At 37.1% G+C, this 59,823-nt stretch overlaps 4 protein-coding genes, 3 non-coding genes and 3 pseudogenes across 7 annotated transcripts; 3 read left to right on the forward strand and 7 right to left on the reverse strand.

Moving 5' to 3' along the window:
• Positions 1-1,991: 1,991 nt before the first annotated feature.
• Positions 1,992-2,094, reverse strand: LOC139884464 (small nucleolar RNA snoR100). Its single transcript, XR_011771901.1, has one exon. It is a non-coding gene; the product is annotated as a small nucleolar RNA snoR100 (small nucleolar RNA).
• Positions 2,095-2,328: 234 nt separating this feature from the next.
• LOC139884463 (small nucleolar RNA Z196/R39/R59 family) lies at positions 2,329-2,415 on the reverse strand. The gene has a single exon (XR_011771900.1). It is a non-coding gene; the product is annotated as a small nucleolar RNA Z196/R39/R59 family (small nucleolar RNA).
• A 34-nt stretch (positions 2,416-2,449) lies between these two features.
• Positions 2,450-2,540, reverse strand: LOC139884462 (small nucleolar RNA Z195/SNORD33/SNORD32 family). The gene has a single exon (XR_011771899.1). It is a non-coding gene; the product is annotated as a small nucleolar RNA Z195/SNORD33/SNORD32 family (small nucleolar RNA).
• A 677-nt stretch (positions 2,541-3,217) lies between these two features.
• On the reverse strand, positions 3,218-5,247 carry LOC139884454 (uncharacterized). The gene is made up of 6 exons (XM_071868486.1): positions 5,208-5,247; positions 4,995-5,094; positions 4,669-4,849; positions 4,458-4,530; positions 4,182-4,361; positions 3,218-3,489 (listed from the first exon to the last, which is right to left on the reverse strand). Exons 1-6 carry the CDS (start codon positions 5,245-5,247, stop codon positions 3,218-3,220), a joined length of 846 nt encoding a protein of 281 aa, XP_071724587.1.
• Positions 5,248-7,618: 2,371 nt separating this feature from the next.
• LOC139884457 (dynamin-related protein 4C-like) lies at positions 7,619-16,475 on the forward strand (annotated as a pseudogene).
• Positions 16,476-19,814: 3,339 nt separating this feature from the next.
• On the reverse strand, positions 19,815-21,866 carry LOC139884458 (dynamin-related protein 4C-like). The gene has a single exon (XM_071868488.1). The coding sequence runs from the start codon at positions 21,864-21,866 to the stop codon at positions 19,815-19,817; it is 2,052 nt and encodes a 683-aa protein (XP_071724589.1).
• A 3,744-nt stretch (positions 21,867-25,610) lies between these two features.
• LOC139884459 (BTB/POZ domain-containing protein At1g04390-like) lies at positions 25,611-34,653 on the reverse strand (annotated as a pseudogene).
• Positions 34,654-35,048: 395 nt separating this feature from the next.
• Positions 35,049-47,555, reverse strand: LOC139884460 (serine/threonine-protein kinase Aurora-3-like; annotated as a pseudogene).
• Positions 47,556-48,214: 659 nt separating this feature from the next.
• Positions 48,215-49,380, forward strand: LOC139884455 (probable BOI-related E3 ubiquitin-protein ligase 3). Its single transcript, XM_071868487.1, has 3 exons — positions 48,215-48,270; positions 48,373-48,688; positions 48,787-49,380. The coding sequence occupies exons 1-3, from the start codon at positions 48,215-48,217 to the stop codon at positions 49,378-49,380; spliced, it is 966 nt and encodes a 321-aa protein (XP_071724588.1).
• A 6,214-nt stretch (positions 49,381-55,594) lies between these two features.
• LOC139884461 (uncharacterized) lies at positions 55,595-56,042 on the forward strand. The gene is made up of 2 exons (XM_071868490.1): positions 55,595-55,599; positions 55,712-56,042. The coding sequence occupies exons 1-2, from the start codon at positions 55,595-55,597 to the stop codon at positions 56,040-56,042; spliced, it is 336 nt and encodes a 111-aa protein (XP_071724591.1).
• The last annotated feature ends 3,781 nt before the right edge of the window (positions 56,043-59,823 follow it).

Here is a 59,823-nt window from a genome sequence, read left to right on the forward strand (position 1 = left end):
CTAATATAATAATTTTATTCCTAATCAATTTTCTATCTATTATTTAAAAAATTATTCTTAATAAAATTATAATACACTAATTTTTTTTTAATTTTCTTATTAAATAATTTTTCCTCACTAAAGTTCATAATATTATTTTTTTAATCCTAATTAAATGAACATGTCTTCTTTTTTTTTTTCTATTCAAATGGGCATATTATTAAAAAAAGTATTCCTCATCAAATTATAATATATATTATTTTTATAATTTTTTATTAAATTATTATTCCTAATAAAAATTCGTTATTTTTTTTCTTATTCTTAATCAAAACGGACATATCTTATTTTTAAAACAACTAATAATTTTTCCTAATTAGAATTCATTTTATTCATTTTTCCTATTCCTAATTAAAAAAGATATATCTTCTTTTTCCTCTTCAAACGGACATATTATTAAAAATATTATTCTTAATCAAAGTATAATATATATTATTTTTTTTATTAAACTATTATTCCTAATAAAAATCCGCTTTATTTTTTTCTATTCTTAATTAAAATTAGTATATCTTATTTTTCAGACAATAAGAACAATTAAATTGATTACATGTAATTATAAATGTTATCATTAAATCACATTTTGATATGTAATTATTATTTTTTGTTCTGTTTATTATTTTTAAAACCAAAATAAATTATTAATTCTAAGATCGTAGATTTTGAAATAAAATAAAAATAATTATAATTGATAGATTTAAAATAATTATCTTTTCTATAATATTTGACATATATTTAATAATGTTTAATACGAATAATTATTATATAATTTCTCATATAATATATTTAAATTTTTAATTTTTAAAATAATACTTCTTTAGAATTATAGGAATTTGGGGGAGGACTGCCTCTTTCTAAAGTCCAAATTGATAAAATAAAATCTTCCAATCTTTAACATCAACTTTCTAATTGGTTCTTTCATTAGACTGATCAATAATCATGCATCGGAGTATCACTGATTCATGTTTCCTATCTCACTTTGCTCTCTCTTTCTAAAAATTACTAGCTTTTGTCTTATTTTGTTTTAGAATTCTTTTGACGAGTGGACCAGATAATGGTTTTGACTGAAGATGTGTTTTATTTACTACTGGCGTGGAGCAGTGAAAATAGAATCACTTGTACGTACTTTGGCCTGCTCTATTCGTATATACAATAACTTTGCATTGAGTTCTCCATTGACATAGATAAAATCCCAATTAGATTTGGCAGAAAGAAATCAGCAATAAACTTGGCAGAGAAAGACTGGAAATAGGAGTTAAGACTCAAAGAAGACAGTATAGTGGCAGTAAACAGTAAATACTTGTGGACACACTTTACAGCTTATTTCTGAACAAAGCTTGTGAAGCCAGAAGAAGCAGCATTTATTAGTTTTGTCTTTGGAATTTTGTGCCTTTAAATTTCTTTCAATGAAATATCTTGATTTCAACGGGTAGGGTTCATCTAAAATCCAAAGTATTATCATTCCAGAGGACCGAGAGGGAGGGAATAATCCAAAATATTATCTTTTTAGATGTTCTTTATGATCGCGATCATATCCGCAAGTCATTACAGGTCTGTAACTGCAATTGACTCATCTTCGTTCAATATTTTAAAAAAATTCATGAATAATATAGCTGCTTCACTAATCTTCCCCAAAGTAAAAAACGAGGGGAGGGAATAATTAAAGACGAGGCAACACAGAATCAATTTGGCTTCAAGGGAACGAGTCAGAAAGGAATTGAACACACAAAGTAATCCCATTGACCAGATAGTGAAGCTGGCATCATAAAAGATTAATTGTATCTATAAATTCTTTAGATTAATTCCATATTATAATGACTGCCTTTTAGAAATAGGTTCGTTGTCAGTAGTCGCCGATTTTAATTAATCTACTGAATTAGGAATTGAAACTAAGGTCATTGAATCTAACTAAAAATCCATAACAAAGAATTTAACGATTAAAGAGATTATTATTAGTATGATGTAGGTCGCAACCAGGTCCCCGAATCAGGAATCAGAGGGAACAGACATATTGACCTTAGAGTTTCAATCTCCGTACACATAACCATGCTTTCTTCATTCTATTTATCCAAAGCATCGGCTTAATTATGCACGGAATAATACTACAATTAATCAATGTATTTAATGAATGTAAGCAGGGATTTAGTAACAGCAAGCTAGCTTTAATCTGAAGCAAGCAGTGTCGCAAGACCTGTTTTACTTCCCTTTCTGCCCAATTAAACGAAACATCTAGCTATCGACGAATCTAAGTCAAGACATTAGATACCTTGGGCAAAATTAAAACTACTTATATTGAGCAATCTCAGCCGAAAGATGGTGATTAGTTATTATGCTAATCATGGTTAATCAGCTAAGTGTAAACTTGTTACATCACCGATTGCAATTAGTATATGTGATGAAATTAAAAGCAAAAGGAAAGATATCAGATGGTAGTGCATGTTTTGAATCATCAACTTGAAATTATCAGCGTTGGATTGATTCTGTATAATATCATCATCATCTATCTTCCCTCCCAGCATAAGATTGAAATCAGAAATGATAACGTCAATCACCATCAAGAATCGAAATGCTTATAAGACAGAAGTTGACAATTCGTAAGAATAAAATTCGGAACATGAACAAATGAGAGAAGGAGACGAAACACAGAGAGGAGAAAGATTGGTGATGTTTTAGCAGACGCAAGATGAGAGTTTATATAGAGATAAGAGATGACAAATAGGGTTTTGGAGAAGTATCCTTTCACGCAGCCAAAGCCCAACTTGAATTATACTACTGTACTTGTGTGTGAATCATCAACTTGAGAAATTAGACCAACCCATACGTTACGTTATGTGAGCCCAATAAATACAGTAATTCTTTCCACGAGACATAATTTGATTATTCAATCTGTTTTCATCATAGCATAGAGAATCCAATACATCATTGTATTGTGAAACGAAGGTAGTAATTAAGAAGGACAATTGCCGCGATCGCTTAACCTAAAACCAATTATTAAATAGCTATATCAATCTAGAACACATTGCATTTGATCAAGTATAATTGTGTGTTTAGTCAACTTTAAATTGAAAAATTCTATCTACATGTTTTTGAAGACAAGACAACTATGAGAAGGACCATTTTCATTTCCCCCCGACTCAAATTTGCGAGGAAAGAGTAAATAAACATAGAATTGATCATTACACATTCATTTTTCCTTTTCCTTTTCAGCAAGAAGCAAGTTATAAGCAACTGAGCTAGAACATTTTGATGAATAGAGAGCTGACAAACATTGAAGGAGAAGTTTGGTTCTATAATGATCTACCCTATTAAATTTTGATGAATCAACAAAAGCTAGAACGGCTAGTAGATAATGACTCACCGAAGACAAAGGCTCAGCAAATGCCAGCATAAGAGCAAAACAAGGTGCAACAGGAATATCTTGCAACTTCAAAGCCAACCCCGGACACAAATCCTTTTCTGCGCCAAAATGCAGAATCAGTGTATGAAGTAGTCTTGCAGCCATTTCATTTTCTCGGTATCCATTCAGTAGAAAGCTACATTCGTTGTTAGGCCACAAAATAGAAAGGGAAACAATGGGATCCCACATATGCTATAAGTCCACCAATTTTACCCTAGACTAATTTTCTAGAAAAATACTGATCTAATTATGCATTAGAGAAAAGAGACAAACACAACGGTTTATTGTAGGCAAAGGTATCACATGAGAACACTATGTCAACTAAATCATTTTTCTCGGAACTTTAGGCCTGTTTGGTATTATTTTTTTTCTTTCTATTTTTACCGTATATTAAAATAATATTTGTGTTTGTTATTACTTTTGTTTCTACTTAAATCATAAAAATAGATTTGTATAAAATGAATTTTCAAAAATAACTTTACCAAACATAAATTTAGTTTAAAATGATTCTTATTATATTTACCGAACAATAGTTTACTTTATTATTAAAAACTATTTTTTTATTAAAATAAAAAAGTACTTAATAAAAAAATCGTATCAAACGGACCCTTAGTTCCATTTGCCACCCATTTTGTACTGTCAGCAAAAAAGATTTTGGAAAAGGGTTTCACACACGTAAACCGAAGCCAAAGCCATAAGTAACTTCGATTTCAGGATGCAGAAAAGACAGGAAAAAAGAGAGTCATAATACCAATAGGTGGTGGCCGTCCTGTCAATTCTGTAAACTTTGGAGAAGCTATATTTTTGTCAGATGCAACCACACCATTAAAAAGGCCAAGTTTTTGTCCATCCATTGCAGTCAATGACCACAAAGATTCATCCTCAGACCATTCCATCTTCCCAACACCAACCCCAAATTTACTTTCAACTCCTGAAACATATGGAAGATAACGAATAAGAAAATTTTAAGATGTTCATCATAAATGAAGAAAAATCTTAAGAGAAAAGCAGTAGGATCATCACATACCAGGCTCAACGCACAATGCCTTGCAAATTGAATTCATGCCTGGAACGCCCACATATTTCTTGATAAGACCATTCTGTATAAATTTAATATGCATCGAAATTTTCAGCTAACAATAAGGAAGGGGATAATCAAATTTGTATTAGTACATGAATGCACTTGATCAACAAATTCATATACTATAAATAATAGAGAACTATTACAAAATACAAACCTGTTCGATGTCGACAAACTTGGAGGAAGAACGATCAAGGGATCCGAAATTCTCTTTCCACTCAGCAACCAAGCCCTTTGACTCCCAATCTTGCACAAGAGCCAATGCATCAGAATCATTGACATTGAAAAATGGAGCTCCATGGTCAAAAAACAGCTCTTTCCCATCTTCAGTGGTCTCTCTATTCCAATAAAATACATAATCTTCATTACATTTCAATAAAATAAATGAAATAATTTCGAAAGAAATCAATTCGGGAATCAGAAAAACAGTTAATAAAGACGGTTTTCATTCGAAATGGTTTTAACATGGAAAGAAACAGAAACCTTCTCCGAGACATCCGGCCACCGGGACCACGAGCTGAGTCGAAGAGGGTGACTAAGACCCCATTCCTTGCCAGTGTTGATGCACAAACTGCTCCTGAAACTGCACATTTACATTTCATGAATTATTCTAATCAAATCAATCATCACTGAATTGAATAAGAAACAAAACATTATTGTTATATATTAACATTATAACAAAGAAGAAGAGCTCACTTCCACTGCCTACAACAGCAACTTTAGATACAACACTCATGTTGATCTCTGACCCTTGAACGTCAATGTATCAGAGAGAGAGTGAGAAAGAAAGAAAGAGATTTGCAGAGAGATTAGAGATGAATGAAAAGGTAAAGACAAGTTGAGAGTTAAAATCGGTATGGATTGCTGATTAATGTCGTCAATTCGTGATCACATGCAGCTATAGGCTGGGCTTGGGCCTAGTGTTTTTGATAATTACATTACCCCAAGTTAGGCTCCGCTACTTCTAAGTCATTTTCTAATCAGCAAATGACAGCCCTTTTTGTTTTCCCTCTTTTTGGGGGTTGAACTTCATATTAAGCAACTAGTGTAAATTCTAACCCTTGAAGAGAGATTATAAAGTTGAGCATATGGAGTAATAAAAGAAATTACAAATACTAGAGGCAAGATGCAAAGTATCAATTAATTACGATCTCTTTATTTCAAATACAAAATACTATAGGCCAGTCAATGTAACTGAGAAGACAATGCCTATATGAAACTGCCTTGTGAGAACTCGTGTGAGACGATCTGATACGTTATAGAATACTAGTAGAAATTAGCACCATTATTTTTAAAAAGTCAGTTTAATCTCAGAGTCGCAAAAAGATTCGCCCAGGAATACAATGATTCAGCTTAACCGGGAATGGGGAAGATTCATTGAAGTGCAGAGATAAATCTGTTAAACATGAAGTGGCTCGCGAATTATTTGAGAAAAGTTACCAAACATAAGATCCAACAAAAATACTTCAAACAAATATAATTAAAAGTGTACTGAGAACAACTGGCAGTAGCAAAATCCCGAGTTACCAAAATCACATAGCAAACCTAAAACTAGAAGATGAAACAATCAAAGCCTTGACGCTTTCATCGACTAGTGTCGTCTACTTGGATCTCTGTCTCATCTTTCGGCGCTTCCTCTTCAACCTCCTCATACGCTTCTTCTTCCACTGAGAAACAATGAAAACAACAAAATTAGCATTCGCTTTACAATCACAATAGTAATCATACTAAAAAAACACAGCTAAGAATAACAACAGAAACTATCCAGCAATGGATTTCATTGTCAATTATTATGATTCAAAAGGCCGCGCAGGTCCAATAAACAATCAAGCTATAATACTTAATCACAAACTTCTATTCGAAATGATTCAGACTTTTTCAACAAATACTCTATCCAGGGAACTTATCAAATATACTTGCGAAAGTTCCCATCAAGTAAATTATCGAGTGTTATAGAATTAGAGCAACAATGCAGCAGCAATACAAACATTATTGCATTCGAACAAAACAACGAAATCGTAACAAGACATGAGATTCTGCATCAGCAAAGAGACAGAGCTGTAGACCACTCACACATTATGCTCAAATCAAGCAAACTATGAGCGAATCCATCAAGCAAATAACTAATCATAGCTCTAAGGTAACAAACATTCTAGTAATTTTAAATCATTAAATCCCATAAGAGAAAAACAGATACTCCATATACGGAACAACAAAAGCTGAAAATATAAAACGACAAGTGTCAGCATCACCAAATAGGCTGAGCTCTAGAAGAAAGAAGACTCATACATTGAGCTCAAAACAAGGAACACCGATGAGTTCAAAACAAGAAAGAAATCAACAGAAAGCGAAACAGTAATGAATCGAAACATAAACCAAAACAAGCAATAAATAAGCAATAAAACTCAAAGCTGCTAAAAATATCGAATCGAGCTGAAGATGAATTACCTTGGCTCTCATTGTTGGAGGGGTCTGGTTTGTTCTTCGATTTGGCTACAAAATATGATCTGAATATCTTTAATCTCTGTTTTTAGGTGAGCGAGGGATTGGAGAATGGTAGAAAAATCTTCGATAGAATTTATAGGAAGGATGCTTCTGTGTTACAGAGAAAACCCTACTTCTGTTTCAATTGGGCCGTTTCATCACGCTTAGGGCCTATTTTGTAATGTGAAATTGGGCCTTAAATGGATCCGACCCTGGCTGGTGAGTGAGGAGGGCCCATTTAATTTTATCAGTAACAAATGACAGAATAATAAATCTTTTTCAAGAAATCCTTTTCCCAGGAATAAATAAATGCATTTCCTAGAAAACAGCCAGTTTATGCATCGTTCTCTTGGTAATCTGCATGTATTTATGTGTGAAAAAAATAAATGGGTGACAACATAACGGGAACAAGAAAATTTAAACGTTTACGGTTCCTAGGAAGTTCAAAGTATTATTTCCTAGGAAACAAACCGTTTGGTGCTCTATTCTCCTTCGACTCTCACAATTTTTCTCTCTCTATATATATATGCATACTGAAAATTCTTTGAAGCACACCACACACTGTTTATCTCTCAAAGAAAATTTTCAATTCTTTTTCTTTCGAATACACACTAAACAAAACAATGGGTGGAGCTGATGATTTCTCTAGCTATGATCCTATGCCACTAGCAATTGTTCATCCCGAGAAAGATGAAGAAGAAGAAGACAGTGTAACTAGTAGTGCTCCCATAATCTCATCTTACAATGAGAAAATCCGACCTCTCCTCGATGCTGTTGACAGTCTCAGGCGACTAAATGTAATGAAAGAAGGAATTCAGCTTCCGACCATTGTCGTTGTCGACGACCAGTCAACGGGTAAATCAAGTGTGCTCGAGTCACTTGCTGGCATCAACCTTCCACGAGGACAGGGGATCTGTACCAGAGTTCCCTTAGTCATGAGGGTCCAAAATCAAGGTCCTAATGATCAACCCGTCTTCTCATTGGAATATGATGGCAAAACTGTCAATTCTAATGAATCCCTCATTGCTGAAGCCATTGCTGAAATTGCTGGTTCTGGAAAAGGCGTGTCAAACAAGCCTTTGACTTTGGTCGTAAAGAAGAAGGGTGTTCCCAACCTCACCTTGGTTGATCTCCCCGGAATTACACGAGTTGCCATTAAAGGTCAACCTGAAAACATCCATGAACAAGTAACAAACATGATCATGGAGTATATAAAGCCAGATCAAAGTATTATATTGAATGTTATAAAAGCTGGTGTTGATTTTTCAACTTGCGAGTCGATTACTCTTTCTCAGAAGGTAGACAAGACAGGACAGAGGACTCCTGCTGTTGTTACTAAGGTTGATAAGTCGCCCGAAGGGTTGCTGGAGAAAGTTACTTCTGATGATGTTAACATTGGACTTGGCTATATCTGTGTCAGAAATCGGATAGGGGATGAGTCTTATGACGAGGCAAGGAAGATAGAAGCTGGTTTGTTCGAGACTCATCCACTTCTTTCAAAGATTGACAAATCAATGGTGGGTATTCCTGTTCTAGCTCAAAAGCTGACTCAGATTCAAGCCAGCAGCATTGCTAGGAATTTGCCAGAGATAGTACGGCAAATAAATGAGAAGTTGAGTGGGAGTGTTTCTGAGTTGAACTCCTTGCCTAAAGCCATATCTTCTCATGCTGAGGCAATGACAACGTTTATGAGGGTTATTGGTTCAACGAAGGACTCGTTGAGGAAAATTCATCTCAGAGGAGAATTTGAGGAGTTCCTTGATGAAAAACAGATGCACTGTACTGCCAGGCTTGTGGAATTGCTCAATAGCTTCTCGGACGATCTCCAAAAATGTGTTGAGATTGATCCGACCAGTGATTTCTTGGTGGAAGAATTGGGAATCCTGGAGGAATCCAAATCTATCGGGTTACCAAATTTCCTGCCCAGAAATGCTTTCCTTGCCGTGCTTCAGAAGAAAGTTGACTGTATTTCTAGAATGCCTGTTGAGTTTATCGAGAAGGTGTGGGAATATATAGAAGATATTGTGATTTTTGTTATGATGCGTCATTCTGACAATTATTATCAGCTTCAGCTTTTGGGTAGGCAAGCCACCAACAATCTAATTGCCAAGATGAAAGAGCATTCTGCGAACCGTGTTACGGAAATTTTCCAAATGGAAAAACTTACAAATTACACGTGCAATCCCGAGTACATGACTGAGTGGAGCATGTTAATTGCTAAACAGGATGGTTTCGTCTACCATGTCACTAAAACTGGCAACCCTAGGATCGGTCTTGAAGGGTTTGGGGATATCGAATTGTCTCATCTCATGAAATTTACCCCTCAAGTATTAAATCAAGCTTTTGATCTAAAAATGAGAATGATAGCTTACTGGAAGATTGTGTCGAGGAGATTGGTCGATTCGATGGCTTTGCATCTACAGTTCAGTTTTGCAGAATCTTGTTGACAAGGAAATGGAAACTGGAGAAAATTATAAAATTATTATTCAACCCTAATACGTAAACAGTAAAATGATTTTTTTTTGGTAACCAAATGTACACTTCCCAGAAACGTTGAATCCGGGATAAAAAGTGTTAATTACGTGATTAGTATGAAACCGTATACACTGAATACGGGACAAGCAGACCCGGATTTACCATTCACGGGACAAGGGGAAGCTAACACGTGTCAAACATGTGTAGAGGTTAGTCCCGGGTACACTGAATACGGGACAAACCTCTACGCATGTTTGACACGTGTCAGCTTCCCCTTGTCCCGTGAATGGTAAATCCGGGACTCCTTGTCCCGTATTCAGTGTATACGGGACAAACAATTTAAAAATCCCGGCCTCTTTCTTCTTCACAGATCTGCCGAATTTCCTCCCTCACCATCTCTCAAAAATCCGTCCCAAATTTTCTCCCTCACTATTTCTTGTCCGAAAAATTTAGGAATTTGCTTTCTCTCGTATAGTATTAGAAGGAAGACATATTTTCAGGTATTTTTTCTTCAAATTTGTTCCAAATTTAACGCATGAAATAAATTTAGTAATTATTTTTCGCCGGAAATTCTTCAAATCGGAGTTTTTGGCAGCCACGATCCATTATTGTGGGGAGTTTTGTGTGATGTTGAGGTTTCGGTAGGTTATTCGGGTTTGTTTTCTTCCGTTTTGGTGGAATTTTCCTTAGAATTAAACTGTTGGGGATTTTTCGGTTCGATTTTCCTGTTCGGGTTTTCGGTTAGAGTCTTTTGGTTCGATTTTTCCGGTTCGGTATTTTGGTTCGTTTTCTTTGTTTCGGTTTCTTTGGTTCGGTTTTCTTGATTCGGTTTTTTTGGTTCGATTTTTTCTGGTTTGGTTTTTTTTGGTTCGACTTGTTCCATTTCGAATTTTCTGTTCCATATTTTTTCATTAACTGTAAGTAACTCATTTTTTTTTTTATAGGTTATGGCACAAAGATCTTCATGGATTCCTCAGGGACCTAAGGAGGGCGATCTATTGTGGTTTTAGCCGCAACATAGATCGCTGCACATTTATCCATCTTATGAGGAGTATCCTAGGCCACTAATGGTGCGGAGAGTCGACGCATTCTTTTGGGAGTGTATGCGGGACGACGTCTACCGCATACCTCGGGTGATGGAGTTTATAAGGATGATGGGTTTTGGGTTGGTTTTGAGCATAGGATTTATAGAGCATGACCATCATTTGCTAACGGCACTTGCCGAACGATGGAGGCCCGAGACTCACAGTTTCCACCTATCCGTAGGCGAGGCCACCATCACGCTTGAAGATGTTGGGGTATTGCTGGGTCTGTGCATTGATGGTTTGCCCGTTACGGGTAGAGAGTCCCATCCCGCCGACATTGACGGGTATCTCCATAGGCTGTTGGGCTTTGTCCCGGATAGGGATGGGAAGACAGCTATTCAGCTCGCTAGCATTAGGGAGCACTTGCAGAGCCATAGGGAAAGGTTAGATATTTCAGACGAGGAGGTGCTACAGAGGGCGCGAAGTCACCTCGCCTTCTTACTGGCTGGTTGCTTCTTCCCGGATAAGAGCCAAAACAAGATAGATATTTTTCTACTGCAGCTATTAGAAGATCCAAAGGCTTGCGGTCAGTTGAGTTGGGGCAGCGCTGTTCTTGCATACACATATCGCGCATTGTGCGACTCAGCCTGTTCAGGAGAGCATTCCACGAACATGTGCGGGCTACTGGTGCAGTCCTCGGCATGGTCGAGGATTCTTAAGGTGAGACCGAGATTTGGTCGAGGACATTTGGAGCCAGAGGGCTTGCCGTTTGCTGCACGGTAAGTTCACGACTCAGTTGAATTTATAACTAAATTCGTTGATTTATGGCGTATAAAATATCGTACGATGTTGCCTCGCAGGTGGACAAGACCTTTGTCCAGGACCAATGTTACGAGTCACGTCCTTCTGACTTATAGGGATCAGCTATCTTTGATGACTCCGCTGCAGGTATTTTGTCTTCTAAGTTCCCGTTGACCTTTAAATAATTTTTTGAAAAACATAAATATATTTATAACAATTAATTCGTCATTCTGTTTTAGTTCCTATGGACGCCATACGCCGACCACATGCATACTCTACCGGATGGATGCCATCAGGGTGAGCACATTTGGAGGTCCAGGACATACATCCACTACTATTACATTGTGGAGGGACACTACTCCGACAGGGTGATGCGACAGTTTGGATACCTCCAACTTATACCGGACGATCCTCTGAGTGAGACCGAGACTCAGAGATTGCACAGAATGAAGAGGTCGTCACATTACAGGAATTGGGCACGAGACCGTGCTATTTACATTCAAGAGTGGAACGATCGAGCTAACGGTGTTGTGGAGGGTGCCCATACACCTTACCCTACGGCTGTGGACGATTATATGTCTTGGTACCGGCGTAAGACCGTACAGTTTGTACAGGAACCTAGTCATCAACCACTCGATGCATGTTACCATGGCCGCACCGATTCATCGCACGCCCTGGTACGTACTAATTATTTATTATTAGTACGACATTCAGCAATCTCTATTGGAAATTATTAAATCAGAGATTATTTTCCTAGGTATTGAATTGCAGAGCGAAGAGCTAAGCCGACTTATGCATTGGACGTCGCATCTACAGGAGATGTACAACGGCAATGAGTATCTTTTCGAGCATGCGCAAAATTCTGGGAAGATATCGACCAGGATTAGGGACTTGATGTAGGCCACTGGTTTGCCGATCCATGATCCGACTGATACTGCCGACACTAGAATCGTCCACGAGGATCCCAGTCAGAGTTACGTTCCTCCACAACCAGATCACTATTGGGTCGGATCGGGAGACGGGTGTTGGGGGGCGGTAGACGAGGCAGAGGCCCCCCGCCCGAAGTACCTCCTCCTACAGCACAAGCGGGACCCTCTCGTCCCTCCTCATTCAGTTTCGGATCGTCTTGCTGGATCTGGACCCTCTCGTCCTGCTGGATCTGGTCAGCGTTCCGTAACAGACCGTCCTGCTGTATCCGATCATTCTACATCCTCCTACCGTCCACGATCAGAGATGATGCCAGAGTTTCAGCCATTGGGGAGCGATGAGTTGTTTTCATCACAAATGAACTTTAGGTTTCATGATATTATGACCTCCCAGATGTTTACTGCCGATGAATTGGCGGATGCAACTTCACCATTCCAGCAGTTAGCAAATCCGGTCGCGTGGCTGTAAATCCTACCGGTCCTGCACATCTTGTAGAGTATAGCTTCGACAGTCTTTGGTCTGGTGTACTGTAGCAACAACAGCCGACCACGAACGACACTCCTAGTCACTCACATTCTGCAGATGTTCAAATGGGCTTAGGCATCGGGTCCAGTTCTCAGGGCGTTCACTCACAAACTGGAGATGATCACGAACCAGCTGTACAGGAGACGAAGTTGCAGCGACAGGATCACATAGGTCGTGGTCAGATGAAGAGGAGGGACAATTGGTTCTACTGATAAGGTCGTCATTCGTAATTTTGCGAGTATGTTGTATATATATGTAGTTGTTAGGAATAATACTTTATTCATATTTTTCAATAACTGGTAACTTGATAAAAAATAAATAAATTATTAATCATCATACTCATTATCATCACCATCATTGTCATCGTCGTCGTCATCATCATCATCGTCATCGTCCGCATCCTCATCCTCGTCCTAATCATCTTCATGAGATTCATCCTCACTATCATCATCATCGTAGTCGCCATCTTCATAATCATTATCGTACTCGTCATCATCGAGAGGCGCATTTCCATGAAGTCCTATGGATCGTGCAACATGTTCAACGACAATCTATCCGCAAGTGAATGAGTGAACGGGCATTTCCTCCTATCGTGATCTCTGCCGTTGCAATTGCTACACCCTCATGGTCTTTGATCGGTTTTGTTCGCATAGTCCCTCCGCCCCTTAGTCGTCTGTTAATTCGTTTGCGATCCCGATCGGTATGATGAACCATCCAACTGTCATCCAGTAGGAGCAAAAAATCGGGTTCGAGCCAGTTAGTCGGCAGAGGGTGAAACACACCACTGAACTGTTATCCCCAACCATCCCTTGTATGGCAACGATGAACCAGATCTAGACGACGAACATTGAGTTCCTTCGCAACGGTCATTACATGAGAATAAGGAATCCTGTAGGTGTCCCAATGTAAACATGTGCATGAACCCATGTCAAATTGGACAGTGTTTACATGGCCCGGAACTCCGAGACGCAACGGCGGAGATCTGACACTGAACGTACGCCCAGGAGCATTTGGATATAACGAGACTTCGTACCGTCTGGCGCGCATCTTGTTGTCATCGAATGTCTCAGACGGTTTCGGTGCTAGAGCAGATCTATACCTATTTATTTTTGCTAGCTCGTCTGTAAAAATCGCCATAGCTTTTGCATGAGTGGCCTGGAAAACGCCCTTATCGGCAAGAAGCGATCGCCTCTAAGAACGTTATTGTAACTCTCCGCGTCGTTGGAAGTAGTTATGCCCCATATGTAGAATCCGTCTAGGAACAATGTCCACTTCTCTAGAGGAATACGTTGCAGATATGTAGCTGCATGCTAACTCGTTTCTATAAGATCTGTCCATGCCTTCATATATTTAGCCTCATCCAACTCGGTACACACGTCCCAACATAACCCATATATTCCTTTCTTCTTCGGGACGCTTGCCATCATATTGGCACGAACGTGCTCCATGCAGAACCTGTGCAGGGGTAATGTTTAAGTGATGGATTAATTTAAATTTAAAAATACAATTAAAGTGCTGTAATCATCACCTGTGAACTCCCCAGTTTGGAAATTTTCTATCCATCTTCACGACAGCAGAAAGGATGCCCGAATGACGATCAGATATGATGCAAGTGAACGTATCTTGTAGAACGTATTTTTTCAGGTATTTCTAGAACCAATACTAGCTGTGGTTCGACTCCACGTCTATGATGACATATGCGACTGACACGACTCTGTGGTTAGCATTCTTCACAATCGCTACGATCGCCTTACCCTTGTACGCCCCTCGGAGATGCGTTGCGTCAACGGTAACTACAGGGTGACTGTGTTGAAATGTGCGTTTCGTCGCACCAAAATGCCAAAATACGTACCTGAATAAATAACCAAAATCAGTAAATTTCCTTTTTAAAGTACCGCGCACAGTAAACATTTGTCCATACCTGAAAACCTTCCTCCGGCTATGTACAACCCCGTCCTCCTTCCTGAACTTCCACTGCACTTTCATCCCATCGTTGCAGTGTTCAAGAGCTCGCATGTAACTGGGCAGTTGGAGAAAATTTATCTCTCAATCTCCATATAACTGGTTCAGTGCCACTCGCTTACTGTCCCAAGTTTTTTTCCTCCCTATTTTACAGCCGAATGCTGCTTCGCATTCTTCAACAATGGACTTGATTGGGTAATTTGGACGGTCGCGAATCTTACCAATTATGACGTGGGCAACATGATTTTGCAAAATATTTCGATCCTCCCGCTCGTTGTTTGCTCCGTCACAATTATGCCCATCACACTAGACTGTCATTTGCCACGTGCGATATTCGCTCTTAAATGAAGCACGGATCTTCCAGTTGCATACAATACCGTTAAACGACTTCTTAGTACGTCTGTTTGGACAATTTATGCATTTTGTCACCCATCTCGTCTGATCTGACACTGTAGTGCGATACTCTGCTCCCCGCCTAGTTGACCATATGGCTATCGCACCCTGAAGCTCTTCCTTGTTCGAAAAATGCGTTCCCAGTTTTATGGTGCTAGGGTCATCATTGTATAACTCTGGACGAGTAGGTATGCGGCGGTTTGTTACCTCATCGGGTCCATCCATATTGCTGAACACATGATATTCTCTTGCGTTAGGAACAATGTAATCCTCGTCGGGGGGGCCGTATTCCCGCCGTCCGCGAGGCCTACTACTCGACTCTCTCCCGGCATTGAATCCTGGTGTTCGACCCGAATTATGAATCGGATGGTAGCTTATGAACAAGTCACGACTCCAAGAATGATGATGATACATCAATGATAATGTAGCATCATCATTGATGACGATACATTGTTTTTCACCGTTATCAATGGTGTATACGTAGATTAGCCTCAATTGTACCGCTTCTCTTTCAATGCCAGCATAAATGCACATTACTTGGGAAAAATCATCATAACTCAACTTATCTTCGATCAAAGACGTTGCGTCGGGAACACTACCTACAACGATCTTCCCATCAACATATTGTACAGAACTCCTCCAATATATATTTAAATATGAAGACATATTTAATAAAATTTAAAAATTAGTACGAAGAAAAAATTAGGATTTTAAAAAATATTAAGAATGATTGTGAAAATGATGAAGAAAGATTGTGAAAATGTGTATTGTGCCGTGAGCCATTTTATAGGCAAAAAAATGAACCGGATACATCATTTATGGGACAAAGGCAGTCCCGGATTTACAATTTTCGGATCAAGTATTAACCGGATATATCATTTCCGAGACAAAGGCAGTCCCGGATTTACCATTTTCGGAAGCCCGGGTACACCATTTCCAGCCAAAGCTTTACCCGGGTACTCCAAATCCGGGACAAAGAAATAGTTACACCCGGGTACCCCAAATCCGGGACAAATAAAAAGTTATACCCGGGTACCCCAAATCCGGGAAAAGAAAAGGTTATACCCGGGTACCCCAAATCCGGGTGAAGCGTTAATTAATTATGATTAGTAATCCAGGATATACGATTTCCGGGAGTAGTAAACCGTGTCCACCTCCTAGGGCTCGGTTATACAAAAATATCGTGCCCATGGAAACTGAGGTGGTGAATGAGTTGATGGATCCACGTGGAGGTGGAATTGAAAAGATGACGGAGACGTCTCCTTCCGTGACTGTCAAACGTGAGAAGCTGAGCCGCAGCATCAATCTTCTGAGGAAATCTAAGGCTGTGGTGGCCAAAATTATCGACAGTTTCTATGTTTCCACCGATTGATGCTTTTGGAGTTGTTGTTTCCTTTAATTTCTATTTTTTTGCTTATGTCTGCTTTGAAGTTGTGTTTCCTTTACTGTAGTGCTTTATTTTCTTGAGTCGGTTTCTATGTTGCCTTATCTCATGTTTAATCTAATAAGATTAGTAATGCCTCATGTTAGTGTTTATACTTATTTCTCCTTTCGAACATGTGACTTGATATTTCATTAAGAGAGTGATGAACAAAGAACCCTACGATGACTTCTCTCAATTGGGAATTTTGACTTTGATAAAAATTCGAAAGCACAAAAACGGTGTTTTGAAATTGCATGTTTCAGGACTTTATTTATTTTGTACATATAGGTCCTTAAATATTATCTATTTACATTTTTTACTTTACCTCTTGAGCAAGTCTGCTCAACCTTAAGCTTGTGTATAAGTTAATTGCAGATCTATATAGCCTTTTTAAGGAGAGTTTTTCTTTTTTCTTTTCTTTTCAAAAGGAGTTTATACGTAATATAAAGATCAACTTCTAATGTCATTTGAAAATTTTAACATCCATGTAATTAAAGCTATTATTGGACAGATTAGTTGAGTGGTTCAACATATAAATTCTTTATATGTCAAGGAGATGGAAAAATGAAGAGAAGATGATGCTGCTACGTAGTTTGACTGGAAATATTGATGTATATTAAATTAGATAGACATAATATGTGGTGCTTTTGTAAAAGCGGACAGAAATAAGGAGATCGAGTTCACATAACTCGATCTTGGTTCATAATGCGTGATTAGGGTGTAATTAGTGAAGTAAAATCGAGTTTTGTGTAGCCGAATTTCATGATTAGGACATCATTACCCCATAATATGATTAAACCCCATAATAAGTGATTAAACTTTACAAAATCGGTTACACAGAATACGATTTTGCTTTTGTAAAACTCGAGTACACATAAATCGATTTTGTCATTTTTTGGTCAAACTCGAGTACACAGAACCCGACTTTGGCATGTGATAAGTCAGTCAAACACTTGTCACCCGATGGTGACATGCATGGATTGCCTTTGGATAAATCTCACACAATGTCGTAGACAAGGAACTCGAACATGCAGAAGTTCGTAGACAAGAAACTTGAATTTCTTATGCCATAAACACCTGTCAACAACAGCGGACATGCATGGATTTCGTTTGGATAAATCTTACCCATCTCTCTCACATTCTATAACTCTCACAACACAAGTCTCTCTCAGTGTATCATTTTTCAAGTCTCTCCGTTTATCATTCTCTTAAACTTTAAAATTCTCTCAAAAATTCTTTCCATCTATCACTCTAAAAAATTTCTACGTCCCAAAACTATCTCCCTTTCAAAATCTTTTCAGTCTAAATCAAAATCGGTAGTAACAATCTGCGAAAACTCTCTTCTATACTCACAAAATTTTCTCCGTCTCAAAACTCACCGAAATTCAACTTTCTTCGATTGTTCGTTCATCCCGTTTCACGATAATTAAGGTATGATTTTTTTTCCTTCTATATTCTTATTAAGGTATTTAAGATAAGAAATGAAATTAATTTAGTTTTCATAAATTTTTTACTGATGATTTGGTTCGATATTTTTGTATTATATTTCTATTAATGAGAATTTTGTATATGTAGTAATTTGACTAAATCATGTTATGACCGTAATATTGATTGTTAGGAGTATTTAATTAATTGATACATTACATATTGTTTATGGAATTTTGTTTCGTTAAATTCTAAATCTGTAACGAAAGGACTTGTTATATTTTTTAAATGCCTTATGTCAATAGTCCTAATTTATTATTTTGTTGTATTTCATAGATATAATAAGTAATATTTATTCGTGTTTAGGTTATGGAGGCGTCTACGTCTGGTGGATCCCAGATAGTGAATCGTCATCATGGATCACTATAGGAGCTTGCCTTTCGCCGCTGCCATCCGTGTATACAAATTGGAGATACAACTGCACCAACTCTTCCATACGAATACCCACATTATTATACATTAATTCTAAAAATTCATCATAACTCATGATACGATCAATTAAACATTGTGAGTCGGCAATACCGTTGCACACTAATTTATTATCCACCACAAGTAAAGAATTCCTCCAATACAAATTCAAATAGAAAAAAGACATATCGTAGACGAGTTATTGGATGAAGAGACGCTTAAAAAAAGAATGAACTGATATCATCTGTTAAAAAAAATGCGTTTAAAAAAACTGGATGTAGAAAAATTTGTTTGTGCTGAAACGTTCTTATAGCAATATTATATACAACTAAAATTTAGCAACGAAAATTCAAATTCCACAATTCACATTCAACGAACATTCAGCTCGTAATCAGGTGTCTATCTAACTTTTTTTTTTCACCGAATCATGCTAATTTTGAAAATAAATCGAGTTCATAGAACTCGACTTTGTTAATTTTTAACCAAAATCGAGTTTTGTGATTTCGATTCTATTATTTTCTAAGCAAAATCGAGTACGGTGTTTTCGGTTTTGTTAATTTTTGCAAAGTCGTGTTCTATGATTTCGACTTTGTTAATTTTATGCAAAGTCGGTTTCTGTGCTTCCGAATTTGATTATCTAATATTAAACCGAGATCGAGTTTTCTGAACACGAACATAATCACAATTAAGCTTCTCTGAACTCGATATCTCTATTTCTGTCCATGATTCCACTTCAACCCACAAGACTGTAGCGCGTTCAGATAAATATAATCAAAACAATTTGTGAAGAGCGATTTTTGCTGCAGTGAACAGAGGAGATTGCTACATTCATCCTGTGGAAATGAAAGTAATAAATCATTGATAATATCTTCCATCTATACTTTCCAATGCTGCACAAATAAACATATCAAATTCTTCATTGTTTAAAGCCTTTGAAGCGGTACATATGAAACTCTCTTTAAGAGATTGCTACATTCACCCTCATTTTTGTATTCAACAAAATAGGAACAAAATCTTAACAATACTTAGAACATCATAGGAAACAAACCATGAATTTATAATTTCTGTTAGTGTCTGTTATATAATATTATTACTTGCTTTTTTTTTTTTTTTTTGATGATCGATATTATTACTGTAGTTAGGAATACTATAACAACTTTTAATTAGATAAAACAGAGAAAATGGAGACTTGGCTCACAAAGTTCACGATGCAATTCTTATACTTCATTACATAAGGATACATGTCTCCACTGGAGATAACAAAAAACATCCTTACATTACATTAGACACTAGATACCATTCAGATCGAAACAGAAGTTAAAATAGCCTAGACCAGACCACAGAAACAAATTAAGAGTACTACAACGAAACAGAACAAGAACACTTTGAAATTCATCAAGCAGTTGTAACATAGAAGTTGTCCATGATCTTGGCAACCACTGCCTTAGATTTCCTGAGCAGATTGATACTACAGCTCAACTTCTCTCGCTTTCCAGCCACAGAAGGAGACTCCTCCAACAATCTTTCAAGTCCACCACCATGTGGATCCATCAACTCATTCACAATCTCAGCTTCCATTTCCTTGTCCACGAGATTCTGCAGACTAAACTGCAAATGTAGTGCCATTGAATCGACCAACCTCCTCAGAACTATCTTCCAATAAGCAATCATCCTCATCTTCAAGTCGAATGCTTGATTCAGAGACTGAGTGCTAAACTTACTCAAATGAGATGTTTCAAATTTCGCATCCATAAAACCTCCGAGGCCGATCTCGAAGGTCTGATGTTCCTTGACGTTTTCTAAGAATGTGTCCCATTTAGACATGAGTTTGGTCCATTCAGACATATAATCAGGACTACTAGTGTAATCTGTGAGTTTCTCCATTTGGACAATCTCCATAACACGATTGACGGAGTGCTCTTTCATTTTGGCGCTAAAATTATTTGTAGCTCGCCTAGCCGACAGCTGAAGCTGGTGGTAATTGCTGGAATGGTGCATCAGAACTGTTATCACTATCACCTCAATGTAATCCCACACCTTCTCGATGAACTCAACAGGCATTCTAGAGATCTTGTCAACTCTCTTCTGAAGTACAGTTAGGAAAGCGTTACGAGGCAGGAAATTCGGTAACCCAATGGATTTGGATTCCTCCAGAATTTCCAATTCTTCAACTAAGAAATCTCCCGAGTCATTCTCTTCACAATTCCGGAGCTCCACCGAGAAACTATTCAGCATTTCAACCAGTCTGGCAGTACAGTGCATCTTCTTATTGTCAGGGTACTCCTCGAATTCACCGGCAAGAAGAATTTTCCTCAAGGAGTCCTTTGTCGAACCAATTACCCTCATGAAAGTCGTCATAACTTCAGCAGATGAAGACAAGACTCTTGGCATATTGTTGAACTCGGAGACACTCGCATTCAACTTGTCATTAATCTGCCTCACAATATCCGGCATGTTTCTAGCAATACTGTTGGCTTGAATCTGAGTCAGTTTTTGGGCTAAAACAGGAATACCCACAATTGACTTGTCAATCTTTGAGAGCAAAGGATGAGTCTCGAAAATTTCAGCTTCTTCTTTCCTTGCCTCGTCATAAGACTCGTCCCCGATTCTATTCCTGACACATACATAGCCTAAGCCAATGTTGACATCATCGGAAGTAACTTTCTCCAACAAGCCTTCTGGTGACTTGTCCACCTTAGTAACCACAGCGAGAGTCCTTTGTCCAGTCCTGTCCACCTTCTGCGACAGAGTAATTGACTCACAAGTCGAAAAGTCAACACTGGCAGATATAACATTCAGTATGATACTTTGCTCAGGCTTGATGTACTCCATGATCATGTTAGTTATCTGCTCGTGAATATTTTCCGGCTGGCCTTGAACCGGAACTCGAGTAATTCCAGGGAGATCGACCATGGTGAGATCAGGAACGCCCTTCTTCTTGACAACCAACGTAAGAGGCTTGTTGGATATACCTTTACCCGTGCCAGCAATTTCTCCGGTGGCAGCAACAATGGCTTCAGCGATATGAGCTTCATCGGAATGGACAATTTTGCCATTACATTCCAACGAGAATTCCGGTTTATCATAAGGCCCTTGATTTTGTAGCCTCATAATCAGAGGAACTCTCGTGCAGATTCCTTGTCCACGTGGAAGGGTGATTCCAGCAAGAGATTCTAGAACACTAGATTTGCCAGAAGACTGGTCTCCGACAACCACAATTGTTGGAAGTTGAATCCCTTCTTTCATAATGTTGAGACGCCTGAGGCTGTCGACAGCGTCGAGAAGAGGTCGGATTTTCTCGTTGTAGGATGAGATTATGGGGGCGCTAATGGCAGTGTTAGACATGTCTTGTTCGTCTTCCTCGGGAGGAAAAACTGATAGTGGCTTAGCATCAAAGTTGACGATGCTGCTACTGGAATTGCTCGAGAATTCCTCAGCTGGACCCATAATTTTCATTCGTATACAAAGAAAGAAAATGACAATTTGCTTTTGAAAATGTGGAGAGTGAGAGATGGAAGATGTAGAGTAAATTATAAAGGTAAACTTTTTAAAACCAATGTGAACGTTTTGGAACGGAATGAGGCGGAGGTGGACATGCGTAGTCCGACCGGTTTTCTATAGCCGGTCGGACTGATTAATTAGCATTAATCACTCTACAAACGGTTTTGTCATGGCCGGTCAAAGGGCTTTGCCATAACCGGCTTTGCCGTGGCCGGTCTTAGTGTACAACCGGCTTTGTCATGACCGGTCAAAGGGCTTTGCTATAACCGGCTTTGTCGTGGCCGGTCTTAGTGTACAACCGGCTTTGCCATGGCCGGTCAAAGGCTGCCACACTACTCCCCCATTGCATGCTTGACACGTGTAGACGGAAGAGAAAATCTGCCAGTTGTACATATTCTTCTTCTCCATCCGTCTCTCATCTCCATCTCTCTCATTTCTCTCATTCTTCTTCTTCATACTCTCTCATTTCTCTCGATCTTTTTTTTTACCTCTCTAAAATTTTATCATTCTTATTATTTTGAAGTGAAAAGGAAGCCAAATACTAAGGAGTGTTTCGACGAATTTGTTCTATGGACGTTATTCCGACGTTTAAGGTATTTTTCTCTTTTTATATTTAAATTTCGTTGCAATTTAAAGTATTTATGCAATGTAATCATGTAATGTTTAAATGACCCAACAATATTTGACAAGCTTTTTATTTCCTCCACCCGTAACAAAATTAATAATTTTTAATTATTATAAATTTTAACCACTTGATAAAAATAAATTAATGTTTTCTTTAAAAGAAGTTAAAAATAAAAAATAATGTAGGTTAAAAAAAATAGATTAGTTTTTTCATAAAGATGATAAAAAACTACCTAAATTTAATTTCTTAATAAAAAATTATTAAATAAAATTTATTACATATAATTAAGATTTGAATGTATATTTTTTTTTGTTAAATAATTTATTTGTATAAATCTTTTAAAAATTTAAAATTTATTAAATTTTAATAAGATGATCTGTAAAAAAAATTTAATGATAATGTAATATATTTTTAAATCAAATCATTTTATTAAAATCAATGAAATAGGAAACTCATGATTTAATTTGTGTAGCATATCATTCGTTAGATTATTTTAGTGGGTTCAAATTGTATGATGATAAATTATTGGATTAAAAAACTATTGACGTGGAAACTCGCGTACGATTTTTAAGGTGATTCATTTTAGATGACTAATTTTATTTTTTATTTCTTTACAGATTATGGTGGCGAGATCTTCCTGGATTGCGCAGGGTCCTACCGTGGGGGATCTACTGTGGTTTCAGCCGCAGCACAGATCGCGTGACATATATTCGTCCGGGGAGGACGTTGACAGTGCAATGAGGCTGAGGAGAGCTGACGCTTTCTTCTGGGAGTGTATGCGGGATGACCAGTATACACTACTAGAGGTCATGTATTACATAGAGATGATGGGTTTCGGTTTGGTCGCAAAGATAGGATATATGGAGTACGACCATCATCTCCTGACCGCACTTGCCGAGCGATGGAGGCCCGAGACCCATACCTTCCATCTATCCGTCGGTGAGGCCTCCATCACCCTACAGGACGTCGAGGTGTTGCTTGGACTGCGGGTCGACGGTGCGCCCGTTACTGGTACAGAGGCGTACCCCGAGGACATCGACGGGTATCTATTTAGAATGTTGGGCTTTGTGCCGGAGAAGACTTCGAAGACCGGCATCAAACTTTCAGCATTAAGGATTACCTGCAGCGACATCGCGGGCATGTAGATATCACTCAGGTGGAGGCGCTGCAGAGGGCGCGATGCCACCTCGCTTTCCTGCTTGCTGGTTGCTTCTTCCCCGATCACAGCCATAATAAGATCGATTTATTCACACTGCGCCTCCTAGAAGACCCAGAGGCATGCAGTTGTTACAGCTGGGGCAGCGTCGTGCTGTCCTACACATATCGCGCACTGTGCGATTCGGCCCGCTCCGGAGAGCAGAATTCTCACATGTGCGGGCTACTCGTCCAGTCATGGGCATGGACGAGGATTTTTAAGGTGAGGCCAAGGTTTCGTCGAGGGCCTGAGCTGCCGGAGGACTCCCCACTTGCTGCAAAGTTAGTTCGCGTACATATAAATTATAACTAAATTCATGAATTATTTGTTTCTGCGATCATACGTTTTCTAGGCAGATTGCTTTACTTCTAATTGATGCAGGTGGACGAGACCTCTGACCAGGACGACCATTACAAGCCACTCCCTCGTGGCGTACAGAGATCAGTTGTCGCTCCTGACTCCATCCCAGGTATTTTAAAGTTTTTAGATTATTATTTTTTGACATATTAATTTATTTTTAACAATTATTTTCCTCATTTCGTTTCAGTTCCTATGGACACCGTACACCGAGCAGCTGCTCGGTCTACCGAATGGATGCCGTGAGGGCGAGGACATTTGGATGTCGAGGACATACCTCCACTATTTCTATGTAGTGGAGGGACACTATCCCGACAGGGTGATGCGGCAGTTTGGGTGCCTGCAACATGTACCACAGGAACCTCTAGATCAGACGGGTACTGACAGGTTGCACCAGACGAAGAGGTCGTCCCACGCTGTGGACTGGGCACGTGTTCATGACTGGCACGTCCGTCATTGGCTCCGACGGGAGGAGCATGTCGTTGATGGTCCGCCGACGTTTAACCCGACAACGGTAGACCTATATGGACAGTGGTACATGGACAGGACCGTCCGGTTCGTTCAGCAACCCGGTCGGGAGCCATCCAGAGGGGGTTACCATGGCCACACGGATTCGGTGAATGCCCTGGTGTGTAATAATTATTCCTATTTACGTGATGTGATGTCTTATTTATTAATTCACTGTCTGTGTAATGTCGTATTCATTTGCAGAGCCACGGGTTGAGCCGACTAATGTATGAGGCCAAAAATCTTGAGGAGGCGTTGAGTTCCGACGAATATCACCGTGACTGTCATCGCGGTTTCGTGAAGTTATCGTCCGGGCTCCGTAATCTGATGGAGGCGGTCGGTGTGCTGATATTGGAGGAGACCGCCGTAGCTAGTCAGGACGTCGTGCAAGTCGATCCCACACAGGGTTACTCCGCCCCACCGCGGAGATCATTGCTGCAAAGGATCGGTAGTCGTGTGATGGGTAGCGGCAGACAACGCAGACAGCGAGCACCTGAGGTACCTCTGCCTCCGCCTGCAGCTTCTCGCCATTCCGTTTCTGATTTTAGGCCTGGTCCCTCTCGTCCCGTTGGATCTTCTCATCACAGTGGTTCGTCCGGACGTACCACATCATCTCACTGTGGAGGTGGTCATCAGCAAGTGCCTAAGGCAGCGCCATGTAACGTGGACGATGTACAGCCGGGATGGACAAGCGGCTTTACGGATTTACTGACCACCACGGAATTATCTACCGAGGACTTGAACTGTATGTTCGTTGCCTGGAACTCCAAAACGCAAAGGCGGAGATCTGACGTTGAACGTCCGACCGGGAGCATTTGGATATAACGAGACATCATACCGTCTTGAATTCAATTTGTGATCCTCAAACAACACCATCGGTTTTGGTGCAAGCACAAATCTGTATCTATATATCTTCGACATTTCGTCAACAAATATCGCCATCACTTTCGCGTGCGTTGCCTGAACGAACGCCCTAATCGGCAAGAAGCGGTCGCCTCTGAGAACGTTATTGTAACTCTTCACGTCGTTGGAGGTGGTTGTTCCCCATCGGTAGAATCCGTTGACGATCAATGTCCACTTCTCTAAGGGAATACCCTGTAGATACGTCGCTGCAGCCTGACTCGATTTCTATGAGATCTGCCCATGCCTGCGTATACTTAGCCTCGTCCAACTCGGTACCGACTGTCCAAGATAAGGCATATAAACCTGCCTTCTTCGGGACGTTTGACAGCATATTAGCACGAATGTGCTCCATACAATATCTATTCGGAAGCAATAATTAATTCAATGATTAATTTCAACTTGAAATTACAATTTAAGTGTTGTGAGCGGTCACCTGTGAACACCCCAGTTTGGAAATTTGGTATCGAGCTTCGCAATAGCCGATAGGATGCCCGAATTACGATCGGAGATGATGCAGGTGAACGTATCCCGTAGAACGTAAAGTTTCAGGTATTTTAAGAACCAATACCAACTGTGGTTCGACTCCTCGTCTATGATCGCATATGCGACTGGCACGACTCTGTCGTTGGCAGTCTTTACGACCGCTACAATCGCCTTACCCTTGTACGCCCCACGAAGATGTGTTGCGTCGACGGTAACTACGGGGTGGCTGTGTCGAAAAGTGAGTCTCGTGGCTCCGAAATGCCAAAATACGTATCTGAATAAATAACAATAATCAGTATACGGTGTAAAATTCCTACTACTATGCTCGGCGAAGTTGTGTTCGTACCTGAAAATCTTCCTCCTACTATGCACAATCCCGTCCTCCTTCTTGAACTTCCACTGCACTGTAGTCACATCGCTATCATTCTCAAGAGCTCGCATGTAGCCGGGTAGTTGGCGGAAATTTGTCTCCCAGTCTCCGTACAACTGGTTCATCGCCACTCGCTTGCCGTCCCAAGCTTTTTTCCTCCCAATTTTACAGCCAAATGCTGCTTCACAGTCTTCAACTATGGCCTTGATCGAGTAATTTGGTTTGTCGCGAATCTTTCCCATTATGATGTGGGCAACGTGAGCTTGCGAAATATTCCTGTCCTCACGTTCGTTCTCCGCACCATCGCAATTGTGCCTGTCACACCAGATAGTAATTTCCCACGTGCGATATTCGCTCCTGAACAAAGCCCGGATCTTCCATTCGTATATAATATCGTCATGCGGCTTCTTAGTACGTTTGTTCGGACGATTAACGCATTCTGCAGCCCAAGTTACCTTGTCTGACTTCGTCGTGCGAAATTCTCTTCCCCTCCTGGTTGACCAGATCGCTATCGCACCATTAAGCTCGTCCTTGTTAGAGAAATGCATTCCCAGCTTTATATTATTAGGATCCCCATTGTATAATTTTGGAGCACCAGGAATGCGGCGATTTGTTACCTCATTAGGCCCATCCATGTTCCTGAACACATGATAGTCTCTTACCGGTGGGACAATGTAATCCTCGTCCGATGAGGCGTCTCCTTGTCTTTCTCGAGAGCTACTAATACCCTCTCCATCGCGAGAGGATCCAGCGGGACGACAGTGTGCATCCCTAAAATCCGATACAGAATAACGAGCGGCTGCAGCCGGATGAGGAGGTACAACAGGCGGAGGGGGTGCAACCCTAAAATCCGATACAGAATGATGAGCGGCTGCAGCCGGAGGATGAGGTACAACAGGCGGAGGTACCTCGGGTGATTGCTGTCTGCGTCGTCCGCCGCTACCCAATACCCGACTTCTGAGCCTCTGCAGTAGTGATCTCCGCTGGGGGGCAGCGTAACCCTGGGTGGGTTCGACATGCACGACGTCCTGGCTAGCGTCAGCAGTATCCTCCCTGAAATTCTGTAAACAATCGCGATGTATACTGCTACCCTCTCCCGCGTTATTGAATCTTGATGTCCGGAAAGAATTCTGAAGCGGAATGTAGCTTATAAACAAGTCACGACTCCAAGAATGGTGTTGATACAATAATGACAGCGTAGCATCATCATTGATTACGATACATTGGTTTACATTGTTATCTACCGCGTATACATAAATAAGATTTAATTGTACCTGTTCTCTTGGAATTCCGGCATAGTCGCACATTACTTGAGAAAAATCATCGTAAGTCAAAATACGATCGATGAAATACGTTGCATCGGGAAGACTACCCACCACGATCTTGCCTTCCACTAATTGTACAGAACTCTTCCAATATAAATTTAAATAGGATGACATATTTATTGAAAAAATTAAATGAAATTTAATAAATATTAAAAATAAATTGAAAGAATAAATTTTTAGATTATTGACGAGAGACGAAGAAGTGTTGCGGAATTGAGAAATGAGCGCGAGTATTTGTAGTACCGATAAAGTGTAGAACCAAGCCGGTGAAAGCTAAGACCGGCTTTGCCGTGGCCGGTCGTACAAAGCCCCGGCTAAGACCGGCTTTCCCGTGGCCGGTCAAAGCTAAGACCGGCTTTGCCGTGGCCGGTCGTACAAAGCCCGATTTTCCCAAAGCCGATCAAAGCTAAGACCGGCTTTGCCGTAGCCGGTTCATGGGTATTTTAAAATGTTAATTACGGTGATTAGTAAGATCGGTCTTCGAAAAACCGGTCCGACTACAGCGTATTCACCTTCTTACTTTACTGTACACAAAGTACTGTACCCGGAAAATGTAATTGATCGCTTCTACCTTTTAGTATGGTTATATAAGCATCGGTCACATTGCAGCTACTGTTTGAAAGGAAGAGTAATAATTAATGTATTTGAGGGACTTCTGTATAAAGAATGGAACAAGCAACTTGGCATGAAAAGCCATTTTGTCACTTTTTATGTATACTATATATCAAATCGAATAGTTTTGACACGTGTGAAAAGTGAGAAAAGACCATGATCGTTTCACATAACTAGAGTCATTTTCTAACTTAGTATTTGGGTTAGAGGGTAAAAGTTGAACTACAAGTTTGTTTGATTTTTTTAATTAAAGTTTACAATTCCATTGATATTTAGAAAATTGAGTACAAGAGATTACAAAGACGAGTTAGCTAAATCTAAACTAAGTTATTTATCTAAATAAGAGTTATGTAGACTAAATCCATATGATAATAGTAAACCACAATTCTATCTAGATAAATTCAATTAAAAAAAAATGCGTCCAATAAAATCGAAACAAAAAGAAACAGAGAATCCAAATCAATTAAGAGACAACTATCATATGGACTCAGACAATTTCGCATATTAAAAACAATACTAAACAATCTATAATCTCTAATTGAAAAAATGATGACATCAAATTACAGAACTCCTATATCAAAAATCAAATTGTCAGGAGGGGTGAAATATGCCTAACACACGTAGAAATAAGAGTTAGGAGGAGTATTATCTATTGTGATTATTTTTTCTCAGGTTTGTCTTGGATGGATGGTAAAGATTGTACAAGTAATGATGATTGAATTGATCGTGTACCATTGCATGCTGCGGCCTATAGTCTTGTATATTCAGCCGTACACCTTGAGTGACAAGTTATCGGAAGCTGTGAGCTTTGCTTTTTGAAATTACTTTTTGATTAAAAAAAAAATCTCTCTAGGAAAATCCACCTTTGAGATTTTATTTTTATTTTTGAAAGTAAATCCACCTTTAAGATTTTTTTTTGAAGTTTGCATCTTAGAAGGATTGATATAGTGAAAATATGCAAAGTGCAACCTAATTTGTAAGAAAAAAACTACCAAGCTTGTAGCAATTAGGAAATTCTCTTGACAACCTTTTTTTCCATTTACATTGATCTATTCTGGCTCTCAATCTCATATTTACGAGTTCAAAAACATTCGTCACTTTAACAAAAGAACCATTCCTATTGATTCGAATTCATTTTGTATTACTAACTCCACCACCACCACAATTTCGGCCAAAGTAATTTCATCAATCCCATGAATACATGGTTAGATGCAACCTAATTTTGTTAGAAATAATACCAAATTTAGGAAGTTCACTTTAATAGTACCTTCTCTATTTACATTGGCTCATCTCGTATTTAACCATTTAAGAGATCTAAATCTTTGTCACTTTAACACCAATACCTTTTGAATATGTTTTGTATTACTAATAAATCCTCCATTATCTTAGCCAAAGTAATTTCATCAATCCTATACCAGGAGCTTTCTTGCATTCCAATTGGATCAATCACTAACCTTAAGTTGGTCCTGTTGAGAAAGACGAACAGAGGCTGTACGAACTATATCAGCCAAATCTTCATCCAACACAGAAAGAGCACCAGAGTCCCGTAGTTGGCCAAATAAAGGGGCCATGTAAGTTGCAACTACTTCAACCAAATCCCACTTAGAGTGATTAGCAGCTATCTGAATTATATCGACACACAATTGCTTGGAAGAATCCAGACAGGTCAAGATCACTCTATGGCATGCATCATGAACTTCATCTATAAATCAGTACTCAGAAAGCCGAGATAGTTCTACTTATGGTTTCAGCTGAGACAGCATTTCGTCAGTATTCATATTCTCCCACAAACATCCAGAAGGCAGACTTGGCAGCTTGTTGGCATAGAACCATTGCACCAGTTTCTCCATTGCTTCCCAACTAAAAGGAACCTTTATAGTTTGTGAACAGCTGTAATGCAAACACATGTAAACTTTAAGTAGAAACGAAAAGATGCACCATATAATTAAAGGCACAATTGATGTAAATTTTGAAGCCCATAATTGTACAAACTACAAACCAGAAATATGTTTCTCACAAACTACTTTCAAAATTTTCCTATTTAATATCAATATTAGTAATCTTTCAAAGTTTAATTGGAGAACAAACATGCTTTTTCCTTGTTCAACATTATCCAAAGATATAGGAAAACACATCTTTCTACAATTATGATGCCTTAGATGCAATCTAGGATACATTATCCAAAGATATATATACTCAAAGAAATTAGGTACCTCTCTTCCATTACTGAATCAAACAAAGCTCGCATATAATCACAACTCGACCATAGGATAACCCTGTGAACGTGCATGTGGGGCAGCGATATAGAACAAATACTGCAAGTCCAGGGCATTGGTCCACCTCCTTTAGCTTCTAGGATAACATCACTGAAACAGAAATAAACTCGATGTGATCCAGACCTCAGACAAATATGCAATGTACTCAATATTGAAAGAAAGGGTGTCCAAGAGCTTGGACTTCAAGGTCTTAAACTTTCTCCATGACAGAAACGACGGAGGGGCAAGTAAAAACAGGAGTCAACACATGCAAAGTCATCTCAAGAAGTAGTTGGCTATGAAGCATCATTGTGAACAACACAACAGGAAAGAAAAGAAACTAGAGATCTAGAACTCTGCTTGATATCAAATTTGGTTAAATAGTTTAGGAAAGCATACCAAAAAGGACAACAGGAGGAACCAAGGGCAAGGGCAAAATCAGAACTAGTGATAGGAGTGCCCCAATTTGGATGTTTTCTACAAAGCATTTCTGATAGACAATGCAAATTGCAGCGTTTAGCAAGTACTTTTAACTTCTTCGCGAATTCTTCTCCTGCGTGAAGATGTCCCCAATATACAAATTCTAATATCTTCATCAAAGCTTCGCTATCGACTTGAGGAGATAAACGGACTGTTTTTGGAAACCTTCCAGCTGTTAGGGTTGAGGCATCTAATGAATCATCTGATATCTGTTCATTTAGCATGAAGTGTTGGGAAGGTAGTAATGACGGACATCTAACTGAAATCACCACACCATGAGCACCTAAAGAACTCCCATCAGGGTGAATGAATTGTAAATCCACATGTTTCTTCTCATCAAGTGCTTTCCCAATCTTATTGGAATGTTCATTAGGAAAACCATAAAATCCAAAATAACTAAGAATGTAAACAGCGTACCACTTTGGCCAGGCAGCTGAGGTTTTAATGTATATCTCTTGACATGTACTGACTAAATCGGCCTCAGAACAATTTAGCTCACCGGAAATTATGTCTAAGTTATTCTTCATGGAACTGCAATGGTGTAACAACTCTGATAGACCCCATAAACCGTAAAGCAAGAGGATATCGTTTGCCATCCCACTCTTCTGTAAGAACCCAGCAACAAGTCCTTTCAGCTGATGTATCATGCAAATGAGCAGCAAAGCCGAGTCTCCTAAAACAGTCATCAAAACTTAAACACCATCTCACAAAAGCCAATAACTTCTTTATCCCTCTACATGCAAGTATATGCATTTTGCATTGCTGCAACCCTGAGAAGCATGTCAAACCCATGATGTAGATCATTATTTTACTTCTTCTATCTGTCATTTGCCCAGATGACGCAAGATTTACAATGCGCAGTGAGCGCTGTATAAACTCCTCGAAGTTTGATTCTAGAATATGGAATAATATCGATCTGGACTTCGAAGAAATATAATTGCATGGAGAATAAATCATCAACATAACTGCCCTTGATGCAGATTCACTATCATTCTGATGTATTTGTTGTACGCTACGAATTGTATCCACAAAGCGCAAGCTATCCAAGGGAGGGAAAAAAAAAGTCAATTAAAAGGGACGTGAGCATGTGAGCTGACATGCAAGGAAAACTAGTTAAAATATGATTGGCCATAGACAAATATAAAAGTTAAGACAAAAGAGACTGGTAAAAAGTATAACCATAACATTCAAAATCAAATTTGATATAAAATAGTTAGAACACTACCATGCGCACGTGATTAGAACGCTGACATGCATATCATGTCCACTGATACTGAGGTCCACCTTTTCCCCACAATGTGTGGCTAACCATCCGAGAATATCCCAGATGTATGGCCTTAAATGAAGGAGAAGACTGGAATTTAAAACCTCCTGAGCCATAGACATTAGTACATCACAAGATGAATTTTGAGTTAGTTGTGGAGTATAATTTCCCCCAACATGAGCAAGGAGGACATTGCCAATGCCTTTCTTCCAAAAGTACAAGGTGATGCTCCCCTTTCCAGCGGGTAATCAGAGCCAAACGGAATGCCTCCTCCAGTAAATGCATGTGATCAGATGGAAGTTTTCCAAGATGAAAATCACACCCAGTCATTCCACAGATTATGGCTTCAACAAGAGACTCACAACAACAATTCATCACCTCTGAAAGCATGTTTTCATCCCTCTGGCCAATGAAATTAACAACAAGTACAAAATAAGCATCTCATTCATATGTTGTGTGCTGCAGAACAAGGGTAGATTCAGTACCAAAATTACCCGAGTGGAAATTGGTTGTGAGCGACCCGTGCAATGAACCATATATTGCAAAATACCATCATCTTCTACCAACTCCTTAGCCGCATTACCACATAGTGCTGAAACAAAGACAGTTAGACAGTTAATTATAAGGCACCGATTTGTTGAACTACTGCTGGTAACTAGAAGTTAACAATTTTTAATGTTTATTACCTAATGCTGAATAAATCTTCAAAACTGCTGAATTTCCAGACAACTCAGGCTTAGTACGGACAGACTCTAGAAAACTCATCACGACAGCATCACTCCAAACATAATATCTAGATGCAGGCTGTTGCCACAAAATTCTGGATAATAGGAAAGCCATCTCAACGAAATATTCAATAGGTAGATTACCACTGGAAAAGTTCTTTACATTCCTAACTATGGATGTTACAGTATCTGTTTCTTTCAGTATCTCCCAAACCTCTTTCTCCTTCTTTGTACCTAGATTTGAAAGAATCATATGCAAAGAGGTCGCACATGTACTAGAAACATCTAACTGAGGGGAAGATAACAACGAAGGCAAAGGATGAACAAGATCTGACACATAGGGTTGCAATACAGAATTGGGCATCCGATTGATCAACTTTACCACGGCATCTGCTGCTATGCTTACATTTGATACATTTTTATCTTGAAGAATCCACACCAATGCCTTAACAATATCAGCGACAGACACCTAAAAAGGTAAGACATGGTTAAATTGTCTTTCTAGAGAGAGAGAGAGAGGAAGAAGAAGAAGAAGAACATAAAACAACTAAAATACATGCCATCTGAATTACACAGAACACATGCAATACCGACTAATATCAAGTTGTTTACATCAATATATGCATATAGCCAATGCTATCTTGCTGTATAACCCATTGTGGTACTTAGCTCAATATTTTCATCAGGGTCTCTCATGTTCAGGAAGTACTGTTGAGAATAAATCAGATGGAAAATACACAAAAGCTTCAAAGAGAAAAGACTGATCAAGTCCCAAGGTATGGCCGGCCAGACTTTTGTTCTTTTCTATTTCCATTCCTTTATTCATTCACTTTTTTAATTTTCACCACACTGAATTCTAAGTTTCTATTGTAATTTTATCACCATGCTGTATTACTCACTGACAACAGATTTCTTTTCCAAATTCTACTTCATTGCAATACAGTCACAAGCAAATACATAGAAGACATAGAAGACAGAATGCATTCCCAAGAAATGATTTGTGTTGCTCCGCTGTTAACCAACTCGCAATTTTCCCATTGTGAAGTAATTATATTCGTCAATCAATACCAGGGCATCCACATGGAGCACTGAGCATAAAAATGTTGCATCAACAGTTACTTTCATAGAACAGCATTCAAATACAAAGGGATCCTACCTTCACAAGAGAATGACGTGAAGTATCTCTGGAAATGCAATCAAGAAATGCAGCAATAGAACGAACTACGTGCCTTTGTATCTCTATATCGGTACACTTCCATTTCCATTCTTTCTGGTCATGAAACCTGTCAATTCAGAAACCGACCATGTAATTGTTATTTTTCTCAAAAATAATTATAGAACAAAGCCACGCAACGAGCTTACAAAATACACAGTCAAATAGTCTTACATTCGAGAGAACTCGATTTCAAGTATATTATCCAATACCAATCAGTTAGCTTGTGGACGATAAACAAATTAAGAAATACCCGTACAACGAAAGAGAGAGAGAGTGAGGGATGGAATTGAAGTCAACCTGGAACCGAGGTTTAGGAAATGGTACATACGTTGATGGAGAGTATATATTTGGGCAGAGTTTGATAGAGTACCGACTTTGTTGTTGCTCTTCGCTCCTCTCTGTTTAGACGATGTCATGATATTGACTTTTCAGATTGCTCTTTAGTGCTTCAATCTTCTTCTTCTTCGCAGAACTCTCTCTCTCTCCCAAAGCACCACCGCCACTTTTACATTTTATTTTATACCTGGGATGATTGGCTCGAATAATTACTGTTTAGGCCTTAAATTTTTAAGGATTCATACGATCTAACCCTTTTTGTTTATTTTTTGCTATATTAAGCCCGTTTGATTTTTTTTTTTCCTTTGTTGACAGCAGAATATGATAAGTTTGACAATTGATCCAAGAGTACATGAATATGCTGGGTTCAAGCAGCTTCTGAAAAAGCCCAATTGTACATGGATGGCGTAAGATGGGCCTGGAATTAGTACTGTCAATTTTGTTCGAGCAGGCCCAAATTTGATTGGAATGTTGTTCAGATAAACTTCACAGTAGTCATTAGTTTACCTCCTCCAAAGAAGATTTGAGATTTCTCCACCTCCAACCCAAAGCCTGTTACTATGCATTTTATGGCCCTTGGGAAAAAACTTCTGCAGAGCAATTGATTGAAAACTTAGGAAAAAAAATACCAAAAAGTCCCTGAATTTAAACATATTCTATCATTTCCTCCTCTATCGTTTCCATATATGTACGAAGGGAGTAGTTTCTATATACAGTATAACCTCGATAAATTAATAACTTCGTTAAAATAATAATTTTTTCCTGTCCCGACTCGGGACCAACATGGTAAATTGATAATTCGCTAAATTTATAAGATAATACAAAAAAGTAAATTCATATAGGTCTTATTTGATATATAAATTAATAATTCATGATTTGTATCAAAAAAAATTGTGCATAATTCATTTCTAAACTAAGAAGTTCCTAAATATATGAACTTTTACTTATTTCTTATTAAAATTAATATCACCTTAAATCCCATCACTAACATTTCTTTATACAATAAAAAAATTTGGTGTAGAGTTTTCATTTGTTCTTGATTTTTCGAGGATTCATCATTTAGCAATCAAAGTTTACAATGCTTAAAATAATTTACAATAGTATTTGAGTATACACCTATTTTTCATGCCGAGATTGCAAGATTTATGACATATAAAACATTAATCTTTTATGGTTTGAGTTCCCAATTAAAAAAAAACCCAAAAGATTTCGATAAAAATCGTCGACGATAATGCATCTTAAAAGCTCGTATGAGATATGTATGGAATATTGTAAATTAATCAATAAAAATACATGAATTTAATTTATATGCATGATTAATACTTAATATATGTAAATTAATGTTCATATATATCAAGGTTTGTACTCATATCGTAGAGACATAACCTATATATTATATAAATTAATAAACTAATACCTCGCTAAATTAATAAAATTTCACAATCCCAACATTATTAATTTATAAAGGTTTGATTGTATTAGAATATCCATGTGAAAAAATATACAATACACAGACATTATTGAAATGTTGAACTAGACTGGTTCAAAGGGAAGAAATTAAAGTACTCTCAGTTCCAAATTAAATATTAATCTAAGAGATTTTGTACAAATCAATAAAAATATGTTTATAAACTTATTTTTCAACATAATTGTGATTGTATATACTAAAAATCCTCATAAGAAACATGTAGGTGAAGTTGGTGCCGTAGGGGAGGACAGCGAAGCCTTACTAGTCTCATAAGTCAGTTCCGGAAGAAAGCCGGTGAATCCGCTGAAGAAAGCCGGTGAGCCAGACGAGCTATAGAGAGTCATTGAATCCCGGGTTTTTCTCAAAAAAGCGCACATGCCGAGACACATTCCGAGCAACAAGATCAAAAAAGAGAGTGACTGGACGGATAACCGAGACGGGAGGGAGAGTATATGGGGACATGAGGGTGAAATTGGTGAGAGTATAATGAAAAATCATAATTAATGTTCCTCAAAATTATCAAAATTTACATCTAATTTGAGACAAAAAAATTATATTTATACTAACATCTAATTTGGGAGGAAAAATATATAATGAATTTTTACATAGAAAAACGTGTTTTCCTATCAGGGAAGTACTCTTCCAAATATGATCATCAGTTGCTATAAATGTCAATCTCTAATTTTCTTCTTGGAACTTTCCTAGCCCCTTTAACAAGTATAACTTTAGATTCCACGTCTTTTATTCAAATCTTAATATATATATATAGCTAGTGAGGTCACATTCTTCTCCGTCTCGTCTTTCTTTTTCAAAATTATTAAAGAGGAAAAGAAAGATCAGATCTTGGAATTGGAATTGGACTGAAAGTGAATAAATTCATCTATACCACAGTGATGAAGAAAAATAAAGCTTATATAATACATAGAGAGAAGAATCGTGTACCCTTCTTTAGCTATATACTTATTGGACTCCAAAATCACTAACCCACTTGCTCACATATCAACCTAGCTAGTCAAGAACATTCACACTGTTGAGTTCAATTTTAGAAATCAAGTTATACCACCTCAATGACATTAAAATAGAAACATAAAATAATTGGATTTTTTCAAATTTGAGCTTGTATATTCCATAACAAATTCCCAAATACAAACTCCACTTTATGTAATACATATTATTTTAATTGTTGTGTGATTTTTTCATTCGATAACTTTTGATAGAAAAAATGGTGAGTGAGTAAAATAAATAATAAAATAATAATTTGGGTGAGCTCTTGAAATAATGCCGGAGAGATAAAATTTTGGGTTTTTAGGTAAAATGTCATCAACCCAAATATTTATTTTATTATAAGTTAAAACTCAATTTACAATTCAAACGTATATTTGGGTTCCCACTAGAGATGGTTTACCGGTCAAAGAGTGAGAGATAATAATTTATTAATGACTACAAGTAAGGTATGTTTCCAATACAAGAAAAATAATGCTAGCTAAACTGGCCGGCCACAAGGTGAGAAAGCACATTGGCCATTGCAGTAACTTGTCGCAAACCGAACTTTGAAAACTTTAAAGCTAATTAATAAAAGATGACAAATAGAAAGGCAAGTTTTGATTCCTAAAGCATGACTAAACATCGACAGAGATCTTCACCTAATGGATATGGATCGATATCACAAACTTTTAACATGTTAGGCTATCTTAATTTTTGCCCGCACTATCTCATAAGTCATAAGTAAATGGAGGGTTCAAAAATTTCTAGCTAGATAAATTAGAGGAAAAAACAAAATCTAACAATCAAATTTGTTCATATTAGTTCTGTGAATTACTTCGCGACAAAACTTTCATTTTTTCCTAGTAAATTATTAGTGTGGGACAAGATTTTTGATATACCAAACTCTGAGAAGTTGCTAGGGTTAGTGAATGAAATTTAGCAATGGTAGGGTCCAACATATATATACTATAAAAACGAGGGTAATGAATTATAAATGTTAAGAGATGAGCTTTCAATTTTTTTCTTTGCTGTGAATGATGGAGGAGATGAATTCTCTCATTCATTAATTATCATCGACATGACACAATATAGAGTGACACATTCTTTTATTTCTCTTTTCATATATAGTAGTATATGATTTAATATTTTTTTCATCTAATTAAAGAATATGGAAGATCGAGTGTGACATTTTCAAAAAGGGTTTTTATTGTGGAGAGCTCGGTGGTGATATATATTGAGTGAGATTCCCTATAAGAGAAGAACAATTAAAAGCTACTAGCATAGTAGTGGTGCAGAGAGAAAAGAGATTGATAGATTTTTTTTAGCTAATATAGACAGGAATATATTACAGTATACGCTATATTTTTTAAGAAAATGTTATAATATATTCAATAAATAATTTTAGTATTTATGGGTTAAATAATTTTAAATATATAAAATTAAAATATCAAACACATAAGTTACTATATATACATCAAGTCATATATTTTCATGAATTATACTAACACTCCTACTCTCCGATTACCTAACTGTGCCATCGTAAAAATATATATCAAAATGTTTATAGTGTCAAAAACGATCTATTTTTTAAATTTCTCACTTACATGTCCAACCAACGGACTATCCATTAAATTTTTTCATCAATTTCTCCTCCATCTAATTAAATATTTTAACATCGCTAGATTTTTTTGAAGATCCGTCACCGTAGATGATTTAAAATCTTAATTTTTTACACATCTATATATTGTTTTGAAAAAAAATATAAACTATTACATGTAGCTTACATTTTGTTCTTCTTTTGTCATAAGAATGGGCCAAGCTTCCGATTTGCAGGCACGAGAGATCTGGTTGATGGGTTGTCTCGATCAGGTGATTCATGTTCTATAGATACGGGGGCGAATATGCTTGACGTGATAGAGAAGAGGGGGTCAAACCTAATATGATTATATACAACACATTGTTAGATGAGATGTGCAACTATGGAAAGTAACCCCAATGAATAAATACAAAAAGTCTTTGATTTTGCAGGAACTCCATTAGTTAACTTTGAACACCAATAACAAAAACCCAGAACTTTCAAAGCCAAAATTCATTTGAAGGATAAAATAAGAGGTGGAAATGGGAGGCATAAGCGAGTGAGAAGATATTTGTATTTTTCACGAAGGCGACTTTTAACTGTTTGACTCTTATAAATGGATTAAAATTAGCTCCAATTACTTAAGTAGGACATATTAATTTACCTTTGTTATTTGCTACTATTTCAAATTATGCCCTAATAACGGATCCTCATATAGACAGACATACGATGCAGCATACGCTATATTTTTTAAGAAAAATTTATATTATATTTAATAATTTATTCGAGTATTTATGAATTAAATAATTTTTAAGTATATAAAATTAAGATACCAAACACACAAATTATTATGTACACATCAAGTCATATATTTTCATGAAATATACTAACACTCCCACCTTTCGATTATCTAACCGTGATAACATCTTAAAAATATATATATATATATATATATCAAAATGTTTATAGTGTTAAAAACGATCTAATTTTTAATTTTTTCATTTACATATCTAATCCACGGACTATCTATTTATTTATTTTTTATCCGTTATTTTAGCATGTTGAAGTCACTGTTTCTCTCGATCATTATAATGCGAATGACTTCAAGTTGAATAAGTAGAAGACAAGTCAAGATGCAATACATTTTGCCCTCAAAAAGAGGGGAAGCACAAACACATGCATCCACCAATCATAGCCGTCCAATTAAATATCTTCCCTCTTTTTCACTAAAAAAAGTAACATCGATGGGTTAAAGGTTACGAGATGATAAATAAACTGTATTTTCATAAAAGAAATTTACGAAATCAGTCTTGAAGAAATATTTGTTGAAGAGTCAATCTCAATCACATGAAGATATTAATTTCTTCAAATAATTAATGGTAATTAGTTGTTGTTAATATACTCTGAATAAGTATGGTCGTTACTAATATTGTTTAGCCAGCCCAGGAATGATATTTTGTTTAATTATCCTAAAAAGAAGAAGAAAGAAATCGAGCTAGATAAAGAAACAAAGAAAGTTAAAGAGATGAAGGGAAAGAAAGAAAAGGCGCATCTACTCTTCCCATTCATACCACAAAGTCGTGACGAATAATTTTGAGATCAAACCAATTATAATATATTATAACTAGTCATTTGGCCCCGTTTTGCGGAGCCTCATATCACAACAAATTATGAAATACATTAAATATTGGGATATTTTTTAAGTGCGCGATAATATGACAATCTATATAAATAAATCTTACGCTTTATATTTTTGCTTTCAAATCGTGATATTCAATTTGTGTAAAAAACATAGATGTGCTAAGTACAAAAACTTATTAAAAAAGCAACCACAATATGATCGTATTCCACAACCTCCGTCATCAGCACTGTCTCTCCACTCCAGCTATTCATCCATGCCATTGTAACTATTTGAATTGATTATAATATCTTAGTAGTTCAGTTTACTGTCTTCAAAGGCTTCCTTCTTCATGTATTTAATCTCTCCCGTCTCTGATATCTCACAATTGGACATTTTGTGTGTTCAATTCATTGTCGTGTTAGTTATTAGGTATTAATATATTGATTACAAACTAAATTGAGCAGAAAACCCAATACAAAAGGCTAAATTTTAACAATTACCTCTAAGACAGGACATAACAGTGTTGTACATGGTTTTTAGCACGAAGCATTACAAGCTTAGCAATGACTCCGAATGGCTGGTATAGCTAAAGCAAATCATTCTGATAAACACAGTACAAAAGGAGCATAAGAAGATATACATAATGTGTATATTGTCACCAGATATTGCAAATCCAAGAACTTCAAGTATATATTGTCCTTAACATCGGCAAAATAAACAAATTCAATCAAAATAAGTATATAGTGTCACAAATATAAATCCAAGGACTTTTAAGAACTCAAAATAATCAATCAAAAAAGTTTGTAGTGAAACTTAAAACGCTAGAACTCTAAAAGAATAATAGAAAAAGAAGACATGAATCTAAAGAAGAGCTCGAAAGAAATTCAATACTATGATTGAATCTTTGAGATATACATAATGAAATTACATAGTGAGATCGAGAATCAAAAAGCAAACGAGAAGAACTTGCCTCAGCGAGAGAGTGATCGCATCACAGGTTGTCGTATCATCATGCAATGAGGATTTCTCCTACAAACATATACCCATTTCCTTCAGAGATGCTGAGATTTCTAAAGCATCAAAAGAACAAATGAGTAAATACATAAATAGCCACAACATAAAGTTGTAAGAATTTTACTAAACACTGAGATTGACCCTAATGTAAAACAACTAAAGCCAGCAAATACATTTCAAATTACAATAGTAGCTACCCAAGCCGCCATTCATAAAATTAGGCAAAAGATGAGGTTTCATTTACCGTAAACCTTGTTTGCGGTAGCACCAGCCGTTGAAAGTAAGGTGTTATAGAAATTTCTCATGTTTTGCATTTCCTGAGAGTTGAAGAAATCAAAACCAGGATCCTAAAAATAATTTTAAAAAAAAATCATAAACAATATATTCAACAGACAAACAATTTTGAGACTCAGCAAAAATTAATCCAATAATCGTAGCCTATCTAACATACTGCTACAATCTATTTTAACAACAGCTAAGTTAATCCGAAAATCCAAGCCAAGCTAAGTTAATTCGAGCCTAGCATTTAGTTATTCTCTACTTTTTAATTGAGGTGCAGACCACGGACATGCCAACAACATTTCTATGAAATAAGTAATGACAAAACTTACATGGCTGATAAGATTTTTGGCTTCAACAGAGACAGAAGGACTGGAAGGGAAACTCAAATCAACCTTGCCTATGGACAGTTTAATTAATTCATGTGCCTAAAAGAAAAAAGATACAAAAAATAGATAAAAGAATAGTCCAAAGAATACTTCACCTAGGAAATGTATCCCTTTGACTCTCTGCCTCAAACGGAGGATTCCCATAGAAGAATTCATAACAAAGAATTCTCAATGTCCGATTATCAACCACATAATCATGAGCTTTGTTTTCTACACATTGTGTGCCTCTTGCTTCTCAATTGAATTGACCATCCAAAGTCAGCAATTTTTAACCGTCCCTAATAATATGACATTCCATTATGTCCAACAGATAGATTTCTTTAACCAAACACTACAACTTTGATTATTCAGTCACAACAAATCAAAACTTCAAGATATGTTTTGACTTCATATCTAATTACATCATCATCATGTCCGAGAATTAGATAGTAGCAATGGTCTTATGTTAAGTGGGAGCTCATCAAGAGACATGTGGTTCGAATTAAGACAAAACCGGATTTACAACATAGGCTATGGATTTCGAAAATACCTCGTGATCAAACAACAAATTTTCTGACTTTATATCTCAGTGAATCACATCCTTCTCGTGACAATATGCCAATGCTTGTGTGAGGCTTGCAATACACTAAAAGGTAAAACCCAAAGGAAATAAATTAAAAGAAAATTCAAATCGAACATAGCGCATTCCAATTATTAACAACCCAACACAAACCAATACATGCTTAATATTGTTAACGACTTATGAAATCGTATTGAATTAGGAAAATAAATCATAAGACCCATCATGCTTATTAGATTGAATCATGAGACTCACAGTGGCTGCTTATTTTTCGCAGAGATAGCCAGTTTTCCTAAGCAGTTGATAGAACTCGCCGTGATAAGCAAACTCGAGTATCTAGAAAATGCGTCATTATCATGGAACCAACCGTAGAGTCTCAATATAGTGGGATGACGAAGACTGCTCTAAACCTCCATTTCTCTCTTCAATCGGTGGTGAATACTGTATTTCTCTATTTGTGTCTTGAACAACACCTTCAACGTCAATACGTATCCGGTCTAATTAAGAGAAGAAAAGTAGGGGCAGAATATGACCCGCATATGACAATAATCAATGATCCTTAGAATTTGGCAGGAATATAATATTTTTGAAGAGAGACTGAAACTTTTAGCAAAAACTATCGAACTTATTCTAATTGTTTTTGTTGTTGTAGGGATAAAGTGACCGCTGGTACCGATGATTTCTATAAGCACACAGAAGCTACTTACTGTTCCTGTGCAGCAAAAACATTAATTCACAATTAGGGCCTAATGATCACAAGAATTAGCAAATGAAAGGAAGATAAAAGATTACACGATGCTTCTACTTTTTGAGAAATTAAGTAAAACGTCATTGAATGATGAAATTATTATTTAAATAATCATTAATGGAATCTACATAAATTTTAAAGATATTTAATTGTGCTCTTCAAGAAATCGCGATTTTAGAAATATCAATGATTCTTACCTCAAAAATACATTTTAAATTCATATTATTAATTAATAAATTTATCTTTATCCAAAAAAGAAAAATCATCTTCAATTAAACTAATTTTTTGTAATATTAATGGAGATTTATAATGTTATTTTAAATATATCAAAATTAAATTATATTTAAATTATAAATATCTAAGTTTGAATGCGAAAACACATCGGATAAAAAAATATCCTAATGTGTTAGCAGGCTTAGAATTTACTCATCAACTTAGCCTTTCTACATGGTAATTAAATAAAATTATTTAAATGGGGAAAACTAAAATCTTATGGGGGAGTCTATTAGTATTTTCTGAGAAACTAAAGGGATTGGTGAGAAGTTTAGAGGTTGCGGAAGCCCTCTCTACCTATAACGTGCCTCCGTCCCTGCTTAAACTTTCAGGAACTACCGCATTAAGACAACGTGAAGTTTGGTTTGAGGATGCAAACTTGTAAAAGCTGAAGCAAAGCCAACGGAGTTGAACTAAAATTCTAAACTATTGCTTTCTTTTAAAGCCCTGGATTCACCACACCTTTACATCTAGCTAACCTCCCTTGATTAAAATTCTTAACTCACAGGTTGTAATCTATTTTTACCTCAACTATCTCTTTCTCAAAAATACAAATGTTGTATGTTTTTCTCCTATGTTTCTCAAATAGCTATAGACTTTTTGTTGTTTTGCTTATGACAAAATTTTTCGTATTCCTTCAATCTTTAAATTTCTAATTCATTCATTTTGTTCGGGCATGCTTCATCTGCATTATTCAAGACACAGACGAATATATATACTTATGAAGTTTTTTTAGTTCATGAGTGACTTAATTATTGAGTTGCATCCGCAAGAATCGTTAACTATGATTCATGCATATGGACGTTCCTCATTCTAAATTTACAAACAAATCCTATATTAAGCTAGAGGTAAAGCTCTTTATTTTTCTACCAAACTGGTCTGTCACTACTGCATCTATTTATTTACTAAAAAAGAGTATATGACAAAATTGTTATGAAATTAATTGGAAAAAATTTAGAATTCAATTACACGTGAAGAATATACACACGATCGAGTAGATGACTTATGAACATTGTAATATTCATGTCATGTTTCCTTCCATATTGCTTTTGGATGAAAGAAAATTAAGTTGAGGCCTTTAACTTGCTTTAAAAATTTAAGTTAATTTAATCGCAAAGAAAAAAAAAATCAAGTTAATTTGTGTAAGCGCATCTAAAATCATGCAATATATTCTTCTTTGTTCAAGAAAATTGCAACAAACAAAAAACGAGATTTCCATTTTCACCGGAGGCAGTAATTGTGAAATATAAATAAATTTAATTATTTGATTTTAGAGGTAATAGTAATGGTTATTGTTTTCATGCTCATTGCTCACATAGCATAATTTTAACAAACAATTGTTGATTATATATCCTACATATTCATCTTAATTGTATCCTCAATTTATAATGAAAAACTTAATCGATCCAGGATCCGGCGCAACCCGCGTTGCGCCGGGTAGTGTCTAGTTAGTATTAATTTTGTATGGTCTGTGGATCTTAAACTTTAATTATATTTATATATTAGTATAATTGTTTAAAATTAATATTAGATACGTCCCTAATTAAGTCTCACATTTCTTATGTATTTAAAAATGTAACATTATTTAATATATAAGAAATGCACATTAGGATATGGTCCAATTGATGAGTACGAGGTTTGAGTCGTACAATACATTTATAATGTAATAAGAAAAAAAACATAGAAATTTTCCACGTATAGTCACGTGATTGTATGTTACATACACAGTATCATGCATGAATCTAGCTCAGTGGCGGAGACAGAGTGTGCAGGAGGAAAACAATTATTTGGCTGTGTAAATTTTTTATTTTTTTTGAAACAGGCTGTTTTATTTTGGAGTATATAAAAGTAGTTGTAAGAAGAAGAAATAAAGATGGTGCAGCTCAGTTGGTTATGTTTATCACAATGAATTAATATGCACCGCTAGGACGCGTGATCGAAACCTGCAATGCTCATTTCTCATTTTTTTCCTGACTTTTCTTCTTTTTTTCCCTAACACTCAGCCTATACATAAAATAGTACTACTTGCTGTGTTAAGTTTTCTAACATAGTTTCCTTTCCTTTTTTTTTTTTTCTTTCACAGATATAATAATGTAATAATATACTGTACTATGATTTAGTTTAGGTGTAGGTCTAACATTTTTTTTTTGAAATTAGGCGTAGGTCTAACATTTGACGCATTGAGATTAAAAAAATAAATTCTGACGTACTTATAAGATTTGTGCCATTAAAAAATTATAGGATGTTGATATACTAGATATGATTGAAAAATAAATTTTTGAGGATCAAAATAAATTTTAGTCTAAAAAAATTCGTATTACGATAAAAATTTGAACATTTTATTCACATAAAAAAATTTATTCATAAAAATTATTATATATTTAGGTTTACTAGATATCAATTTATTATAGTCGGCAATCTCGTCGTTCATATCCTGATTCCACCACTAGTCTAGTTTTGTGAATCATACATTAATATTAGATCAAAGTTAAAACGATAGGATTGAAATGTCACCGAATAATTAATTAGGGTTTATTAAGATCGAATCTTGTGTTTAGGTGTGAATTGAATGATATAACTATTTAAGCCAAAATTATCAACGACACTTTCCTAGAAATATTGGTGAGGTGTGAACTAGTAACGTAAGCCTGATTAGAAGTTAGTATTGGTCGCATGGAACGAAACACAAGCAACAAATCCCCTGACTGAGAACCGAAGTTAACGGGGGGAAACACAAGTATAGTTTCGTTTTATGGTAAAAAATTCTTAGGTCAAAATGGATATCGCCAGAGAATTCAACTCAATCGCAGAAAGCCAGCCTTAAAATTCTACATTTGATATCTATCGACAACCTTGACCAATGTGCCTTATCAATTAGCAAGAGATGTTGTGATTTTTTTTTTTTTTTTTTTTTTTTTTTTTTTTATTTTGAAAAGTCTACTTTTATCTAAAATCTAGAAGCATTTTGTCCAGAATAAACTTGAAAGATGCTAGATCGCGCATACAAATTACAATTCGAACTAAAGATTATCAATAAGCTACCAGTATTATTAATTATTAATACTATAACTTTCAAGTAAAATCAGTAGTATGAGTTTTGTTGTGTAGTAAGTGGAATTCAATCCGAACAAACTCTTATGTTTCATGTCATTAATGCGTAGCAGCCAACACCCATTTCATTTATCAGCAGTGCACACCATTAAAAACAAAATATTTGCAGTTTCCAAATTTAACAGTATTTTATCAAAAAAATAAAAATTTAACAGTATAGTAATATTGCCCTTTTGATATTATACCAATAAATATTTTAAATCTGCTAATTTAATAATTTATTTATTTATTTTGAAATTAATAATTTAAAATTAAATAATTATTCTGTATTGATTTACATTAAATTCACATAATTTCCCAAAAGATCTTAAAAATATTGGGGGAAAAAATAAAGAATTAGTGCCGTATCCAAGAAGAGTTTTACACAGGAAATTACAAATGTATTTTTTTTATAAAAATAGGTGAACATTTATATAAAATTTGTGAGATGGGTGAACATTTGTAGTCCGACCGGCAATGGGAATGTCGATCGGACGTCCTAATTATGGTGATTAACAAAATTAATCTTGAACCGGCAATGGCATTGCCGGTTAAGGTTTTTTTTTTCTTCTCTTTTCCTTCTTCTATTGTGTATTATTGGAAAAAAAAAAAGAGTTTTGACCGGCAATGACATTGCCGGTCATAGCAGTGTAATTAACGTTCCAAAACATGATTGGTAAGACCGACAATCCTATTGCCGATCAGCCTAAAAAATATTCACCTCTTCCGTCTACAATTCACAAAAGTAGCGCACCGAGTTTTACAACATGTTGTAGCCTCGTGGCACTGCCAATAATCCCATGGTACGAGCATGAATTAACAGCAAGCTCTTCAAATTAAACAAAGAAATATAAAAATTAAAGGAACCTGCCAAAAGACTCTTCCCGGGTACCATTAACGGCCGCTTTGACAATCTAAAATTGCCTTTCGTGGGCCCCACATATTGCCACGATGGCAGTGGGTTTTTGCCGTAAACTCCATGTCTTGTCGTCTTCTCCTTTTTACGCAAGTATAATCTTCCCTGCCCCACACGTGTCCCTTTCTGGGTCCCACCAAAATAACATTAGGCGCTGCCTGTAGCTTTTTCTCAATCCGTGCCTACATGGAAGTTCGTATACGTGGCAGATTCCCTCGTGTATCAGTTTTTTTTAATTAATCAAACTTCTTTCTAGTTACGATAAACACGGTACGTCATTACTAAAATACCCTCATAAAATGGCTGGAATAACGGGATGGACCGGATCAGTGAACTGTTGTTGTTGGGTGAATGATAAGAGTCAAGTAGGAGAAAGGGGCTTTTTCTGGTAACCGAATCTCAAATTTAGACTTTTACGTTTACCTTTTATTTATTTATTTAAAAACTGTGCATGTACATACATACATCCAATTAATAGTATTTGAAAAAGAGGTATTATTATTTCCCAAACCAAATCTTAATATAAACCCCACCATAAAACTTTGCCACCTCTAATGCATGCCCGCATTTATTTTTTCCTCCTTTATTAGTTCTCTTTTTTCAAAAACCAAAAACAAGCCCTAACAATAACTACAAAAATCAGCAGGAAAACGCTTACTTATACAGAGCATTTCCCTTTTATCAGTACCCAAAAAGAATACATCTTCTTCTTCTTCAATCATCCATGGCCGTTGAAGCTCGCCATCAAAATCTCTTCACGCCTCAACTCTTAAGCAACAGGTAGTTTGACAGTTTGAGTTTTTCCATCCTCTGTGTTTTTTCTCCCTGTATGAGTATTTGGATTTTATGATTTGTGTTTAATCTTCTTTCTTTCTTTCACAGACAAATGATGAACCCCATCGAAGCAAACGCTGCGAATCACTACGCTACACAGATGGGATATGGCATGCCATTAACAGGAACAGAGACTCTGGCTCCTATGTATGGTTCTTATTTCATCCAAGATTCAATCCCTCAAAAACCATTATCGATTAATCAATCAGAGGATAATAGCAGCCTCACGTACAACAACATTAGTCAGATTCCTCCATCGTCAAGAAAGCGTCCAAGATCAGACCCAATCTCATTTCTTGGTCACGATATCTCCCTCCATGTCCAACAACAACAACTTGATATCGATCGCCTCATATCTCATCATGTAAGTGTATTTTACAATTTTTTTTGTCATTCAGTTTTGCAGGGGTTTAATTGGAAGTTGTGTATTAATTTTCAAGGGTCTATTTTTTATTTTTACAGATGGAAAAGGTGAGGATGGAGATTGAAGAGAGGAGGAAGAAGCAAGCGAGGAAGATAATGGAGGCAATAGAAGAAAGCGTGATGAACAAACTGAGATCCAAAGACGAAGAAATTGAAAAGATTGGGAAATTAAATTGGGCACTTGGTGAAAGAGTAAAGTCATTATGCATAGAGAATCAAATTTGGAGAGATATGGCTCAAACTAATGAAGCAACTGCAAATACATTAAGGACTAATCTGGAACAAGTCCTTGCAGCACAGGCCAATATTAATAATAACGAAGATCAAAACGGTGCCGGATTAGACAACAACCAGACCGCCAACGTACTGATGGACGATGCACAATCATGCTGTGGAAGCAGTTACGAGGTAGAAGAAGAAGATCATCATAGAAACGGAGGAGGAGAAACAGGGGCACGATTAAATCAAGGTACAAATCGATTATGCAGGATTTGTAGGAAGGAAGAGAGTTGCGTATTGATTTTGCCTTGTAGACATTTGTGTTTGTGTGCTGGTTGTGGTTCTAGTCTCCATACTTGCCCCATTTGTAAATCTTCCAAGGATGCTAGTGTTCATGTAAACATATCATCATGATTGAATTCCCATAATTGTTCAAGTCAAATTGCATTCAAATCAGTAAAAAAAAAAAACAAACTCCAATCTTTTGTTACTTGTAATTTTGTAAATCCGATAAGGAGGTAAAAAACTGCTGTAACTTTTTTCCCTTTATCTGTGTGAATTGTTAATTTTGTTTACTACTATGATATGATGAATTAGTTTTTTGATAATCTAGTGGGTCCTACTATTTAACCGACAGGCTTAGATAGGATAGAGGACGTAGGAGTTGGTCTAACGGACAAAGAATGAGGGTAAAAGTAAAACGCGTGTAGTCAACGTCTGATGGTGAAAAAGCTGCACGTATGACGCGCGCAAATATCGCTGTTGTTGTGCAGTTGGCCAGTCGAACTATATGAACAAACCAATATTTGTTCATCGCGTACATACGCAATTTGACCACTTTATCCTTCTCGCCATTTCTTTTAATTTGTTTTAAGTTATTATGTATATCGTTCAATTACGAAAGTAATCTTTTGGAATTGAAATCCAATTTGGTATTGAATCAGAAGAAATAATCTCAATTAATATCGGTTCTACCGATCCACCACTACCCAAAAATCTTTAAAGACAATTCATTCGTTTCATCCTATCATCCCATTCAACATCCGTATTCTCGATTTCTAGGGTTTCCTTCAATCTATCTTCAAGATAATTGTTCGAATCTTAAATATATTTTGTATCTTTTTTCATTGTTATTCATATACCAAATTTGAATTATGAATTTAGTATTCCTGAGTTTTTGAATCTAAGGTTAGGGTTTCGTCATTTCCAAACTATGTTAACTGGTCTTGCATTCCTGAATTTTCTTTTTCAAGTTATATTCCTGGGTTTTTGAATCGAATAATCGATTCCATGTGTTATAGTTATTAAATTTTAAATTTCTCTTATTTCAATTGTAATTGTTGAAATTGGGAACACCATAATGGATATGAACGTTGATGTCTACACCACATTGGTTGATGATGCTCATTTTGAAGGGAATTTACCATTGGTGAGTCGATGAGCATAATGTAGATGTTCAAACAATATATTTTGATGTATAAGTAACTGAAAATTGTTAACTAATAGTGTAACACAACTACTTATCTAATTGAAATTGCAGAGACTGCCTACTGAGTTTGTTTATGAGGTTGGTCTCGACCCGAAGAAGCTGACATATATTCATGCTAAGAGGTTTAACTCACAAGGATTCCTCTCGAGGTTATCAAGGATATAAGGAAATTACATGTTCATTGCCAAAGACTCTGTCCCTGATGAGTTTTGAAGCAGTTGTTGATGATGTATTATATGTGAACCTGGTCTCTAAATCAATATTGTGACCCTTTGTTGTAACCATCAACCATGATCATATCCTTGGTTGCAAGAAAATGGTACTCCTCTCACACGTTAAATTGATTAATATTTCTTCACCGTATCATTTTTTAATCACTATTGATGTTTCTTTCTTTACCAGCTCATTGATCGGATTTTTGTAGAGGTGCATCCTTTGATGCTTGGAGTTCAGCATACTTATCTTCAAATTGGTGTAGAGACACAGATTGCGGTTTCCATGAATTGTGAGGTTTCGGATGGCTCTTATGACAAAGGTTATATACCTGAATACGATTTCGAGCATTCCCACATACGCTTCTCTACAACGAGGATCAACCCATAGAACGTTTCTTAATCTGTTTCCTTCATCCACGTCTATGCTATGAAAGAAATTATCGTTCTTTTGCTGCAATTCAGTAAACATATCGAAAAGCGTCGAAGCATCCCCGTCAACGATACGATTCCTACGAACGTTGTCCATGAAATTCCTGCAGTCTTTTACAGTGCAGCCCAGAAGGTGGGGACCGCCAGCTATAATCTGCTTGCTCCTAATGCTTTTACATATGCGGACGCCACTTTCATCGTTACACTGGAGGACCCTCTTAAGAGAAGGGGATATATGCCTATTGGCGATCATGAATGGAGTGTGCATTACATTAAGTGGGTGGTTGTGCTCGTCAGACACTAATCGAACCGTAGTGTCTGTGTTAGAGTAGGCTGAAATGCGTGCCTTGCAGCCAATCCGCTTAGACTTGCCTTTGAGGAAGGGAGAAGGAACACCAGCCCTATCACAAGCAATATAACAAAGACCTCGCTCAGGAAAGCTTGATCTGACCACAACAAAAAAGCCAGCGCTCTTGGCATATTCTTGGTAAGATTCCATCAAACTTTCAAAACTATCAAAGTTTGATCCAGGGTTTGTGCATCTTACAACATCAGTTTCATTGTTGGTTACACCTGTAATCTCAATGCTCGATGGATTAGCAGTTTCTGTTCCAACTGAAATCCTATTATTGGATGCCTCTGCATAATGTTCATTGGATGGATTACCACCTGCTTGTAAATCAGAACCATGATCATTATTGGTTTCTTCAACATTCCTACTACAAGATGGATTAAATGAAGGTGTTGACAATCAATCTAAACTTGTGCATGTGGCATCTTCAACATCAAATTCAAGACTATCAAAACCATAATAATCCATTGAGGCCAACAGTATGGATGAATATGCATTCGTGAAATGGATCTGTTAAACAAATAGAAAAATAGGGGAGTAATACTGGTGGAATAAAGCTAGAACTTCAAATGCATGACTTTTGTAAAAACAAACAGAACAAAAGCAGAACAAAAATGGTGTGATTAATGCATTCAAAAGTACATGCTTCATCAATATTCCAAGTCACAGTATTCAAAATATGACATCAAATTATGATTTTTTTTAAGAGATGTAGGTAAGGTTTCATCAAGATTATTATTATCTTTTTAAACTCAAATATACATGAATTTCAGTGAAAGCTCTCTAAGTTTCTCTAAACTCTAGTGTAGTTTGGTTTCACTTCCTACAAATCGAGGATAGCCTTTTGTTCTAAACTACATTAATTCAACTATGGAAAACACGAAAACTATGAAGATCGATGGGGATAACATGGAGCTCACTGAAGCTAAGTTGTATGGAGCTCCGGTGGGACCAAAATCGGTGTAGAAATCGGAAAAGATAGGTGCATGTGCTCTCTCCAGGACGTCCTTTCCTATGAGCAAGATTAGGATTGCCATGACGGCAATCTAGCACACAAATCATCGGTTCTCTATTATGGATTTGGGGGGAAATCTGTCCATGATTACGTTTGAGAGTGATCGTGATAGGTAGAAAGCTCCAACTGGGGAACATGGACGATCGAGAGATGTCTCATGTTAGTACGAGAATATGAAGGTTTGAAGAAAATACATTAATATGATTTTAACCCAGCCGTCTTTTGGGTTGAGGCTCATGATCTGCCGATGGGACTTATGACCACAGAGGTGGCCAAGAGTTTGGGGAAAGCGCTCAGAGGTTTCGTTGAGAGCAAGGGTTCTAGCAATGGCAAGGCTTGGGGTCGGGCACTGAGATTTTGAGAAAGAATAGATGTGAATAAGCCTTTGCTCCGAGGCCTGATGTTACGTTTTCCAGATTTAGATCCAACTGAGGGAATTTGGACTTACTTCCAGTACCAGAATCTCCCAAATTTTTGTTATATCCGTGGACATCTTAGCCAAGTCGACAAAGATTGTGATTTTGCTCATTTGGCGAAACTACCGTATGGAGGGTGGATGAAAGCAAATTCGTCCATTGCAGTCAATGGAATGACGAAGGTGGTGGAAGTATCGGAGGCTGACTCGTCGGTCCCGGTGAACGGCGAACGATTGGAAAAGGAAGTCTTGTCGGGGAAGGATACAACCGTGAATCAAGGAGGTGCGATGTTTAAGGCAATAATCCCGAGGATTTTGAATTCAAATAGGTCATCTAACCCGAATTTGAATCCTAGGGATAATGATGGAGTTATGACAGGGCGTGTTTCTGGGAAAAATAAATTTTCTGTTAACGCTGTTAGCGGCAGAGCCGTTAAAGGGAAGGAGATTGCTGTTTCGGTGGGCCAAAGTAATCTGGGCTGGAATGTTGGCCCAGTGAGTTGAGGCAAGCAGGATTTGGGCCTTAATTCTGATCAAGGCTATGTATTAGGCCTAGGGACTCAGAGCTCGGCTAAGAAGCGTAAGATCCAGCAGCTGGCAACGGATCTTATGGTGGAAAGGAACGGAGCGCCTGTGAACCATGGTGGTGAGGGTGGTCGGAATGTGGGAGCAACGGCGGGGGAGGAAGAAAGTGCTGAACCAAGTCGTGCTGGGGGAATGGTCGATGCTGCCATGGCTGCAGGGAGTCTCATTCGCCTGCTGCAGATGGTGGACAATAATAACGTTTCCCGACAGGGATTCACCGGTAACAATGGAATTCGATCGGCCGACGGGGGTGAGGAGAGCCCCGTCCGCCGTTCACAATGAATGCTTTATATTTGAACTGTAGGGGGCTAGGTCAGCGTCGTGCAGTTCCTGGAGTTGCGCTTCTTTTGCGCCGAGAGAAACCAATTTTAGTTTTCTTGTCTGAAATAAAAATTTGTGTATGGGTCGTTTGCAAGGTAGATAGGGCTATCGTCAATGTTTTGCGGTCGATAGCGTGGGTAGTAGTGGAGGATTAGCGCTTTTGTGGAACGATGATGAAGTAACGGAGGAGATTCTCTCTTCGTCGAACTGCCATATTGATGCAATTGTTGATAGGAAGTGGCATTGGACTGAGTTTTATGGACATTCGAAAGTGGATTTGAGGCATGAAACATGGGAGTTGCTTTGTTCTCTCAGGACGGTATCCAATCTCCCATGGATAGTTAGGGGAGATTTTAATGAATTGTTAAATGCTTGTGAAAAATGGGGTGGCAATCCTCGTAGGCGTGTACAGTGGACATGTTTAGGGATTGCTTGGAGTTATGTGAATTACGTAAAATTCGGTATGTTGGATCGGATTTCACGCGGTACAACAAACAATATGACATCATCCTCATTTATGAAAGGCTGGATAGGGTGGTCGCTAGTGACAAATGATGTGCATTGTTTCCTGATGCAATAGTTAAGCATTTGGTCTCGCCTATTTCTGACCATATGCCTATATTCTTATGTCAGGAAGAGGATTTTGTTCGGCCTAGGGTAGCAAAAAGCTTCAAATTTGAGAACTTTTGGGCATCTCATGGTGGTTTTATGGAGGTGGTTAGGACCAATTGGGATCCAAGAGCGTCTTGGCATGCTAATGCTGGCAAATTTAGGATGCCTTAGCCGAATGGAGCAGCAAAGAATTTGGGGACTTGCAAGGTGAGATTGTGTTGTTACAGAGGAAATTAAGTCAAGTGTAGAGATCTTTTAACATGGGGCAGGCCAGCCAGGCCATTAGAGAAATAGAAGCGAGACTGAACTTGCTATTGGATGCTGAGGCAACGAGGTGGAGGCAGTGGTCAAAGGTTGAGTGGCATGCGCACGGGGATAGGAATACACCTTACTTCCATGCCTATGCAAGTCAAAGGAGACGTAATAACTTGGTGAGATGGATCTTGGGGCAGGATGGTCAGTGGATCACGAGTGCTGAGGGGATTACAAATGCTATTGAAAACCACTTCCATGATGTCTATGTATGTGCAAGGCCGAGCGAGGTGGATATAGATAGTGTTATATCGCTGATTAAGAGTAAAGTCTCAGAAGAAATGAATCAGGAGCTCTTGAAGGCTTACTCGAATGATGATGTGTGGAAGGCGCTGAAGGATATCCATCCGAATAGGTCGCCTGGACCTGACGGATATGCTTCGGGGTTCTACCAGAAGCATTGAGCGGTTGTTGGGGGAGGCAGTCTGCAAATTAGTATTGGGAGTGTTGAATTATGGCGACGATCCAAGTTGCATTAATGACACAACAATCGTGCTTATTCCAAAGGTAAAAGTCCCTTCTTCTCCTTCGAACTTAAGACCGATTAGTTTGTGTAATGTCGCCTATAAGTTGGTGTCTAAATGTATATGGAATCGTTTGAGGCCATTTTTGCCGGATGTGGTCTCTGAGAATCATAATGGATTTATATCATGGAGGTCCATTTTCGATAATATTGCGGTCGCTTTTGAAATAGTTCATTCTATGAAATTAAGGAGAAGTGGTAGAAATGGGGACATGGCTATTAAATTTGACATCTGAAAAGCTTATGATAAAATCGAATGGAGCTATGTTGAAAATTGCCTACCGAGACTTGGTTTTCATGTGCAGTTTGTTGGACTTATCATAAGATGTATTAGTTTAGTATCTTTTTCGATACTTATCAATGGGGTACGCTCGGAAGGGTTTGTTCCAGAACGAGGCATTAGACAAGAGGATCCATTATCACCAATCCTGTATGTCTTGTGCACTGAGGGACTAACGGCTATGCTGGATAATAAAGTGGAGTCTGGGCTGATTCGGTATCGCATCTCCTCTTTGTTGATGATAGTCTTGCCTTTATGAAAGCATCTGAGTCAAATTGTGATCATTTTCTGGAGGTCTTGGAGCTGTATAAGAAGGCAGCGGACCAGACTGTAAATTTTAGTAAGTCAAGCTTGTTTTTTAGCAAGAACGTTACTGAGGAAGCACAAGGATCGCTCAAAGCAAAGCTTGGAGTGACTAAATTGTTGGGAGACATTAATTACCAAGGGCTGCCAATAATTATTCGGAGGAAGAAGCAGGTCAGTTTTGAGTACTTGAGGGATAGGGTGAAGAACAAGGTGGCCAATTAGAAGGGGAAGTTGTTGTCAAAAGCAGGGAAAACCACCCTTATCAAATCAGTATTGCAATCGGTGCCTACGTTTGCTATGTCGCTTTTCAAGCTACCATCTGGGTTTTGCGAAAGCCTCCAAAATATACTGTGCTAAATTCTTTTGGGGGATAAGTGATGGGCAGAGGAAGATTCAGTGGGCAACATGGGGAAAATTGTGTGAGAAGCAAACAAATGGAGGTATTTCGATCTCTTGAAGCTTACAACCTTGCATTGTTGGTGAAACATGGATGGCGTATTATGGAGAATCTAGAGTCTTTGATGGCTCGAATCCTGAAAGATAAATACTACAAGAGAGGTCATTTCTGGAAAGCTTCATTTGGCTCGGCACCTTCTGATATTTGGCGTGGTTTGATTGATTCCAGAGAGGTGTTGTTAGCTGGGGGACGGTAGAGGATTGGGAATGGTTCTGATGTGTTTGTATACCAGGACAGGTGGATTAAAAACTTACCCGGCTTTAGGATCCCATATGGTGTGCAGGTGGATATGAGTATGTGTGTTCATAGCCTCTTTGATTACCATATTAGGCTGATGTTGTCCGCTATTGGCTGAATGAGAACAGGCTTTTGCCCATGATTTGCAATGGACACCGGCTGGATTATGTACATAAGCCACCTGAGAGATGGAAGGCTCCTCAGAATGGTATTCTTAAACTGAACTTTGATGCCTCATATGTTTATGGTGTATCCAGCAACAAGTTCGGTTTCATTGCAAGAGATTCGAGTGGGAAGGTTATTCATGATGTCTCCGGAAATTTGGGACCTGCTAAGGATGCACTGCAGGCTGAAACTATTGCTGCATATCAGGTGATTTCGTGGGCGGCAAGCATCGACGTTGAGCATAAAATCCTTGAAGGGGACTGTATGCTCTTGATCAATGAATTAACCCAGTAGAGGAAAAGCTGTGCAAATTGTTGATTGTTTATTGAAGAAGTTAAAGAGCTGGCAAGGAAATTTACTTGTGTTTATTTCAGTTTGTTAAACGAGATGGAAATAAAGAGGTACATTATCTAGCCGCTATAGACTCAAACCTTTCTCTAGTTAGCTTTACTTTTAATTCTTTGCCTTACGATGTAGCTTCTCAAGTCTTCTTGAGTGTTATTTATTGTGGCCATGGCCATCTTAAAAAAAAAACAGAAAAAATATCAAATACACCTTTACTTTACAGAGTCGTTCATAAATTGAAGTGAAGATAAACTTCTTCGAACTGGGGACAGATATCTGATTTTCAAGACACGACATATTCATTTCATATAGTTTAGGTTAAATGCGCAGCAATTAAAAGCATTTCGACAAAAATCACATCAACGAAAAAGAGTCTTATCATTCGTAACCTAAATGCGAACAAAACCCTAAAACGAAATTCAATCACCCAATTCAGTTACACATATAAAGCTAAACAGATGTGCAGCAAACAAACGTTAAACACAGCATCAAGTAAGAGAAATAACCTCCTAATTTAGAAACTAAATGTCCATCAACATTGGATCCACTGCAAATCCTTTCTAACATACACTAAAGGAATGAAATTTCATCTTGCGCGGGCATGATTCAAGGTGGGAAGGTTCACAATCTGACCACTAATCGTTTCGGGAGTAGAAGCAATGAAGGGAGTAAGATCGTTGAATTGAGTTTTAGATGAAGGGGGTTTCAGTTCGTTTAAGAAGAGATGAAGTATTGGAGGGAAAAATTTCTTCCAAAAAATCGATCTGCTCGAATCAATCGATCAAAAACCCAATCGAGTCGAACGAAGCTTCCTGGACACAAAAGGGACAATTTAGAGGGTAAGTGAGTAATTGGACAGCCCATTTATGAAATATAGTCAAGAAATAAAAAATAGAAAAACAAGGAAAAGGGCAAAACGGTATTTTAACAAGGATTTGTACATTTGTACATGAGATGTTTGTTCATGTAGCATGCCTCGCAGTTGGCAGCAGCAGCAAGTGGGTGTGGTACTAGTAATACTGACTACTCCGTGCGCACACCCTATATTTAATAAATAATTTGATTTATTTAATATCCAAAAAAATAGTAGTAATAAATTATTTCATTCATTAATGGAAATTGAAATTTATGGAACCATTTGAGCGAAGAAGAAGATAGGGGGAATCGGTGGTTGAAGGAGTCCCGCCACCGAAAGTGGCAAAAGAAAAGCACAAGACAAGACAAGGCATCCATCATCTATGAAGTACCATAAAAAGAAGTCTACTCTTCTTTTAATTCTAACGTATATAAAACGACGACGTACTTCTTTTTTTTAAATACCAACAATTTATGTGTACTATTATCGATGGAAAAGGAATTGGCTTTAAGTAGCAGCATTGAATCTGGTAATATGTATGTATGTATAGTGATCCAATGCACGTTACTGTATTTCTTTTTTTTCTGGTCTCTACCGATAGTGACTAGAGATTCCAAGTCTATTGAATAAGTAATCCCAATTCCCACCATTTAATAATTTCCTTTTTTTTATTTTGAGAAAATCCAATTAAATTTCATTTTCCAAGAAAATACTTATGGCAGTACAGCTATTAAAATGGCAAAACAAGAACCATTCTCAGGGAAGTGAAAATTACTAATCTAGTCTGTGAAAACAAATCAATGAGTGTTGTGCTGAATTTGGCATTGCTTTTTTTTACAACCACTGAAAAATAAAAAAACTTAATTCATGACTTTTGCGATAAAGGTCTGTTTTTTCTTTCGTTTCTGCTTGAATTGTTTCGATTCAACTCACTTTGATTCATTTGGATTCAAAATATAATTTAATTCATATCAATTAATTATAATTAAATATATTAGATTGTACTATATCATTAATTATCACTATATATTTAAAATATATTATAATATATATTTAACCATACACATCAATCATCTAGTATCTATCTATTCTACACTTTTTTATATTATTATAATATATATTTAATCATACCTCAATCATCTACTAACTCATTTAATCATCAAAAATCACACTCAATTATCTAAAATCACAATCAAATAAAAACAAATTCAAACGAAACCAAAAAAAAAAAAAAGACATTAACTGTTTGTAAATTAAGTGCTTTGCAGGATAGTAGGTGTGCAGTGCAGTAAATCTCGGCAGTCATAATTCACGGACAAAAACTCGGACAGTGTTTGCAAACAATGTTACTGTAGAATTTGTAATGTTACTATGTGTATAAAAATAAAAATAAAAACCCTCCAAATTACTTTCTATAAAGCCGGTGTTGATTTGGTGCTCGTGAGTCGTGATAATGTGAGATTGCAATTACCATGCGTTCAATTGGAGAAATACTAATTAAAAATAGTGAGATATGAAGTCAATGATAAGGTGCAGATGTTGGTCACATCATTAAAGAAAGTGTAAGTAAACTATCTTATGTTATGGATGGGGTCCACTTCATTTTTTTTATTAGTCTTTCTGTACTTGATTACAATTATAATTGTTTGTAGTACTATTATGTATGGTGTTCTTATTTAGATCTAGATCTCAAAAAGTAAGGTATTTACTACAAATTATTTATAAAAATATAAAATACAATAGGCATGTATTAAGTGGTTTTCAGATTTCTGGTATTTGATTAGTTGGCTCTTTATTAATTAACTACGTTTTTTTATTTTATTTATTGAATGGACCAAATTATTAAATGTCTTTATACTAGCCTAAAAAGAAAGATGTGATTTGTTTTTGGGAAGTCACATTCATCTTCATCTACGATGATAATAATCTCAATATTCAATATT

The sequence above is a fragment of the Rutidosis leptorrhynchoides genome, unplaced genomic scaffold (genome assembly GCF_046630445.1).
Source record: "Rutidosis leptorrhynchoides isolate AG116_Rl617_1_P2 unplaced genomic scaffold, CSIRO_AGI_Rlap_v1 contig555, whole genome shotgun sequence".
In the NCBI taxonomy this organism is placed as follows: Eukaryota; Viridiplantae; Streptophyta; class Magnoliopsida; order Asterales; family Asteraceae; genus Rutidosis; species Rutidosis leptorrhynchoides.

What these genes read in the sequence shown, in the direction of transcription:
- LOC139884458 (XM_071868488.1), bottom strand. Translation starts at nt 21,866, where the DNA reads ATGGGTCCAGCTGAGGAATTCTCGAGCAATTCCAGTAGCAGCATCGTC.
- LOC139884454 (XM_071868486.1), bottom strand. Translation starts at nt 5,247, where the DNA reads ATGAGTGTTGTATCTAAAGTTGCTGTTGTAGGCAGTGGAA. An exon ending in TGCTGTTGTAGGCAGTGGAA is followed by an intron (nt 5,095 to 5,207) that starts GTGAGCTCTTCT and finishes GTAAATGTGCAG; the next exon opens with TTTCAGGAGCAGTTTGTGCA. An exon ending in AGTTTGTCGACATCGAACAG is followed by an intron (nt 4,531 to 4,668) that starts GTTTGTATTTTG and finishes AAATTTATACAG; the next exon opens with AATGGTCTTATCAAGAAATA.
- LOC139884455 (XM_071868487.1), top strand. Translation starts at nt 48,215, where the DNA reads ATGGCCGTTGAAGCTCGCCATCAAAATCTCTTCACGCCTCAACTCTTA. An exon ending in CCTCAACTCTTAAGCAACAG is followed by an intron (nt 48,271 to 48,372) that starts GTAGTTTGACAG and finishes TTTCTTTCACAG; the next exon opens with ACAAATGATGAACCCCATCG. An exon ending in ATCGCCTCATATCTCATCAT is followed by an intron (nt 48,689 to 48,786) that starts GTAAGTGTATTT and finishes TTATTTTTACAG; the next exon opens with ATGGAAAAGGTGAGGATGGA.